Below are 72,089 nucleotides of genomic sequence, written 5' to 3' on the forward strand. Positions count from 1 at the left end.
GTTCATTTTCAATTGTCTTGCTGATTTAAGATTGAATTTAATCCAATTAAACTTCTGAAAATTCCTAAAATTAATTCTGAATTAATTAATCAATTAATTTAATTAATCAATAAATTAATCTTTGCAGATATAATTTATTTTCTTAATTAAATTATATGACTTAATTAATTAATAGAGAATTAATACTAACCCTGAGCAGCATCCATTCTTCTGAATATCTTCTGAAAATCACTGATAATTATGAATCAATTCCACCACTTCAACGTTGACACTCGATGTACTGTCTGGTTCATGAGTGACTAACTTCTGTGACGTTTCTTCATGTCTTGACTTTGACACTTTGATTTTCTTCAGATTAAATCCTTGTAATTAATTGATACCCTGGCGAGATCTCTGTCACTTGATTAAATCCACGATCTTGATTTATATCACTGAGGCATGATCAACTTCTTGAACTTCTTCCAGTGAATTAACTCCTCAAGTCTGTAGATAAACCTTGTTTCTGAATCCTTTGACAGATATCACTTTGCGAGATCTCTCTGACGGTCGATCCACTATTTACTTATTACATTCTTATTTGAGTTGAGTTAAATCCTCGAATATACAAATAGGCCTATGACATATGACTTACAGTGAAGAACTGCAAACCTAACTATGCCATGCTGGAATCACCCACCATTTACTGTGAGGTTGTTGAAGAGATATGGACAACTGCAGTGTACAACTCGACATACAAGACCATCACATTCTCTCTGAAAGGTAACCAGTTTTACATAAATAGTGATATTGTTAAAGCATACTTCAAGATTCCTGATAATACTGTAACTGCTCCACACACAGACACTGACATTGTTAATATTCTTAATTCCATGGGCTATGCACTCACTACTTCTAAATTAAGTGAAATTAGAAGGTTGGGTCTTAGGAAAGAATGAAGGTATCTGTGTGATGTAGTAACTAAGGTATTCTCTGGTAAAATTAGCAACTTTGACTATGTAAACATTTATATGCTTAATATGCTTTACATGCCAGTAACTGATATGTATTTCAATTTTAGTGACTTGGTTTTGTTTGAGTTAGGCTTTAAGTTAAGAGAGATCAATAAGAGAGGTAAAAGTGTCTATTATGCTAGATTCTTTATGATGCTTGCTAACCACCTTATTGAAGATATTGTGATTGAGAACCAACCAACAAGTTAAATTGTTGGGTTCAAGAAAGAAGGATCATTGCAGATTTAAACAAAGCAAACCATCATAAGGAGGTCCCTTGTACTACTTTCCAGTAATTGAGGGACCTCAGGTAAGTGAGGTAATTTCTACTATCTCTACTCTTCCAACCTCACAAATTTCTTTGCTCTCTAGTGTAGTTATGGCAACTGTGTCAATGACCCAACAGTTGCCTACCCAAGCTACCAAACCAACAAAAATTCCTAAATCCAAAGCTAAGAAAGCCCCCTCTGATTTCTCTCAAAAGAAATCAGTTATAAAATCTTCTAAACCTAAAGCGGGGAGTGTGAAGGAGGGTAAGAAAGGTGAGGGACAGGGTGAACATCAAAGAAGCCCTGAGGATAAGGCTGGTGAGAAGAGTGTACCCAGACCTAGCCACACCACAGTTTCCCAACAAATTGTGGTTGTTAAAAGGAAATTAGCTCACTACTGGTTTTATCCTCCCAAAAGGATGTTACCATTGAAACAAGCTCCCAAACAGGAGCACGGGCCAAGAGGGGTAGGGACACTAGCTCTCCATAAGCTTATGCTAGAAAGAAAAGATCAAAAACCCTTGGGGATGCGCAGGGCTCACACACTGTGCAAACTAGTGCTAAAGACACAGTCACTGCACCTTCTCAAAGTCGGGTTGATGTGGCTCCAATAAATATGGAGTCACAGCCAAAATCTCTTATAATTGAAGCACCTGATACACCAAATTCCCCCATACACTCACTGGATGTTGACATGATAAACACATCACTTCCAAATTCTCCATTTTTAACTCTCTTGGAGAAGCCAAAAATCCATGTAAGTGAGCATCATCTTTTAGATGATTTGTTGGCTCATTTACTATTTCTTTCTGAGACTGTTAAGACATATGTGCCAAAATTTTCATCAATCTGCACAGAGTCTACAATAGTCTCCACTCCTAACTCTTTCATTTCTACTATCCCGATGGATATTCATCATCCATCGAGTAGTGATTGTATCCCGACGGATAAGCCTAACAGCAGTCATCCATTGGATAGCCATACTACTAACCCGATGGATATTCCTCATCTGTCGGGTGTCTCTGCACAACTTCAAATTTCTTCAATTCTTACAAGTGAAAAAGACTTACTAGTAGTGCAATCACTATTAGGATTGAGGGAAGGGAGTGATTTGAGTGAGAGTATGGGTTGCTCCCAGGAAAAAAGAGAGAAAAAGAGTGAACAACTGCAGTCCATTTCTTCAGAACTGGCAAAAGTGAGTGAGAGGAGTCCCACCTTAGATGGTGAAGGTGAGGGTGTGAGGGTGGGGAGCCAAGGGGAGCCCTTGATGCAAAAAGAGAGAGAAAATGAGAGAAATATAGGTACAGGGGAAATAAGGTTGGAATCCATTGCAAGTGAATTAATGAATGCCAATGATGCAGACTTAGAGAAACTACCTCAGCACACTCAAGCTGTTATAAGTTCATTCTCTTTGGATGCTGAGGCATTTACTCATCCTGTTCCAGCATATCAAATTTTGGCTGGCCATGGCAAAGAGAATGCAGAAAGGATGCTGAACTTGGTGCACACCACTCAGTCAATGCAAAGAGCTAAGAATGCTATTACAGCCATGCCACCTTAAGGTGATGATGGTGTTGACTATAGCACAGGTGAATCTGCTGATTTCTTTGGAAATGATGGTGCAGGTGAGGAAATCATGAACATAGGGGATGAAGTAGGCACCAGCTCTAGATTTGGCCTTCCCTCATGGGCATTCTCCAAGGATTGTGATCTTCAACATTTTAAGGTCACTCTCACTCATCAAATCCAGGAAATACATAATGCCATACAATCTACAATAGATGCAGGCACCAAGCAGCTTCTACAAGCACATCTTAACTCTCTACATTTGCATCAAATCCAAGGCTTCCAATACAATCAAGATATCACTTCTATCAAAATAGAGATCACTGAAGTGAAGAAGGATATAGCTGATAGATTAGATGCAAAACTTCCAGAAGCTACAATGCTTGATGTTAAAAGACAATTAAGGAAGAACTCTGATCTTGCAACCAAGGTGGATTCCTTGGAGAAAAGAATGACAATAAGGGAAGCCTCTCTCACAGTTATACATCTACATCAGGCACATCAAAAAGACTTACTTCAAAGGCTAGTGGCAGCACAAACCTCTTCTTCTACTCAACTTGATGATAACAAAAAGGGGGAGAAAGAAACATTTTTTAAGGGGGAAAAAGCAAGCTCAATTGTCTCATTCAGTCAAGGGGGTCAAAAAGTGAGGGGGAGCAAAAGGTGCTAAACATACAAATCAGCAAAGTGATTGTGCCAACAATTACTTTCACAAAGCCACCAGAGTTGGATAACATTGATCTAATCTAACTAGCAGCTGAAAAGCTTGAGTCAAAATCAAATCCTAAGATGCCTAATGTTACAGCTCTAGAGAAAGAAATAAGAGAAAAATGGAGAAAAATAGAAGCAGATATTCAATAAAAGTTTGGGCCAATTCAGAAGCCAGAGAAAGTCTTCAATCATCACTCTAAAGTCATGAAAATTTCTGTGAATGACATAAGTATGAACTATCTGGAAAGAGGTCAAACTTCCTACATCAAATCTCCAAAGAAAGATCTCATTTTGAAGGCCAAAAGGAACTACTCTAAGCTTTCAGACAAGAATCCTATGGATACAATGTTTGAAACACCTAAGCCAGATGAGAAGAAGCTGTTGGCTAGGTCTATTGCACTCTACAAGGATCCAATTGATTCAGCACTTAAAAGGAGAATTGCTAAAATATACAGAAATGGTAAGGATATTTGTGTGGTGGTTGGACACCCACTGTTTGTGGAAGCCAAGAAGGAAGAGAGAGAAAGAATCAAGTTAGAAAAGAAGCAAGCTGCCTTGAATGCTAAGAAACACAAATAAAAGAAGGAGCAAGCTGCTATCTTGGCCAAGCTTCAAGCTGTAAAAACCACAACAGAAACCTCTGCACAACCATCTGTAATTGCTAAATCTCAAGATCTAAAGGTGCAAGCTGAACCACAACAGAAAAAAACTTTCAGATACAAGGAAAGGACCAAAAGAAAATTGGACTTCAGTGATGAAGAAAAGGAAGACTCTATTCCCAAGAAGCCTACAACTACAACTCAAACATCAAAACCGTCTGTGGTATTTGAAGAATTCAAGGTGGTAGATCCAACTAGGAATATACATGGTGAGCCCATAATTCCAAAGGATGAACCAGTGGACTGGGATAGTCTACCAATTTATGAGCTGAACTTTCCCATCTTCAAGATAAGGGAGACAAAGAAAAGAGCTAGCAAGAAAGTGAATCCAGTGACTCTCAGATCCAACACTCCAATCAAAGTCAAATCTATAGTAAACAAGGGAGACATGTTGTACATCTGTGACATCAAGGAGTTTTCTGACATCAACCTTTACTTAAATAAATTGGAAGAAGTTAGAGGAATTGATGATTACAGACATCTTCCTGAAAGACTGGTATTCAAAGACAAGGGAGGAAGAGAGTTCACATGGCCACTTCACAGGATTCTCTTAGAAATCCAATCTATGCTGATAAAGGTCTACTCATCATTCAAGAAGAACTTTGATTACAATGTGACTGCAAGAAGACAATTTCTAAAGAAGATTGAGGAGCTAAGGAGTTTTAGAGCCAAAGATGCATTTTCTATATATTCCCTTTACAGGAAAGAGAGTGCATTTGAGGCCCTATTGGCTGATGGAATTCAAGGATGATAAAGGAGTTAGAAGATTCTTCAGATTGGAGGACCAATTGAGTATCTCTATCAATAAAACTCTTTTGGAAATACAGAAAATGCTAGATCTCTCAGAAGCTGGTGAACTTGAATTCCACAGGCAAATCCAGAATCAAATTGAAGAAAACAATACAAGGCTTGGAAAGAAATCCAGACAATCAAGGAAATAGATCTATCTGCTCAGACTAGAGGAGCACCTTGACAATTATTGTGAGCAATTTCTTTGTGTACTTTGCATTGTTCAATTTTCAGTAAATTGTAGCACTTATCAGTTTTATCTACTATTTTTCAATCTGTATCTTTAGGATGTTTTGTTATCATCAAGTTTCTCTTAATTTATGGCTACAATTCTAAAAGACATAAATTGGGGGAGATTGTTAGGAATATGTTGTGTACTTGATGATAAGCTAAACAAAACACCTTAGTAGATTTAACTTAGTGAATTTTGTAGCACCCGACGGATGATCAATTATAGTCCCGACAGATGATTCAATATAGTCCCAACGGATGACTAATTGTATCTACTGGGTGAGTAGCTTATGTAACAATAAATACTGTAGCCCATTTCTGCAAACAACTTTGTATAGATTCTGTAGTAGATTATGAATCATATAGACTGCTAGTAGATGTGCAGAATAGGTTGATTAATTGTAAATATAAGATATCTTATAATTCTGCACAAATGAAATGAAGTCAAGTGATAAATAGCTACCCGACGGATGATCAACAAAGCTACCCGACGGATGATCAACAAGGCTACCCGACGGATAACAAGCATGTACCCGACGGATGATCAATTCAAATATCTGTTGACAGTGACAACGCAGTCACATGCGTCGAGTGTTTGCAAAAGGAATGTGGCATCCTGTTTAGCAGGGTTTTAAGAACAAAGAAGCATTACCATTTCCATGCTATTATGAAGATATTCAAAGATGCTGGAATAGAGTAGTGACGCAACATGGAGTTAGACTTGATAGGTTTTGTTTTATTATCTTGTCTTACTATCATGTACACTTGGTGATATATAAACCAAGTGTAGCAAGTAGAACAAACAACAACAAATAACTAAGCAAACATATTTTTTAGCAGAGAAACATTTGTAAGCTGTATTCTGTAGAATTTCTCTGTAGTTTGTTTGTTCACTTGTAACTGCAGCTCTGAGCTATTCAAGCTTCACAGGGTTCTCTCGATATATATATATATATATATATATATATATATATATATATATATATATATATGGTGGATACATTCAAATCCACCAGAAAGTTTTAAAGACTTGTGTTTTTATTACTTATGTTTTGATTTATAGAATTCTTTCATTCCGCACTTTACAAATCAAACACTTATATATAATTGAGTTATAACAGTTTTAAAAATCTCAAAAAGGAGCCAGAATTACATTCAACCCCCCTCTATAATTCTTGTTGTATTGTTAGGGAATAATAGGTACCATCAATTTATTGACTTATAAGTTACTCCCACTATTTTTACTAGTTTTGTACCTATGCGATGCACAAGATGATTATCATTTTTTTATATAATTTTTTGAATATTTATTCTTTATTTAACTAAATTTTAATATTGTAATTTTATTTCCTAAATAAATTTTATGTTCTTCGTAAATAATGTATTTTCCAAAAAATTATACTTTTTATACTTGAATATTTAGTTATTATTGTATTTTTATATTTGGTCTTGATAACCTAAATATAACATATGTGTAATAATTTATTTTATTTCTTTGATCAATTAAAATATGATTTATTAATTCTAACTTATACTTATTATTATTAATATAATTTTTTTCTATATTATATATATATAACACTTTTAATATTATTTTATATCATTTAAGAATATATATTTACGATACACTTTCTTAATTAATTACATATTGTGTTTGTCATTCAGATTATTAAACTTTATAATAGAATAAATAAATTAAATATAATCTATAATGTATTTTAATATGTTTGTATCTCAATTTTGAATTTTAATAATTTTTTATGATTTATTATATTTGTATTTCAGTTTTGAATTGTTATAGTTTTTTATGATTATATTTCTTCCTCGTTTTTATGTTTTATAGTTTTATAGGATTCATGTGCATTAGATTTTTTGAAAGACAAACTATAATTTTTCCTTTCTACAAAATGAAACTTACATGTAATACTTATACCAAATATAATTTAAATTGTGTTCCTTTTTTTATAAGATACAAATAGTTTTATTTATTCACAAATATTTTAAATTAAATTGTTGCTTGTATTATATATATAATATATACATTTAATATTATTTTATATCATTCAAAAATATATAATTATAGTTCACATAATATGTTTATATAGCTATATTTCTTTTATTTATATATTTTTATTTTCTTAATATTACTGGAGTTTGTTTGCGGTTTGCAACTTCACGTGTTTCTAACAATATTTGATAATATAATAGAATAAATAAATTAAATATAATCTAAAATATATTTTATTGGATTTTGTTATGGATAAAAAAAACTAGGGTATATTAATTGCTAGGGTTCGGGAGCTCAAGACTTTTATTGGTTGCTCTCGTGTTTCGTAGCTTAACTCTGCCTTCACGAGATGCCTACGTATCTCTGTGAATTAGAGAATCAAGCCAAAAACGTAGTTCTGATTGATGGGGTGAGTCCGTTAATATAGATTTTGAGAGTCCTTGAATTGGACAAGATTTAGAAGACTTGTTGAACAAGTTCTCAGTCCTTGGATATACTTTGAAGTCCTAGAATAAAGGAATCAGACTCCTAGTTGGTGTAAGTGCCCTTGATGCTATCTTTTATAGTCTTATATCATTGTTAAGACTCATTTAATGAGCTGGTAATCCTCCCTATTTAATAACTATGAAATTAATAAATAATCTGGGCTTTGGGCCTCATTAATTGGGATTCATTATCGGACCGTATCAGGTCTAATTTATTTGACATTTCATTATATTTTTAGGCTAATTTTAAGCCCATATCATTTGCCCCTCAACTTTTACGAAACCTTGCGAAGGTTTTGCAGAAGTTGAAGTTTTTACCTTTCTTGGTTATCGTTTTTACCGTAAAGTGTGGAGTGACCTACACATTTATAACGATTTTCCCGTTGGGATCCATCCCTATGGGCTTCCCTAACTTTCTGGGATTTTCTGTGTACCTTCTGGTATTTATAATGATTTTTCCTTAATTTTTAGGAATATTCTGATACTCACAGGTATTTTTCCTCAAATCTTTCAAAATTATTTTATCAAAAATTATTTTGAAAATTATTTTTTAATTTTCCTGATTTTTTTGGGATTTTTTTCCCTAATTTTCCCTATTTTTGGGAATTTTTAACAATTTTCTAGATTTTTGGCGCATTTTCTGATTAATTAAATAATTAAAAAATGGCACTCATGGTGCCATGCATCCTAGACATGTTTCCAACAACGCCTAGGAATGTTGCCTCCTGGGCGTTGTTGGTTCCCTCATACTTCCTAGGCGTGGGTTACCCCCGCCTAGGAGACACATTTCCAACAACGCCTAGGAATGTTGTCTCCTGGGCGTTGTTGGTTTTTTCATACTTCCTAGGCGTGGGTCACCCACGCCTAGGAGAGATATTTCTAACAACGCCTAGGAATTGTGTCCTCTAGGCGTGGTTAGGCTTCAATCCTTCCATACTTCCTAGGTGTGGGTCACCCCACCTAGGAGATAAGTTTGGTACCACGCCAAGGAATTGTGTCCTCTAGGCATGGTTAGGCTTCAATCCTTCCATACTTCCTAGGTGTGGGTCACCCCCGCCTAGGAGACAAGTTTGGTACCACGCCTAGGAATTGTGTCCTCAAGGCATGGTTTGGTTTCAATCCTTCCATACTTTCTAGGCATGGGTCACCCCCGCCTAGGAGACAAGTTTGGTACCACGCCTAGGAATTGTGTCATCTAGGCGTGGTTTGGTACCTCGATTTATACCCTGTGATCTTTTATAAATCTAGGGTAAGTTAGACTTAGTAAATAATGTTTCTAGAACTTGAATTTTCAAAATTCAAAATGTCTGGGCTTCCCGCCCTTGGTGACTTGACAGGCCCATCTCTTTTAGGCCCATTTATCGGTTGAGTTCCTTCTTCTCGGCTATAAAAGAAGTGGAGTGTGAGTTTATTTCTCACAGTCTATTTAATTCTCTCAAAAAATTCTCTCCCCCTACAATATTGTCTCTCCATCTTTTCCACCACAAGGCGATTTCTGGCATTCCCTTCCGCCGTAGTCCTCGCCATTTTCTGGGTTATTCTTGAAGATTCCGTTTGAATCTTCATCTTCTTCCTTCATCTTCAAAAGCTTTCTGGGTTTCGAGCTTTTAACCATCCATGGAGGATTCTGACTCTTCCCACTCCAGATTCCCCAAGCTGCTCCCCGTCCATATAGGGCCAGCCGAGGTAAAAAATTTCTCATCCATTCTTCAGTCATTTCTCTTAGAGATCTTTTAACCGAGTTTGGCGAAGCCTTTCCTAACATGTTCCACTTAGATTCTTACAACTACCCTTCTAAATATGATTTAGAACCAGTAGGTATTATAGCTCGTTTATTTGGTATTTCACACCATTATAGGGCCGTGGCTCCAGGCCCAAACGATAGTGCATGTTACCCAAAGCCTGGGGCCATTCGGGTCTATAAGGAAACCTTTTATGTTGGTTTTCGTTTTCCTCCACACCCCTTCATTTTTCGCCTTTTAGCTGAATCTCGAGTCTGTCCAACCCAACTCACGCCCAATTCTTGGCATTTCATTCAGTATTACATGGCCCAATCGTGTAAACACGGTTTTGAGCCCAATGTTTGTGTCTTTCATTATTTACTTAAATTAGTAAATACTCTTGAGGACCAAGGATGGGTCAAAATAGTTCATAGATCCTTGGTCCGTTGCTGTTTTATTTCCGGTACAAACCCCGACTCGTATCCAACTTGGAAGAGCGAGTGGTTTTATGCGTTTCTGGATTCCGAGGAGGGTTGGGACCATTTTTTCAGGCCCAATTTCTCAAAGAGTGTAGACGGTTCTTTAAGGGACCTAAAATTGGGAATAGATGAAGATGTGGCCATCAAGGCCATCACAGCTGATAACTTGCATCATTGCGCTCTCATCCTTTCAGAGGGCAATTTGTAAAATTTAAATCTAAGTGACCTGGGTCCCGAGGGTATTTCTTTTCCCTTTTTACTTCACCATTTAACTCTTTATTTCTGTCATTATTTCTTATATACCTATATCTTTTTTACAGCTAAGGTGGCTCTGGACGCAATTTTCAAGAAGAGGGAGGCCCGCACTGCTAAAGGCTCCGCTGTCGAGACTCACCGCGATAAGCGGGTAAGGATTGGAGATGGTCCTTCAGTCCCGGTTAAGGAGCCCGCCCTACTTTCATATCCGAGAGGCCCCTTAGTCTTGATGAGGATACTTCTCCTTTCATTGTGACTTGGGGCCTTCAGAGGAGGGACACGGTAGTGGGGAACTCTGAGGCTGCTGATGTTTGGTCCGAGAGCGTGGTTATGCCTCGTGACAGGGCTGAGATAGTAGAGTCTTTTGATGACCTACGGATCGAGCATCTGGGTGCTCAGGCCGTAGCTTCGGTAAGCCTCTTTCTTATCTTATTCTTCTTGTGCTTTTATGATCTTTTCACACTACTTATTGTGTTTGAACATGTTTGTGCAGATGAATACCTATCTCCAGGCCGCCCTTCACAGCCTGAAGGATGTGAGGACTAGCCTGACCATTGCTGAAAGGGATAGGGACAGGTACCTTAAGGCCTCAGAGGCTAACTTCACTCGCTTTCGTGAAGTGGAGAAGGAATTGGATGAGGAGAAGGAGAAGGTTCGTAAGCTGGAACTGGATGCTCAGAGGGCTCGAGCTGAGGTGATAGCTGAGTACAAGGCATCTCAGGACTTTCAGGATATCCTGAATGCCGAGTATGATGCTAACTTTCCTAAGACCTTTTCCAGCTGCTGGGAGTAGATAGTGGAGGAGATTGGGAAGAAGATCCCAGAGGTGACCCTTGCTGACTACCCAGTGTTGGCTGTCCCTGGGCCAGGACCTCTTCTTGAGGATATTCCTCTCTCCCCCACTCTGACTACTTCTGTTAAGGCCACAGCTTCTCCTTCTCGGGATGCTAACCCCACGGGAGACGAGCTTGTTCCCCCTTCTACTGCTACTGATGGGGGGAATGATGATGATGATTTGTTTAAGGATCTAGATTAGTTTCTTTTTCTTATTGGCCCATCGTGGCTTTCTATGTATTAACTTATTTGTACTTGGAACTTATTACCCTTCGGGGCTTATTTATGCTATTTCCCTTTTCATAACCTTCCCTTTAAGTTTTTTTAGCATTTTTTAAGTGTTATACTTTTTAAGGAGGATGATTAATAACTTGAACTACTCAGTTCTAAGAGTTGTGCAGCGAGCACTCTTTATAATGAAAGAATTCTCGAAGTCTTCTTTCTTTAGTGATCAAAGTATGATTTTTGCTAAAATCACACAAAGTACTATCACAACTTGGATATCCAAAGATTGAAATAATTCCAACTCAGTAATATATTGTCTGGTTTTCCAAAACCTTACATAGCATGGGTTCAACCCTTAACAATCACGAACTATAATGCAAATCCTACTGAAATCAAAATATAAAATCCTACGCAAACAAAGCTTACAGGTGCTTTTGAACCTTGTTACCACTATAGTAAGTATAATCTATAGGTAGTAAACTTTCAAGTTTTGAGCATGCCAAGTCTGGGGTATTCCTTCTCCATCTATGGTTTCCAGCTTGTAAGATCCCCTTCCCTGAACGCTATTAATCTTGTATGGCCCTTCCCAATTAGGGGATAGCTTTCCTTTCTGCCCTACACTAGAGGCTTCTACCTTCCTTAGGACCAAATCTCCTTGTTTGAAGAATCTCTTTTTTACCCTTAGGTTGTAATAAAAGGAGGCTTTCTTCTGACATTCCACTACCTTTACGTGTGCCGCATCTCATACTTCATCTATCAAATCCAGGGCTAATCTTTGCCCCTCCTCATTTTCCTCAGCATATAAAGCTTGGATTCGGGGAGATGAGTGCGACATATCTACAGGAACAACTGCTTCTGTCCCATATGCTAACATGAAGGGAGTTGCTCCAGTAGTAACTCTACAAGTAGTTCTATAAGCCCAAAGTATTGGGAGTATTTCATCCACCCAATTATTCCTGGATTTCTCAATCCTCTTCTTCAACCCATCTAAAATTACACGATTTGCCACTTTCGCTTGCCCATTGGCTTGTGGATGAGCTACAGAGGTGAACCGTAACTCGATCTCATTCTCCTCGCAGTACTTTCTGAACTCTTCGTTGTTGAATTGTGTTCCATTATCGGTGACCAGGATGTGCGGGATTCCATATCTGCATATAATGTTTTCCCACAGTAATTGTGCAACCTGCTTAGTTGTGATCTTGGATAAAGGTTTAGCTTCAATCCACTTAGTAAAATAATCAATAGCTACAATCAAGAACTTCCTTTGAGTCGTGGCCATGGGGAAAGGCCCAAGTATATCCATTCCCCACATGGAAAAGGGGATGGGAGAGTTGATGGAATCAGCATCTCGGGGGGTTTTTGAACAACCGGTGCATGTTTCTGACAATGATCACACTTTTTGACATATTCTTTGGCATCCGCCACCATCTATGGCCAATAAAAGCCTAAACGGGTTATCTTATGAGCCAGTGCTCTGCGCCCCAAGTGTTGCCCATAAATACCTTCATGCACTTCTTTGAGGGCCAAGTGTGCCTCATCAGGCCTGAGACATCTTAAGTAAGGAACTACGTAAGATCTTTTGTACAGAATCCCATCGATCAAGGAATATCTCAGTGCTCAAACAGCCAACTTTCATGCTTCAGTCACATTATTTGACAGTGAACCAGTTTGAATATGGGCATTAATGGGATGTATCCATGACGTCCCCAGTCCTATAGGAGCTACAAGCTTAACATCAATGCTCTGTGTTCTTAAAACGCGGAAATATATACTTCCTGAACTTTCCTCTATCTCTAATGAAGCAAACTTGGACAACGCATCCGCCTTAGCATTTTCCTCCCTTGGGATGTGCTCAACATGGCATTCATCGAACTGAGCCATCACAGCCCTTACTAGGCAGACATACTTAGCCATTGTATCATCCCTTGCCTCAAACTCTCCCTTGACCTGGGATATGACCAACTTTGAGTCTCCACAGACTTTTAAGTTCTTGACTCTCAATGTCCCTGCCAGGCCTAGGCCATCTATCAGAACTTCATATTCTGCTTCATTGTTTGTAGTTGAGAAGTCTAGCTTCATAGCATATTCAATCAAGAACCCATCGGGGCTTTGTAAAACTAGCCCTACTCCGCTTGAATTTGTTTTTGATGCCCCATCAAAATAGAGAACCCAATATTCCTTCTCCTTAACATCCTTTTCTTTGTCTCCTTTATCACCTTTTGTGTCTTGAGGTATAGTATCTTCCTGCCCCCCGTCTTCTTGGTTAGGTATGGTACATTTCACCACGAAGTCAGCCAATGCCTGGGCTTTTATTTTCGTTCGTGGCTTGTATTTGATATCGAATTCTCCCAATTCTATTTCCCACTTAATCAGCCTTCCGCTAGCTTTGGGACTATGAAAAATATTTCTCAAGGGCTGATTTGTTAGCACTTTAATTTTATGAGCTTGGAAGTAAGGGCGCAACATCCTTCAGGCCATCACCAAGGCTAAAGAAAACTTCTCAATAGTTGAATAATTCAACTCAGCTCCGTTCAAGATTTTACAGATGTAATATATGGGTTTCTGGACTTTAAGTTCCTCCTTAACCAATACAGCGCTCACGGCATTCTCTGAGACAACCATATATAGATACAAAACTTCATTCAGAGCTGGTTTGGTCAACAACGGGGCTTGAGCCATATACTTTTTTAACTCTTCGAATGCCTTCTGGCTTTCCTCAGTCCATACAGAATCCTTAAGCTTCTTCAAGGATTTGAAGAATGATAAGCACTTGTCCCCGAATTTGGAGATGAACCGCCCAACGCAGCAACCCTTCCAGTGAGCTTTTAAACATCTTTGATAGTCTTTGGGGGCTCCATGTCCAAAATTGCCTTTATTTTATCAAGATTGGCCTTGATTCCTCTCTTGGAGACCATCAGTCCCAAAAACTTCCTAGACCCCACTCCGAAAGCGCACTTTACAGGATTTAACATCATTTTGTGATATCTCAGGACCTCAAAGGCTTCCCTCAAATGGGTTATGTGGTCAGTCTTCACTAGACTCTTGCTAACATGTCATCAACATAAACTTCCATAGTTTTGCCTAGAGCCCTTGAAAATCTTATTCACCAACCTTTGATAGGTGGCTCCTGCATTCTTGAGACCAAACGCCATAACAAGATAACAAAAAACATTAAAATCAATAATAATGATACCTTTGGGAAGTCATCCTTGTGCATGTTGATCTGATTATATCCACTGAATCCATCCATGAAGCTCAGCATCTCATGACCAGCAGTAGCATCTATCAATATGTCTATCCTTGGCAATGGGAAACAGTCCTTAGGGCATGCATCATTTAGATCGGTGCAATCCACACACATCCTCCATTTTCCATTAGCCTTCTTTACCATCACAGGGTTTGTTAAACATTCCGGAAAATGTATCTCCTCAATGAAACCAGCCTCTAAGAGCTTCTCTACTTCTTGTTTAATAGCTTTTTGCCTCTCTGGAGCAAAGCTTCTTTTCTTTTGCTTCACAGTCTTTCGATTTGGATCCACATTCAGCTTGTGAGTGATCAGTTCTGGGTCTATGTCTAGCATATCAGCTACCAACCATGCAAACACATCACTATTTTTTTGTAAAAAATTCACCAACTTCCCTTTAAAGGGCTCCTCTAGTGTTGCTCCAATGAAAGTCACTTTCTCAGGATCCTCGGGAGCCAAAGGAATCGAAACCAAGTCTTCTGCTGGCTTCCCTCTTTACTCATCATTCTCACGGATATCCAGGTCTTTAATAGGAAGAACCTGCCCCCAACTCCATCTGCCCTAAGAGAGGCTACATAACAACTCCTTGCCATCATTTGATCTCATTTCTCTTCTCCAATCCCATTCCGGGTGCGAAACTTCATTACTGAATGGTAGGAAGAAGGGACTGCCTTGAAGGCGTGTATTCCTGTTCTTCCCATGATTGCGTTGTAAGTTGAACTAGCCTTCACCACCACAAAGTCCAACATCTGTGTTGCTTGTCTTGGTTCCCGACCTATGGTCGTGGGCAGCTTAATTATCCCTTCCACGAGGCATTCTACCCCTGCAAACCCATATATCGGTATATCGGTCGGGGTTAATTGAGAATCATTGTAACCCATCCTTAAAAAGGTGTCATGGAGCAAGATGTCCACCAAAGCACCGTTATCTATGAGGACCCTCTTCACCGGGTTGTTCCCTATTATCGGTGTTATGACCAAATCATCATGAGGAAATTTCACACCTTCCAAGTCAGAATCATCAAATGCCATTATCATTCCTGTCCTAGCCCTCTTCAGGGCTTCCCCAACAATATGCATAACTTCTCTAGTATATGTTTTCCTTGAGTTTTTGGATAAACCAATAGCAGTTGGTCCTCCAAAGATCATATTTATCACAGGTCTTCGGGGGCGTGGTCCTCCAAAGATTGTATTTATCACCGGTCCCATAGGCTGAGGATTTTGCCCCTGATCATCTTGGTCCCTCCTACGATCATCAAAGTTCTTTCTCCCATTGTTATTCCTATCTCCTCCATCTCTAGTGTACTTGGTCAACCTTCCTTTTCGAATGAGGAACTCTATTTCATCTTTCAATTGTCTAAACTCATCAGTGTCATGACCAGCATCCTTGTGGAATCTGAAATATTTGCTCTTATCTAGCTTGGTAGGATCAGCCTTCAGAGGTTTAAGCCAACGAATATCTCTATCTTTCTCAATTTCCATCAAGATCTGGCTTCTAGGAGCATTCAACTTAGCATATTCAGTGAACTTTTGCCCAGGTCATCCCTTCTTCGGGGTCGAATCAGTGTTTTGCTCAGTTCTAGGATACTTGCCTTAGCAATATATGCAGATCAGTCTTTTGCTTCTTGCCACCAGCGGGCTCGTTATTCACTATTGACTTCCTCATGCTCTCCTCCACTTTGATATATTTCCTGACCCTATCTTGGAGTTGTAACATACTTTCAGGGGGGTGCTTGGTCAGTGACATCTTGAAGAACTCGTCCCTAGTTCCCTATTGCAGTGCTATCATAGCTACCTTGTCATCAAGCTCTAGGACTTTTAAAGCTTCCTTGATGAAACGATTCAGATAGTCTCTCAAGGACTCCTTCGCTCCCTGCATAATGCTCATGAGGGATGCTGAACTTTTCTCATGCACTCTTTAACTGATGAATTGATTAATAAAAGCCTGACTTAGTTCTCTAAAGGACCCGATAGAATTTGGAGGCAAACGGCTATACCATCTTTGAGCCATTCCCGACATGGTTTGAGGAAAGGCCCGACACTTAATAGTGTCGTTCACGGGCTGCAGCAACAGTGCATTGGAGAATGTCCTGACATGATTAGCGGGATCTCCAGTACAATCATAAGCTTTGATGGTGGGCATCTTAAACTTCCTTGAGATATGGGCGTTCATTATTTCTTCAGTGAATGGTGGAGTAGGATCATCAGGATCTCTCAAGGAAAAAAGATTACTTAGATCAGCCCTTGGGACAACAACCCTTCTCTGTAGCGGACCATCTAGGTCTATGATTGGAGGATGATTCCTCCTCTTTGGAGGTAGTAGGGGTCTGGAGGTCTGGTGCACCTCCAAGTCACATTTTAGCCTTTGAATCTCAGCCTCGTGAGCCCTGATTCTCTCCTGCACTTCTTGGGGATTCGTCCCCCGGGTGCTCCTAGGGCGCTGGTTACCATCAGGCATTGACTTTTTACCAGCACGCCTCCTCCTTGGGGCCACATCATCATCCGAAGATTCAGAGTCTCTCTCAGTGTAAGGACCAGAGAATTCTTGATCCTCCGGGATAGGAGTCAAACCACGTATATATTGGGGTGCCTGCCCTTGTGCTTCACTCCGATTAGCATATCCACTTCCTCCAATCTCGGGGTAAAGGAGCATCTCATAAGGGGGGTTAGTGGTCATAACAGTTGAATACTCATACCCACGGGTCGAGAATTCACAGATATATGTAGTTGTTGAAGCTGGAAATTCATCCCTTGAGGAGCCGGGGAAATCGTCCCTTCTGGCTGAGGTTCAGTTGCCCCTACCTGGCCTCCTCCTTAGGTGGCGTCATAGGTCGAATGTGGAGGTATCTCCACCGTTGACTAAATCATTTGGGTCATCCCAGCTGGTGCTCCTTCAGGGGCGCTGTTCCACTCCGTGTTCTCACCATGGTTGTTGGTATGCATTCCCACAGACGCCGCCAAATGTTATGGATAAAAAACTATGGTATATTAATTGCTAGGGTTCAGGAGCTCAAGGCCTTTAATGGCTGCTCTTGTGTTTCGTAGCTTAACTCTGCCTTTACGAGATGGCTACGTATCTCTGTGAATTAGAGAATAAAGCCAAAAACGTAATTTTGATTGATGGAGTGAGTCCCTTTATATAGATGTTGAAAGTCCTTGAATTGGACTAGAGTTAGGAGACTTGTTGAACAAGTTCTCAGTCCTTGGATAGACTTTGAAGTCCTAGAATAAGGGAATCAGGCTCCTAGTTGGTGTAAGTGCCCTTGAGGCTATCTTTTATAGAATTATATCATTGTTAGGACTCATTTAATGAGCTGGTAATCCTCCCTATTTATTAATTATGAAATTAATAAATAATTAGGGTTTTGGGCCTCATTAATTGGGCATCGTTATTGGACCATATCAGGTCTAATTTATTTGACATTTAATTATATATCTAAGCTAATTTTAAGCCCATATCAGATTTGTATTTCAATTTTGAATTGTAATAATTTTTATCATTACATTTTATCCTCGTTTTCATGTTTCATAAAACTTATGTGCTCTAAATATTTTTAAAAACAAATTGTAATTTTTTCTTTTTACAAAATAAAACAAAAAAACATATGATACTTATACCTAAATATAAACTAAAGGTGTTCGCTATTTTATAAGATCAAAATTAAAAAGATCTATTCAAAAATATTTTAAATCAAATTATTGCTTGTATTGTATATAATAAAATACTTTTAATATTATTTATATCATTTAAGAATATACAATTATAGTTGTTAACGTACTTATTTTTCTTTTATTTATAAATTTTCTTTTCTTGTGAAGTTTGATCTTGGGGTTTGCATTTGTAACAATATTTTATAATTTTTGGGTTCTAGAAATGATTTTTTTAAAAAAAATACTTTACATTTTTTGTCATAGTACTTTTAAATTTATTTTATTAGTTTTTTTTGTCAATTTTAAATTGTAATGGGTTTTATTATTATTATTATATTTCTTCCTAATTTTTATGTTTTATAGGATTCATGTACACTAAATTTTTTAAATACAATTTTTAATTTTTCATTTTTACAAAATAAAACAAAATACCTTTAATATTTGAGAAGCTTACCATCCTTACCCGAAGGTAGAAAACCCATATCTTTCGCTATCTGCTTAGTCAACAACCTTGCGTACTCCGCTTCAGCCTCCGGAGTAACAAATCGAGGCCTCGTACCCCCAACACTCGAAGAATCGGTAGTGGCGGGGTTAGTGCTGCTACTTACTTGAGTGCGGGCTCTCTTTGGTGCCATTGAAAAAGATTAAGTGAGATAAGAGAGGTGTGTAGATAGATCCAGGGTTTGAGAAAATAAAAGTAAGGTGGAGATGGATGTATATAAGTGTATGTATATATAGAGAGAATTAGAATTAGGGTTATAATAGAAGTGGGATATGATTATGGGTTTAGTGGGGATAATGGGGTAGGCTTTAGAATTAATTAGGAGTAGAAATTTGGCTAGTGGAAGGAGTAAAATTCGGCTGGGGTCTTGTATTCGGCTGGCCGCCCCGCTTTCCAGCACGGACGCGCGCACCTCTTGCCGTTTCAGCGCGGCCACCCCGCTGAAATAAACATCGAAGACCTCAACCTCGAGAAGCACATTAAGAGGCATCTCATCCTTCTTTGACATATTACCAACACGCTGGCAGTGATCACACTTTAAAATAAACTGATGTGCATCCTTAAATAATGTAGGCCAGAAGAATCCTGCTTCAAGGATACGAGCTGCTGTCTTTTCTCCACCATAGTGGCCTCCATAAACAGTTGAATGGCAGTCTCGCAAGATACCCTCCGTCTCATTATGCGGAATACATCTCCTAATGATTTGGTCCGCTCCTTGTCGAAATAAAAATGGCTCATCCCACATGTACCACTTCACCTCGTGAAGAATCTTCTTTCTTTGAGCATTAGTCAAGTCCGAAGACATAATGTTGCTCACAAGGTAGTTCACAATTTATGCGAACCACGGTTCTTCTTCTTGCACCCCAAACAACTACTCGTCGGGAAAAGACTCATTTATCAATGTCTTGTCATGTGAAATTGTACCTGGATCTTCTAAACGAGAGAGATGATCTGCAACTTGATTCTCAGTACCTTTCCTATCCTTGATCTCCAACTCAAACTCCTGAAGTAAAAGAACCCATCTAATCAATCTAGGCTTCGAGTCCTTCTTCGAGACGAGATAGCGAATAATAGCGTGATTAGTGAAGACTGTCACCTTGGTCCCAAGCAAATAAGATCTAAACTTCTTAAAACCGTACACAATGGCTAAGAGTTCCTTCTCAGTAGTAGTATAGTTCAGTTGAGCACCATTGAGGATCTTACTAGCATAATAGACCACATGAAATACATTGTTCTTCCTTTGCCCAAGAACTGCTCCAACTGCATAGTCACTCTCATCGCACATCATTTCAAAAAGCTCATTCCAATCAGGCGCAGTTATGAAAGGTGTCGTGATCAAGCTCTTCTTTAAGCTCTCAAAAGCAGCTAGACACTCATCATCAAACTTGAAAGGGACATCTTTCTCTAATAGATTGCACAATGGTTTAGAGATTTTAGAGAAATCCTTGATGAACCGCCGATAGAAACCCGCATGACCAAATAAACTACGGATTCCCTTAAAAGAAATTGGTGGAGGAAGGTTTTCAATGACCCCCACCTTCGCTTTGTCCACCTCAAGACCATTACTAGAGACCTTGTGCCCAAGAATGATGCCCTGTTGCACCATAAAGTGACATTTCTCCCAGTTGAGAACCAGATTAGTCTCAACACACCTTTTAAGAACTGTGCCAAGTTTTTGAAAACACTCGTCAAAAGAAAATCCGAACACAGAAAAAGTGTCCATGAACACATCCACATTTTGGCCAATCATGTTAGAGAAGATGGTCACCATGCATCTCTGAAATGTGGCAGATGCACCACAAAACCCAAAAGAAACTCTTCTAAAGGCAAAAGTACCAAACGAACAAGTGAAGGTAGTCTTTTCCTGATCTTCTGGAGCGATGCAAATCTGATTATATCCCGAATAACCATCCAGAAGACAATAGTACTCATGCCCAGCCAACCTGTCAAGCATCTGATCAATAAAAGGAAGAGGGAAGTGATCTTTCCTCGTGGCCTTGTTCAACTTCCTGTAATCCATGCAAACTCTCCACCCCGTGACTGTTCGAGTAGGAATGAGCTCATTCTTTTTTATTAGCAACCACGGCGATGCCTCCTTTCTTCGGCACACACTGAACTGGGCTCACCCAAGTACTGTCAGAAATAAGATAAATAATGTGTGCGTCTAGCCACTTGATAATTTCCTTCTTCATAACCTCCATCATGATCGGATTTAGCCTTCTATGTTGCTCAACTGTCGGCTTGCTTCCTTTCTCTAGCAGAATTTTATGCATGCAATAAGAAGGGTTGATTCCCTTAATATCTGCTATAGTCCATCCAATTGCCGACTTGAACTATCTCAGAATTCTCAAGAGCTTTTACTCATAACTACCTGAAAGGTCAGATATGATAATAACAGGAAAAGTAGATGCATCACCTAAAAATGCATACCTCAAGTGTTCAAGCAAAGGTTTAATCTCGAGTGTAGGAGCTTTCTCAATAGATGGCCTCAGACGCCCCTCAACATTTTTGAGTTCTGACAATCCAAGAGATTCAAAAGGCATATCCAGCCTTCGCTTCCATGGAAAAGCATTCAAATACTATAACTGCTCATCACCTTCATCACCTTCACTATCTGAATTCCCCATCAAGGCTTTCTCTAAGGCATCAGACCTTAGCATATGATCAAGTTCTAAAGTAATCACAGAATCGACCAATTCCACTTTTAAGCACTCCTCTTTATCAGTAGGGAATTTTATGGCATTGAAAACATTAAAAGTCACATCCTGATCCAGTACTCGCATAGTAAGCTCACCCTTCTACACATCAATCAAGGTTTGGACAGTAGCCAAGAAAGGTATTCCCAAGATTATGGGAATCTTTTTATCCTCCTCGAAATCAAGAATTACAAAGTCAGCAAGAAAGATGAGTTTGTCCACTTTGACCAAGACATCCTCCAAAATACCTCGTGGATATGTAATAGAACGATCGGCCAACTATAAGGACATATAAGTGAGCTTTGGATCAGGTAAACCCAACTTCTTGAAGATAGACAAAGACATCAGATTGATGTTAGCTCCCAAATCACATAAAAACTTGTCGAATGACAAGTTTCTGATAGTACAAGGAGGAGTGTGTTACACAGTTTTCTTCCTTGATTCCACTTCTGCTTCCTTTTGCACATCTTCTTCAGCCAAAACTTCAGATTCTGGAACTTGAAATTTTTCGGGGTTCGCAACCTTCCCAAACCTCAATGTAATTGCCTTGACCTGCTCTTTTGCTTCCCTCTTTCCTGGAACTTCAACAAAGCATTGGAAATCTGCCCAATTTGATTCTCCAGAGTTTTGATAGAAACCGCTTGGCTCTTGCACATGAGCCTCAACTCCCCCGATTCAGATTTTTCATTAGATTGACTTGTACTTCCATGCGGTAGTTGTTGAAGTTGGAGTTGTTGTCTTGGTGCATATTTCGGTTGTTAAAAACCAGGAGGGTTGAATTGCTTTGCTGCATACTGCTGATAAGGCTATTGCATCACATTCTGATTGTTGCTCCAGCTGAAGTTAGGAAGATTGCGGTTGTTGGGATGATAAGTTGTTGGAACCGGTTGCTGCGACCTCTGAAAGTTGCTTACAAACTGAGCTAAATTAACTAGAAATAGCACACTGCTCAGTTTCATGCGCACCTGCAAAAAGCTCACAGATACTAATGATCTGATTAACTCCGTAAATAGGCAAAGAATCCACCTTCATCGTTAAAGCCTTAAGCTGAGCAGCTATAGCAGTAGCTGCATCCACTTTCAGAATTTCTGCTACCTTTCCTTGAGGTAGTCTCTGAGTTGGGTTCCGATATTCATTAGCAGCCCTCAGTTCAATCAACTCATAAGTTTCATCGTAGCTCTTAGCCCATAAGGCTCCACCTGATGCTACATCGAGCATGGGTCTAAACTGTGCTCCCAAACCATTATAAAAGCAGTTGATAATCATTCGGTCAGGCATCCCATGATGAGGACACTTCCTAAGCATTTCCTTGTAACACTCCCAAGCCTCACACAATGATTCTCCTGATTGCTGCGTAAATTGAGTAAGAGCGTTCCTGATTGCAGCTGTCTTCGCCATAGGGAAGAATTTAGTGAGAAACTTCTGAGCAAGATCCGCTCAAGTAGTAATCGAACCAGCTGGTAAAGAGTGTAACTAGCTCTTAGCCTTGTCCCTCATAGAGAATGGGAAAAGCCTCAGCTTAACAGCATCTGCAGAAACATTGTTGAATTTGAAAGTTTCGCAGATCTCGATGAAATCTCTAATGTGCATGTTAGGATCTTCCATTGGAGAACCCACAAACTGGACTGAATTTGCTCCATCTGAATCGTGCTATCTTTGATTTCAAAAATATTAGCCGCGATGGATGGTCTGACAATGCTAGATTGAATGTCATTGATCTTTGGTTGAGAGTAATCCACCAAAGCTTTCGTATTCGCTACTAGTTCTCCCATTGCAACAATAGCTTCTTCTTCAACTTTCACAACTTCTTCAAAAACTTCTTCCACGACTTCAACTTCTTCCGGTGTTTCTTTATGAGATTGAGAATGCTTTCGCATACACGCCCTCTAGAGTACCTGAAACACCAACAAGAAAAACAAGTAAGTAAAGGAGTCCGAGTTAGTGAACTTTAGCAACCACTGATGTCAAGCACATAAACTAAATATTAACACCTAGTCCCCGGCAGCGGCGCCAAAAACTTGTTAGGGCAAAAAATACGTGCTAAAATTATACGTAGTATACACGTTCGCAAGTAATATAGAATACTTTCTAGTTCGTTCCTACAGAGACTCTTTTTAGTTAACTTAAGATTATGCACTTATGCAACAATGGTATGGCTATCGCTCAATGCTGAGACAGTAACAAGTTAAGATATTTATAACTAAGATTAAACTAACATGCAATTAACTAAGAATAAAAGTGATTGAATTAACTATTTGAAACAAACATGGGATTCTAACTTCATTAAATAATTCATTCAAAGTCATTGTTATTAACCTTAGCATACAATGGTGATGACAACTAATCAGATAACATGAAACTAGTAAACGCCAACTGTTGTTGTACGAATACCCTACTACCAGACATCCACAAAAGAGATAGAAGCTGAATATATACCAATTATGTTGAGACCCTATATGTCTATAGAATTTGACAACATGAAGTTTTAATGCGCAGGTTATCAATCATGATTACATACGGTAATTAAGATGGTTAAAATTACCTATGAACCATACATAATAAATACATGAACCTATGTTAGCATGGCAAGTTCTAAATCTCTATATTCACTGTCGCTTCAATAGAGATTAACACGCTATCTTATATGTTCGTGACGCACATAAGATGAATAAGCACAACCAATACTAGGATATCATACAATCACCACACACTAAGGTATCAAAATAAATTTACTATAGAAATCCATAAGTAAATCCGTTAGAACCCCGCGATAATGATTAGTTCATAGCCGAACTCATCGTCACCATAGGTTCCAATGAAAGCATGGTAAATAAACTAAGATAAACTTGGTATGAAATATCTGAATAATAATAACAAAGTATGTTAACAAGAGTATTAGGTTCAAAAAATAAAGAAAACAAGCATCCGAGATTATAACTTAAGTAAAGAATCACAAGTAAAAACAAGATCTTCTTCTCCTTCGTTGTATTATGCTAATAGGTCTTCTTGATGCTCTCTCCATGCTCTCTTATATGAAAAACGTCATTTAAGAGTCTTTAAATACTAGCCCAATTAGAGCAGGAGTCCAGAAAATCAATCTTCCATTAGATACAGGATTCTGAAAAATCGACCTAGCACAGCCGCCCTGAGTGCCCACGCGGCCGCCCTAAGCTTCTGGAAAAACTGGTTTTTTCTATTTTCTTGACTTCACTTGCTGGTTTCTTTCGCACAATCGACCGAGGCTCCATCCTAACACTCTTTTAAGCATAAAACATGCAATATCCATTCCTTCTTTCGAACATGCCCTAAAATGCAAAATAATACAAAAACACATCAAAAACACAAACAACTTGAGTAAAAAACACCAATTTGAGCCTTTATGAAATGTTTCAAGTGGATATAAATGCCACTTATCATAATCCTGAGTAGACATGTCTGTTATGAGTAACTATCGAGTGATGTTGGCCAATCTTGCTAATTGGTCTACTAGAAGATCATCCATTGTTATTGGTTGAGTTTCTGCATCATATAGCCACTGAGAAATTAAGTGTGAGGTGGATGGTTCATTTGAAGTGTTTAGGTTTGGTGTTTGGTGAGATGTGTTTGAGGTAGAGGGTATGGAGGTAGGAACTTCACCTGCGACAGAATTCACGATTGTACTCACAACTGGAACTGTGGTTGTGACAGTGCGTTGTTCACCAATAATGGAAATCTCCATTTGAATTGGAGGGGATTTGACTAGGTTAATGTCATGTACCATGGTCTCAAACCCTTATTCTTCTTGCAAAGAACTGGCACTTAAATGTGCTATACTTGCCTCCCTAATAGCTGGATCATTGGAAATTATACTCCCAGCTTCAATTGTCAAGGCAATAATATCAGCTAGGGTATGAGAGGAGTTGTCCCTGCTATAGGAACCTCCAATTGAATTGGAGAGGATTTAGATAGCTCCCCCTCAGGAATACTACTGTCAAACCTGTCAATCTGTGAATATTGTTTGGCACATGAAGGTAAAAGAGTGTCTTGCACAGGATTTTCAGTTAAAACTGATAAAATCCTTGTGTTTATGTTGGTGTCATCAAGGTCTACCCCAGCATGTAGCCTCTCACCAACTGAATGTAGTGTCTGGGTAGTGATCACAGTTTCTTGAACTGTGTCACTTGATTTGGGCAAAAATTGAGATTATGATTCAAGTTTTTCATTGAAGGAAGAAGAAATTTATGAAATAAGATTTGTGAGATCAGAATTGAATATTGGCAACTCCCCCTACGTAAATGAAGGAGTTTCAAATGATGTGCCTTCTTTGTGTGTGCCAACCAAATTCCTTTTTTCACCAACTTGAGAGTGCTCAAGTTGGGGTGCAGACTATTTACAAATTGCATTTGGGAGAATACTTGATTCAATAGAGACACCTTATTAAGAAGATGTCTTTAGAGTCTGTTTATTTCTCTCTATTACAACTGCATCCTTTTTGGAAGATGCGGAGGTGGTTTATTGAGTGGTCAACTCAACTAACTTTTTCTTCTTTGGCTTTCTGGCCAGGTTAGACTCTAGTTGTGTTTGGTCCTCACCACTCTCAGAAATTACAGTCAATGGTGCATTCTTTCTCTTCTTTTTACTCACTTCATCTTGTTGGAATGATGAAATGGTTGGTTTCCTAGCTTCTAATGGTAATGAAGAAGTGGTCTCAGTTGTAGAAGGCCCCTATTGGTTATCCTGTATTTGTACTTTCACAGGTACAGGAGCCATAACTATACTAGGTATGGCACTAGACCTCATGTCAGGTATAGGGTAAGGATAGGTTTTAACTCTCTCCAACATAAAGTTAGTGAGATTTAGACCTACATGCACCTTATTCTTTGAAATTAGTGAACCAAATAAAATTTTGGACACTTGTTTACAGTTACCTATTTTAGTTCTATTAATATCATCATGTAAATATATGTCTGTAATTTTATAATTTAAAGTAGACATAATAAACCTAGAAAAGAAAATTTCATTACCTCTGTTGGCCAATGGCATTGTGAGCCTAGTGCTAAGTTCTTCCAGGATCAATAGCCCCACATTAAGGTGCTTGTTGTAAGCCATGAAGAACACCAGCTTTTGGACCATACTGGATATATTGTCAAACCCATTCTTCCTGCAAGTGAACACTCTAACAATTGAGCAAACAGAAAAGACCATTCCCTATTGAGATGCTTCTTGTTCAGGATGGCAAGGTTGATCTTCTCACTGTAGTTTATAAAATCCATAAACTCCGTTATTTCCTGTTGAGATGGTACCTCCACCATGTTGTCTATAGGGATGCACAATGCTTTGTTGACATCATTGGCATCAAATTCCACCTGCTTTCCTTGAATTGAGCAGTTCACTACCAAAGAAAATGTTTCATTGTCATGCACAATAGTGTTGACCACAGCTGAGTTCCAGAACTCATTGACCACGTCCAGGTACATGATAGGATTAGTAGTCAAGGCACCTGAGAGATAGGACTTAGACAAAAACTTTACAAAACTCCTGAAACTATCAGGGGCTTGGTTAGCATCAGTGATATCTAGTTAGTTGGTACCCTCCTTTGGAATAGAAGCTATAACATTGTTTGCAGCTATTGTACGTGTCTGGATTTAAATGGGTAAGAAATTTGAGAGAGAAAGAACTTGAAATGATAAAGAGCGGTTAAGATTTGCAAAAGCTAGGTCAATCGAGATCTGATAAAAGAAACACAGAGGGGAGGGTCTGTGTTTCTTGGATTTTTCTTTGATTTTAAGCTAACCGGATTATGATGAACAAAACAGATAATATTTGTAGAGGTAATATGTTTCAGAAAATCACAAAAAACGCACAATATCAAAAACTCACTTAATTGTATTAATTAAGTTTGTTTTGCAACAAATCTATGTTCTTGAATAATAAGAACTCAGCTTCTATCTTGAGAGAAAATACAAGAAAATCTAGATATGTTTCTTAATTGTAAACTAAGGACCCGTGCATACTTTATATACTAGCAACACGGGTTTACAAAACTTGCACTAAAATGTACTAAACCAGTTTCTAAAGTAACCTTATTTATTTCATTTTCTGGTGTTAGCAAATCTGTGCGGATTATTTCAGATCTATGACCACCCTTTGTCCTGTTAACCTTGGCCCTTGATCTTATATTCTTCAAACTGCTTTCTTAGACTTTCCAATTCAGTGAATGAATTGTTTGTTGACTAATAATCTTGAATCTTGAACTTTTTTGTATTCTGAATTTGAGATAGTATATCGAGATCGCCATTTGTTCTATAGATAACTGACATATCGATAAGTATAATGACTTATCGACATCTTTGAGTTCTCTATAAGTATATTTGACTTGTCGAGGTCTCCAGTTCTACACATGTGAATTGACTTATCGAGTTCTCTAATTCTCGATATAAGCTTTTGACTTGTCGACATCTCGAGTTCTTTACATGAAGAATTTAATTTGTCGATATATATCTGAGATCTCTACATGCAGAATTGACTTGTCGATATCTCCTGTTCTCTACATCTTCATCTGACTTGTCAATATCTTTGAGATCTCTACATGCAGAATTGACTTGTCTATATCTCAAGTTCTCTACATCTTCATTTAACTTGTCGATATGTTTGAGACTTCTTTATAAGTCATTTTGGACTTCTCTACAAGTCATTTTGGACTTATCGAATGACTTCTTGATAAACCTTGATCTGTGAATTGTCGATATCTTGACTTAGAACATTTTTCATAGAACAACATCATTCAACTCCAAGCTTTTACATCTTTTCTTTAAGGCATGATCATGGATCATGGCTTGATCTTCTTCCAGAGTTTATTTCTTAGCTTGAAACTGTTCATAGAAAAATCCCCCAATCTAATCTACTAAACACTTTTACAAACTCAAGGAATACAATTACGGAATACAAATATTGATTATCAAGCAACTTAATCTTAGGGCTATCAATTTGACTTATTCTTGTTATTATACAGGCATGTCTTGCAAAATAATGTATAACTTATACTAAAATTCATAAAAGAATTTTTAAAAAATAATTATTTTAGCTACATGGTCAAATCATTTTAAATTACGTGTAAAAAAGTCAAACGGAAAATAAAACAGAGGGAGTATACTCGTGGCACTTATATATATATATAATTTTTAACTTCACTACCCGTGATAAGTAAAATATAATAGAATTGATTTCGTACCGAATAATAAATGATACATTTGAAATTTTTGCGAAAAAATCCTGAAAATGTATGCTATGTGAAACAGAGTTAAATCGAGTGAGAATCTTTAAATTTCATTACCAAATTTTGACCATTAATATTTCACTTTTATCGACTCCATTTTACATGATTTAAAAATGGGAAGAATCTATTTTATGTATTTTTTTCACAAAAAAAATCAAATACAATTAATATTTTTTCAAAACCAGAACAATTCTATTATATTTTACATAACATGATTGGAAGTGAAAAATCCAATATACAAGATTAATACGAGTAGCAATTAATAAATCAATAATACCAATGTTAGTTGTGGGAAAAGTCAAATATTCGATAATACCATAAATAATATCCCTTAAATAATTTAATGTATAAACAATCTCTTGTAACTTATAAATATACTTATTTCAAAGTTTGGTCATACTTTCACTATATTTATTTCGAAATTTAATCATGTTCTCATTTTTCTAATATAATAATTATGGATCATTTTGCAGAAAATTGTATTATCCAAAAATTGACGGGTAGAAGGGACGGACATATTACGAGTATAAGAATGTGCAACGGCAGCTCGGTCCCTCCTATGAGTTGTCATTAAACAGTCTTTATAAACAAAACAAAAACATTGTTTTTTATTTGTGATTTGTCAAAGTAGCCGTTGTAACATTTCCCCACTCACGCTTCTTGCTAACTCACCATTACACTCCACAAGGCTCCCCCGCTCTCCTGATCTACCTGGCTGCTTACATTTTGTCATTGTACACATATTTTTAGATATATTAACGTGATCATAAAATAATATAATATGCACATTTGAAAAATCTTAAAATAAATAATTTATGATTTAAAATTAATAATTGACTTATAAGTGATAAATAGATAAATATTTATAAGTTGTATAAGTGTTTGGATAATTTTACTTATAAATCAAATTTTTTTTACTTAAATAAACAAAAATAAATAATTTTTAAATTTTATTATCTTAATTCGTGAATTTTAAATTAGATTAACATTTCAAATATATATTTTAAAACTAAAATTTATAAAAAATCAAAAATTCAAAATAAGTTGAGAAAAAGTACATCGTTACTAACATTTAACTTATCAGCTTATAAAACTTATAAACTTATAAGTTAAATTTATAACTTATAACTGGGTCGACAAACACTCATCGATAAGTACTTACGGCTTATAAGATAATAAGCAACTTATTCTTGGGTAGCCAAAGAGGCCCAAAATCTCATTTCTAATATACGAAATTAAAATAATAAAATAATAATTCATGAAACTATTTTTCCTCAAAAAAACTTTATTCATTTAATTTTTTTTGGTATCAAATAAATTTTAGTTATAAAAAATCATTCATTTATCAAATATTTATTTATGGAAGCTCGACTACAAAAAAGTCGCAAAGAATATTTATTTTTGTGGGTAACCGGTTGTTACTTTTGAATATATTAATCCACCGCCACAACGTCTATGTGAGTATTTATCTAACTACATTCATTGATTCTATGTCCATCCACGCTCCGTTTCTCAAATTTTTCTTTCAAGAAAACACAATTTTTCGCAACATAATGAGTCATATAGCAACCCCATTGTTGTTATCATACAAGACAAACAATGAGAATGAAGAAAGTACAGAAATGTCAGTAATGTCATACACTTCTGATCTTCAAGATTTCAAGAATGTGGTTCCTAAGTACAAGCCCTTTTCGGATTTTCAGTCGTACAAATCACTTGCAGTTCTTTCGGGCCATATCGGATCGATTTCTTGCTTGGCCTTATGTGGAGAATTTATATTGAGTGCTTCTCAAGGCAAGGATATTATAGTTTGGCAACAACCTGATATGAGACAGTATACTAAGTTTGGACAAGGTGATGGTTCTGTCAAGGCACTTGTAACTGTTGGTAATAATGTTTTTACGGCCCATCAAGATAGTCGAATAAGGGTTTGGAAGGTCTCAAGAAGATCAGAAAATGTGTTTAGATTGGTGGATACATTGCCTACTACTAAGGATTATTTAGGGAAGTTTATGAATCAGAAGAATTATGTGCAGACAAGAAGGCATCATAAGCATTTGTGGATTGAGCACGCGGATAGTATATCGTGTTTAGCTGTTTCAGGAGGGTTTATCTATTCGGGTTCTTGGGATAAGACGTTGAAGGTTTGGAGGGTTTCGGATTTTAGGTGTGTGGAGTCGATAAAGGCTCATGATGACGCGATTAATGGATTGGCTGCGAGTAAGGGGATTGTTTATTCGGGTTCTGCTGATGGAAGGATCAAGGCATGGGAAAGGGATGTGAAGAAAAGCGCTCATTGTTTGAAGGGAATTTTGGAGGGGCATAAGGATGTTTCGTTTAATTCTGTTATTGTTTCGGAGGATGGAAAGATGGTTTACGGAGGGGGGTCGGATGGATATGTGATGGGGTGGTTAGGGAATGAGAGTTTGGATAGTTGGGTAGGTGTTTGTGAGGTAAAGGCACATGAAATCGCGGTATTGTGTTTGTGTCTGAGAGGGGAGATTTTGTGTAGTGGTTCAGCTGATAAGAGTATTGGGATATGGAAAAAAGAGATGAATTGTGGGCTGTTTAGAGTTGGAGTCATAAGAGGTCATGAAGGGCCAGTCAGGTGTTTGCAAGCATCACCAAGTGCTGTTGGAGGTGGTTTTATGCTTTATAGTGGAGGGCTTGACAAAAGCTTAAGAGTCTGGTGGGTGCCAAAGTACTCTGTTGATGAATCAGATGGAAGTTCTGCAAAAAAGAGTAGCCAAAAAAGTCTGATTTCATTGTACTAGCTTGTGAGTGTTCAGTCATAGCACTGGTCCGTTTTATAGCATCTTCAGTGCTTGTTTATGTAGTTAGCTTGTCCGTTGAGAAAAAAGGCGAGGATAGGGGCTTGTCTTGGTCATTTTGTTTGTTCTTTGTGAAGTTCTACAGGTGATGTTTAGGTTTGATTACAGGGACAAGGTGAAAAAAGTTATAGGATACAATACAGTAGGATAAGATTGATTGTTTTTTTTAATGATACAATTTGTACATTTGTTTGGAAGTTTTCCATCAAAATTTATCACTGTTTGACGAAACAATGACATTCAATATCTCTTCTGTAAACTCCATGTATCAATTTGTTCGAAGATTCCTAAAATCTCACGATGTTAGAAGGACAATGTATCCCTTCATTTGTGATATTTTTCAAAGGAACCAAGTAAAGTCTGCAACTTTTACACCAATTGATTCTTTCTTCCATGTTAATATATGTTTTCAAGCTTTCAATATTTTATACATTTTAGCTCCATTTGCTAGGAAAACAAAAGAGATTCCACAAATTATTACATCCACCGTCTTCTTGTGCAACCTGGAATCAATCAACCATCCCTATACTTTATTTAGTTTAAGCCAAGGAAAGAGAGAGACCCTGGAGTTTCTTTTGTTATAAAAATAAGAAAAGTCGTATACAATACACAAGACTCTGACATCAACATGGTTGTCGATTCATCCTTATTTTCCCATTAAGCGTTTGAAAACAACCTCATAAAGAATTCGAGAACCTGTTTGGTCGGACCCCTGACAAAAAGAAACAACATAGGAGCAATGATACCGGCAACATGGTCATGCACTTTTATGCAACCATTTCTCCTCTGTTAAAACGACACTTACCTTTAAGCTAAAGAAGATTTGGACATGAAAAACGGGTAGTTACTTTAATTTGAAAATTATATACAAAATTATACAGAAAAGGGCAAGGCCAAAGAATGTTTGGTAAGCATATGGACCATTACAAGTCTTCAAGCAAGGACGCGAGACCTACAACTAACCGTCCATTTGTAACAGCACAGGGCAACCAGGCAAAGCAACTGTGCAGAATCAAATATTTCATTTTCAGTAATCAGACTTTCTTTTAAGCTAATGGATGATTAAGTCACAGAAAGTTGGTACTGTAGTGACTATATATTAATATAAACACAAAAGAAAATAAAAATCTAAGTTATAAAGACATTGCAAGACTGGAGAATGTATAATACTAATATGCAATCAATTCTAAACTACCATTACATTATTACATATACTATACTGAAAGAAGAGGAGTCAGTGGCCTAACTCATAACTTTCTTGAGCCCATCATATATTATACTAAAGAACAGAACAGAACACAAGGCAAGATATGAACCAATGATGATACTAAAATACAGAAAACATGGCAAATATAAGGTGATTCTTATTATATCCGCGAACGGAACCAAGAGGTCTAACGTATGATGCAATCTTGGCCGCACTTCGAAAATTAGTATAGATTCTCTGCAATTTCAAAACTAATGAAGTTTTTCACTTCTATGTAGAATACTAAAACTAATTTAAGTATTCACTTACTTACGAAATATCAAGAGTTCTAAAGTATCATGACCGAGTTTCGAAAATTAGTAGAGATTCTCAGCAATTTCAAAACTCGTTCAACACCAAAACTAATGAAGAATTCGATTAAATACAAAATTTCAAGTTAAATCTTTATGCACGTATGTATCTCTAATATTGGAAAATGAATTTTTGGGATTAAATATCAAAGTGGTCACTAAACTGAAAACTATCCTCTTGGTCACAGGTTCGAATCTCACGGGAGGAGAATTTATGATTATGCCTCCTGAGTCAGAACCTGTCGCTTAAAAATGCGGTTTACTGGCTGCGGGTTATCTACGAAATAAAAAAAATCACTAAAGTCATAATAAATATCAAATAGATATCTCAAAATATGTGTTCGAGAATTAAAAATTATTTTATGGAGTTCTATATATTTTTCTTAAATCATATTACAATCAAATGAAAATGTATGAATTCTAATATTTTATATAATATAATAAGATTTTTTAAATTTTATCTACTATTTATTTTTAATTTTGTAGTCATTTTCTTTATTTAAATAAAAATAATTAGTAGATATATTTTAAAAATCTCACAAAATCATCTAAAATATTATGAATTCATATTTTTTCATTTGGTTGTAATAGAAATTAAGAAAAATGTTTAAATATTCATAAAATAAATTTTAATTATCGAGCACATATTTTAAGATATATGTTTGATATTTCTTCTGACTTTAATGATTCAAATGATACCCCGTTAAGTTTGATGATTAAATTGATATATGACCTTCAGTTGAGTGACCACTTTGATATTTAACCCCGAATTTTTGTTATAATTTAGAAAATGAAAAATTGTTGATATTTGGCTACCTACACACATATATGATACATATATGATATATGCCTTAGCAACTTGTAATTATGGCGATAGGATAATTCTGTCAATTATACAAACTACTAGAAGAAAATGACGTTATTATGTTATTTTTATGGAAGACTAGCATGATCAACAATAAGAAATATTTTTCTCTGCATTAATTTATATTATTGTTTATGTATGATCAGTGAATCATCTGTTTTGCTGGTAGCTAAGTGAGAGCGACTCCTATCAACAGAAGACCAGTGTTCTAAAATCGGTCTCGGCCACCGTTTAAGGCGGTGATGAGTTATGCTTTTTTGATAAAATCAGTTAAAATTGACGAAAAAACAGGTTAGGCTATCAAAATCAGGATTAATTGGTTAGTGATTAGGCAGACTAATTAAAAATTAATTGGTCAAAAAATTTATAAAAATGGTCCAATTAAGAGTAAATTTGTAAAATATATTTTTTAATAAAAATGAAGCTAATATATGAAATGAGAATATTTATCTACTATATTGAATATTAAAATGCGGGTATATATATATATATTAATATTTAAAAAATACTTTAAAATATAAAACAATATTTAAATACAGCCAACTAATTATTTCGGTTAATCTCAACTTGACCGATAGTCAAATGGAGAAGCGGGTAGTTGAATCTCGAATCGGATATAAACAAAACATCTACTCTACCCATTGAGCTACTTCCCCATTTGATTTAAAATATGAAAAAATAATCCATTATATCATAATAAGATAATATGTAAATCTAAATTTTTTAGAACTATAATTTCAAATAATATAGGTGAGGAAATAACTCAAATTTGGTACTACATGCCAACATCTCTATCATTTGAGTTGCTTTCCAATATTATTTGAACGAGAAAGAGCATGAATACAGTATTATAATATTTTCAAATAATAAAATAATTTATTAATCCAAACTAAAAATTAAATTCAACTAGACTATATAACATATGGAAAAAGGGTGCGGAAGGAACAAAACAAAACCCAACATCCTGGTCCAAATACGGCCCACTGGATCATGACTTTGCCAGCAAATCTGCTTCTTTTATGGTGTACTCCAGAAAAAAAATTCATTTTTCTATTTTTTGTTTTTTTAAAATTTTATGAAATTTTTATTTCTAAGAAACTAGTTAAAAACTGAGTGAATAGATTTCAAACGTTAAAATAATATATGGCCAATTTTCTATTTTCTTAAAAACATTAAAAATAAATGACACGAGATAATTTGAATAAATGTACAGAAGAGCAACTAGTAAAATAATTTTAATATTTCACAATTTAATTATATATACATATTTTTTTAACATATTTAAAATATCTTTTTTAGATAAAATATAATTAAAGATGATAAATAAAGTATAAAAACGGTCTTCTGAAAATAGCTTGAATAATGAAACCTTCTTATTATATGACTCTAAATAATGAAACGGTTTTCTGAAAACAGTCTTTTGAAAAAAAAATTACAAAATAACTTATAACTAAGTTCTTGTTCTCTATTCTTTATTTATCTAACATATAAATTATTATTTATTATAATATTAAGCTCACTCTTATAATATAAATATTAATATTAATCAAAACAAAAATAATTGTTAAATTAAACTGTTTTGAAAACTCAACTAATACTGGCTCCACTTCCTGATGAACCTGTCTGATTGTAAACAATTTATAACTTGCAATTGAATCACTTAACTGAAAATCACTGTACTTCGTCATGGCTCTATGATAGCAGTCGTGAGAACAGTTACAGTACTTCAACTTCGAGCATTTCTTCTTCTTTTTTTGTTATTAAAGGAACATTTGACTACTACTTATTGTATGGATGTGTTCAATTCTCTTATGAAAATGAAAACTTGCATCAACGATCGGTAATGTAACCATTTAATCTGATGTATGCTTTGTGTGTAAGATGATTCCGGTTTCTACTAAAGGTCTAAAGCCATGTCCCCGGTGAGATTAAAGATTCGTGGCGAGATTCGTGGCGCTTAACTATAGACAAGACCTCATCCTTCGCCCCTCGGCCTCGGCCAGGACCTCAATGTTGGTGTGTGTATTAGGGCTGTACAAATAAACCGCTCAACCGCATCCAACCGCTCAATCGCTCGTAACCGAACCGCATTTACGGATAATCGCGAAACGCGGGTTGGTTGTGGATTTAAATTTTAAAAGCCGTTCATTTACGGTTTGGATGCGGTTTTAAATTCTTAAAAATCGCAAAATCGCAACCGCAACTCGCAACATATATTTATAATACAATATATTTCCAAAAATGTAGTTGATATCATATAAATTAATAAGTATACACATTTATCAACTAATCTTAGGTTAATGTTAAGACTTCATTCATCAAATTCACAATCATTATAAGATATATAACCAAACAAATGAAAAATATAATCAACATGTAATTTTTTTTATCATTTTCTTTTTTTTTCTCACATCCACATTTTTGTATGTTTTTAATATCCTTACTCCACACGGAGCATTAATTTATATTTTATTTTTGAATGTAATTTATCACGTAACTTAAACTTCAATTTATTAATATTCCAAATTTATTTTTTTGCAAATTATTAATTATTTTAAAATAAGTGGTTGAACCGCAAACCGATCCGCAATAACCGCAAATTCGCAACCGCAAATGACGCGATTAACCGCAACCGCGCGGTTGCGGATGACAATTTTTTAAAACCGCTCTTCGCGGTTTGGTTTGACTTTTACCCCAAAACCGATCTGATCTGAACCGCGTACACCCCTAGTGTGTATATTAGGGCTGTACAAACAGACCGCTCAACCGCATCCAACCGCTGAATCGCTCGCAACCGAACCGCATTGGCGGATAATCGCGAAACACGGATTGGTTGTGGATTTAAATTTTAAAAACCACTCATTCGCGGTTTGGATGCGGTTTTAAATTCTTGAAAATCGCAAAATCGCAACGTAACCGCAACTCGCAACATACATTTATAATAAAATATATTTCCAAAAATGTAGTTGATAACATAAAAATTAATAAGTATACATATTTATCAACTAATCTTAGGTTAATGTTAAGAATTCGTTCATAAAATTCACAATTATTATAAAATATATAACCAAACAAATGAAAAATATAATCGACATGTAATTTTTTTTATCCTTTTCTTTTTTCTTTTCTCTCGCCTCCACATTTTTGTATGTTTTTAATATCTTTACTCCACACGAACCATTAGTTTATATTTTATTTTTGAATGTAATTTATCACGTAACTTAAACTTCAATTTATTAATATTTCGAATTTACTTTTTTGCAAATTATTTTTTATTTTAAAATAAGTGGTTGAACCCCAAACCGATCCGCAATAACCGCAAATTCGCAACCGCAAATGACGCGGTTAACCGCAACCGCAAATGCGGTACGGTTGCGAATGACAATTTTTTAAAACCGCGGTTTGGTTCGACTTTTACCCCAAAATCGATCTGATCCGAACCGCGTACACCCCTAGTGTATATAGAAAAATAATGTATTAAAAAGTCCTATTTTTTTATCGTAAATAACCCGTAACCGCTAACTTCGAGTATACACCGGCTAAATCTTACGGACTCACACAATATCCTACAAATTATGTCAACCAAGATAAACCGCATTTAAGCAACAGACTCTGACTCAGAAGTTATAATCATAAATTCTTCTTATGTGGAATTCGAACTTGTGATCAAGAGGATATTTATCCGTTCTTTAATCAACTGAACCAACCATTACGGGCTAAAAAGTCATATTTTTGGTGAGCTAAACAAGAATCCTGCTTTTTGAGCTAATTTCTCATTTTATTACTGCTAACTTACGGCACGTGCGATGCTCGGGTCTTGATTAAAATTTATATATTTTTTATTTTTATTTTATACCAATCTCTGATAATTTTGTCATCCTCCAATGTAAAAACTAATTGTTCGCTCATTAGACATCTTTCATAATTTTATTAAAATTTTCTATAAATATTTATATAGTAAATAAAGATTATATAATTATAATTTTATTGTTTATAATTTCAAGTTAAGTTTAAATATTATAAATGATATATGATTGATGAGATTTTATTCATAAATAATAATGTAAATGTTTGTTGTTCGTGAGATTCGAACCTGAAAACTTATACGTATCTTTATAAATAATAATATAAATATTTTTTGTTAACGAGATTCGAACCTGAGAATTTTTATGTATTTTATAAATAATAATATTAATGTTTGTTGTTGACGGGATTCGAACCTGAGATGTTGTGTAATGTATTTTAGTATTTGGATCTAACGGTTCTAATTATTTGATGAAAAAGATTCAACGGTCGTGATGAAAAATGGTAACTAAAATAAAGATTAACCAAATTACAAATTATATTCTATTATGGTTATTATATTATAGTATAGATTGTATAAGTTTTCAGACGTGTAGGTTTCATTTTTCATTCGAAATTTCGAATCTTAGCTATAGTGAGATGCTGATCAGGGTCGATTTTTTGTCTATTATTAGAAGTTTGTGATCAAAGAAAAAAAGAAAACTATATCAATAAAAACAGAGAGAAAATTTGTTTCCATAATCAAAAAAGTTGAACTCCATATATTTACATTAAAGGAGTTTTTCCAACTAGATAGAATTAAATTTCTTTGAAAATTTTCATCAAAACTCATAAAAAAAAGAATTGGCAACATAATTTTATGCATTGTACATCAATTTAGATCGGTTAAAATTGATTTGAATAATTTTATAAAAGAAAATTAAATAGTTCACATTTTAAACTTACAATTTTGATGCTAACATATAATTTAAATAAGAAAAAATGTCACTAAGTACATAATTAGAAAATTATATGAGTACGCAATATATTTGTAATGATAAATTCTTAATTTTTTAATTAAATTTTTTAATTATAAAAAATTCTCATACATCTACATTAAAAAAATTTTAATACTCACTTAAGTTAATTGGGTACGTATATTAAGTGCTTTAAATATCATAATTTTAGTAATGTTGATTATATTATAAGTCGCGCATGTACAAACATATTCATTTTTCGATCAATGAAAGTACAAGCGTAATGTATCCAATAATACACATATATATATAAATAAATATATATATATAAAATTATTAGAGAAGTCTTTTAACTTGAATTTAATTAAACAACAAGAATATTATTATACATCAGTTACTAATGACACTGACACTGATGTTTAAAAGTTAATGGACATTATACTGTATTAATTTGATATGTTTTTTTTAAAACATGATTTATTTTAAAATCAATGTCTTAAGTTCACTTTTTAAAAACTGAATGTGTGGCGTCTCCCATTCTTCCCCCCTCAGTCAAATATTTCCCCTTTAACCAAATTTTTACTACACTTTAATCATTTTCTGTGCCCCTTTTTATATTCTGACAAATTAAATAAAGTATACACTAAAACTAAACTCTCAACTCTCTCTCGAGACTACAGTTTCGTTTGGGAGTGCTGTTGAAAACTGTTGTGCTGTGAGAAAAAGTGCGGGTGAAAAAAGTGTTGTCAGAAAAATTAGATGATTGTTTGGTAATTTTTTTAATTTATGCATATTTTGAGATATAATATATAAAAATAATATTTTTGAGAAGATTTGATGGTGAAACTGATAGTTACTTTCTGCAAAAGCTAAAAACAGCTTTTTCCAAAAGTATGGGGGCCATGTTTTTATAACAGCAGCTTTTAGATCAAAAACGTTTTTGCAGACAGGAGTTTTTAGAATTTACCAAACACTTGTTTGACAGCTTTTCAGCAAAAAGCTGTTGTAGCCGTCTGCAACTGCAATACCAAACGGGGCCTACCTCTCTCTCTCGAGTATCTCTCTCTCACTGCCCTCTCTCTCTGTATCAAGAACCCTCCCGGTCTCCGCAAATCTTGAGGGTGACCGCTCTCACGGAATGAGCACTTAAGTGTATAAAAGTCCTAGTTTTTGTTATATTAATTCATACTTTAGCGAAATCCGCAGATGGCTCTATTATTCACTAACAATCAATACTAGGGTAATTTGTAGAAAGGGGGTTAAATATAAATTATAAAATTTCAACTTTTTCAAAATTGAACAATTGCTAAACTGAAATAGAAACACAAACATTAAAATTTTAGGTGGTTTATTTTTTACTTGCCACCTGAGTTATATATTGAAGAAATAATATGTGCAAATTACAAGAATTTTAAAACTTCTTTTTACAGTGTTTTTCTCCGAGATAATGCTCTCAACTAAACTATATGAAAAACTCTATTTTTATTTCCTTAGAGAAGACACTATTAGAGTTTGGTTTATATAACATAAAGTTATAATCTTTACTAGTCAATTTGACGCAAGGTCTCCTAAGTCCAGCAAGAATGCTTCTGCATTCTTTCCCGTGAAATTGATAAATGGGGCTATAGTTAATCTGAATGTATTACTTTGAATAACCCTCTCATTTGTCATGAATGGATATATAATGTTTCTTCCTCTTCTTCATAATTCAAGATCATATGCACATTTTGTCTTGGCTTCCATTTTCAAACGGAGATCTTCTATAAACCCATGTGCTTTGTCATATTTGATATATGTGCTCTGCCAAATCACTGTCAATTGCTCTTTGCTACTTTAGTCCGTGATAACGTAATCTTCTGGTTTGATGCCTTTAGCCGTTTATAGTCAATTTCCCTTAACCATTGAAGACTAACTTCACTTAAACAGAATTAAATAACATTTCATTTTTATAATTAACCATCATATTATATTTATTCATTGAGTCACATATGACCCCAAAATGAATCATTACATCAACGACTATTTATCGAGATCTACATGAAAATGTTACAAAATCTTATTGAATGATAACCTATTATGTCAACGGCTATCAGACAATGAAGCTTAGCCGTTGACAACTACATTTACTTAATGAATGATTATACTATATGGTTTGTTTATCATAAAAAACATGTGATTCCTAACAATATGCTCCAATTTATGACTGATAAAATACATTCATAAATTAAATTCTTGATGATAACAAAATATATTGTGAATAGAATACTTTGAAGATAGCACAACATATGATCATTAAGCTACTGAGTTTTAAAAATGAACAGAAAGTACAAACAGAATGAAAATAAATTATTTTTAGTTATTGCTCATCTAGCCTGAGCTGATCATTCCGCTTCATTCTGCATTTTCTGGTTGTAACCATATTGCCTTTGAAAGAGGCCAAAGAATACTCATTCATCCTCAACCTTAATATCCATCATTCTTATGAGGTATTCCAGGTAATCATTACTGACTATTTTCAGCTGATCCTTGAGTCTGAAAAATCTTCAGCACCCATCCTGATATTAGAATTCCATCATATGTTCTGGTTGATTATGAATTCTCTTGCCTGTGAATGGAATATCGAGTTTTCTGTGTTAGATATTGAATGCAAAGAAATATAACACAGAGGGGTGAATGTGTTTCTTGGATTTTACTTGACTTTTGAAACTTTTTGGATTGTGGATGAACAAAGCAGTTAAGAATTGTAGAGATATAATATAAACAGTAAACACAAAAAACACAATATATCAAAAAATCACTTAATTCTATTAATTAAGTTTCTTTTACTACAAATCTGTGTTCTTAAAAAAATAAGAACTCAGTTACTATCTTGAGAGTGAATACAAGATTTTTCAAGATCTGTTTGTTACTTCTAAACTAAGGACTCGTGCATGCTTTATAGACTGGCAGCAGGGTTTACAAAACTTGCACTAAAATGTACTAAACCATTTTCTAAAGCAACCTTGTCTATTTCCTTTTCTGGTGTTAGTAAATCTGTGCAGAATCTTATAGGTATGTGACCATCCTTTTTCTTGTAAATCTTGTCCCTTGATCTTGTATTCTTCAAGCTGCTTTTGTAGTCTTTCCAATTCAGTGAATGAATTATTTGTTGACTGATAATCTTGAATCTTGAACTTGTCTGTATTCTGAATTTGAGATAATTTGTCGATGTCTCCTTTTGTTCTCTCCAGAAGTGACATATAGATAAGTAAAGTGACTTATCAATATCTTGAGTTCTCGACATATATAAATGACTTGTCGAGGTCTTTAGTTCTCGACATGTAGAATAGCTTGTCGACATCTCTAGTTCTTGATAAGACTTTTGACTTATCGACGTCTTGAGTTCTCTACATGAGGATTTGACTTGTCGATATCTCTAGATCTCTACATGAAGAAATGGCTTGTCGATATCTCCAGTTCTCTATATAGGAAATTTGATTTTTCAATATCTGAGATCTCTGCAGACTTCTCCGTAAGTCATTTTGGACTTCTCGACAGACTTCTTGATATCCCTTGCTCTGTGACTTGTCGATATCTTGACTTCAAATATTTTTCCTAGAACAGTTTTATTCAATCCAAGATGCTACACTTCTCTTTGAGGCATGATCAGGATTTGATTTTCTTCCAGAGTTTATTCCTTAGCTTGAAGTCTGTTCACAGAAAAATCCCCTAGTCTAATCTACCTAACATTTTTACAGACTCAAGAAATACAATTACTAAATATAAATTTAGATTATCATATAACTTAATCTTAGGACTATCAATATGACTTAGTCTTGTTATATACACGCATGTCTTGCACAACAATCTCCCCCAATTTGTGAGAAGATTGCTTATCACAAATTCATGCATGATAACAAGACTAACCCCAAGCTAAAATTAAATACAATAAAATCTATAGATTGACAAAATGCAGTTTTTATACAACTTGCATTTACATCATTATAAAGTTACAAAGCTTAGGTAAATTTCTCATAACCAGGTTCTTTTCTAATGAGGTCTTTGAGTTTGACTAAAACTTCAAGTTCTTCAATGATCTATGTGTTAGTGTTTGTGCCCTAGAGACAACACTATTATATTTATATTAAGAAATATTTGGATTATTAATTATGATTCTATGGATTATTCTTTAGTAATTTATTACATCTTTATTTTCTGCGATAAAATGTTATATTATTAAATGTCCTTAGAATATGATATGTAAATCTATATCTCTAAGTACGTAAATTAGAAATGAGATTATGAGTATAATATTGATATTCCTAAAGGTCCCTAGTCAAGTATTATTGTTAAGGGACGATAATAAATACATTGAGACTAGGGTGTTTGTTGACTGATGATCACATCTCATTGATCATAGGTATGGTGATACTAAAGTCAAAACACAAGCACATATATTAAATACATGGTGCTGGATTGAACAGTTGTGAGATACTACATATTTAAAGTGTCATAAGTTAATCTCACAGTGATAATGATGTATTGGTTCTTTGACCTGAAATCATTATATTTATATTCGAGAATTAATATACTTAGATACTATTGAAAGTTATCTTTGACCGGGTAATAATAAAAGTAGACATTGGGTACATTATGAATCGTATGAGAAATATGAATGATCTAGATAGGATTTAGCCCTCTTTTATTAAATTATTGGCCTCTTGATTATGTAAGACTATAAAATGCATGGATGTGCTCAAATACTAATTTGTTTAATAGTTTACTCATTGATCAAGGAAAGAAGAATTAAACATTAACAGAGGATGACACAATGCATGCCTCGAGTTTGATCTATAATATAAGGGTAAAGGGATTATAGTACATTTTACATTATCCACGAAAGTTTTAATCGATCACCGATTTAATTATTATTACTTTGGTAAGAATGATGTATTACTAGATGTCACTCATTGTTTATAATTTAAATATGAGATATTTAAATTATTGTCGACGTAATAATAACCTATAGGGTCGCACAAAGAAAGCATGGAGGAATATTTAATTCAAATTCGGATTTGAATTAAAAAAGGAAATTTGAATTATTTATTATTAATTAAGTTAGACTTAATTAATGGGATAAATGAATTTCAAATTTGTATATTATTAAATCTGAAATTCAGTTGTTATTTAGTAACTGAGTTAAACTTAATTATTAAATAAATAGAATTTCAGATTTTAATAAACTCTAACTTGGATTAGGGTTAGGACTGTTTTTGGCCTCTCTATATAAACATCCTTAAGGTTAAAATTAGGGTTACGTTTTTATTAGATTAAAACATAAAACCCTAGCGGCTAAAGGTGAGAGAGGGGGAAAATAGGTTCGTTCTTGGTGCTAGTACACGCCTCCTCCATATCAGCTTTCGTGTGGAGACCTCTACGGCGTAGATCGTCAAGGCGGGATACGTGGTGTTAGGTTAAAGCTAGTATCTCCTTTTGACATCCATAATTGTAAATCTCTTTAAGGTAAACATCTATTCTCCGTAATTATCCGTTTCATTATACATAGATCCTGCGGTAGGGATTCAAATTTTTTTTATTTTTTCATTACGTTTTTATGCTCGAATCCCTAACACTATGTCCCTCTTAGAGCTTCCACTAGTTTGAGCCATTCATCTAATGAGTAATTGTTGAAAGATAAATCCTGAATCTTGAAACTTTTACAGCCTTAATATTTAGAAAATGTCCATCTTTAGAAACCCTACTTAACCCCTTACCTTTAGTTCATTATATCTTCTTTCAAATATCTCAATTTCTTCAGCATATTTCCTTTTTCTTTCTTCCCTTTCAGCCTTTTTCTTAGCATCCCTAATATCATTTTCTCTCAACCTCTCAGCCAAAACAACCTTCCACATTCTTGTACTTGAATCCCTTGCATTCATCAAACTAATCACTCTCTCTAATTATGCAGTAGAAGATGTTTCAATGACTTCTCTATTCAGCAAAATGAAAGTGCCATCCTTGTAGTAGATTCTGACTTCTCTCAAAGAAACAACAAAAACTTTGACTATCTTTTCAGTTAGTTTTTTGGTAATAATCATCATCTGTTATGTTCTAGAAACTGGTAGAAAGTCATCTTGATTAAAGTAGTTTCAGATAGCACCGACATTAGCTTGAATTTTTCTTGGTTTTCTTCCTGCAGTATTGAAGTGAGTTTTGGTTGGAGGTTTGAATGAAGGTGGTTTTGATATTTTCTTTAAGGAGACTTGGCTAGCTGTGATAGGTATCTTCAGTATAGAATTAGAAGTTGGATTGTATAGGTACTTGGACTTTTGGGTTTGGATTGATTGAGTGTCTATTTGGCTAGGTTTAGGGGTTGGTAGAGTTTTTAGCATTTGGATTTCTTGGACTTTCTGAATCTTCTTATCTCCTCCTTGTCCATCCTTCTTTTTCTTCTTTCCATCATCTTTCCATTTCTTATTTTCTTTTCCCTTTTTCTTCTCATCCACCATGCTGCTAGTTGCTTTTCTAGACTGACTTGGATTTGAGCCAGAAGATTTATGTTCATCTTTCTTCTGCTCATCATCATTCAAGTCATCTTTTTTGTTGATTTGAGCCCTTGGAAAAATAACTTTAGCATTCTTCAATTATCTACCAATAATCTTTAAGGCTTATATATCCTTAACAGTCTTATTTTTCTTTGACTTTAGCTCTCTCTATTATCATCAACAAGTTATTGTTCCCCATGACACAGTGCTTTGGAATCTGAAAATATTTGCATTGTTTGGTGTTAGGATAGATGTAGGCCACTCCCTTGCTTGGTTGAAGGCAAGCTTCTAAAAATGCAACCATTTGACCCTTTTTGAGTTCATTGAAGAAGATAGTGTCCTCTGAAATCACCATGTTCACCTTGTAAATAAAGATGTCTAGCTCAGATTCTCTTCTTGATTAGAGATAAGAAAGAGACACCTGCATGCACCTGTCCACACCTGAGTCATTTATGTTGGCAACAATCTTCTTTTCTTTGAAATTTCCATTAATCACCATCACCGCCCTCAGAAAATTAATGTTTATGTCCAAAGCCTTCTTGTATATGAAATGATTATTGTTTAAAGAGATTCTGAGAACTTTGAGGAGTTCATTAAATTCCTTATCAAGACAAGGTCCCTCAGTTGCCTTCATTAGTCTATTCTTTCCAACATCATCTTTCTTCTAAATTATAGCTTGGCTAGATGATTTTAGCTTAGACTCCATCTACCCCTTTGTCTTGGTAGCAGGAACAGTGGTTGTAGGTGAAGGGATTTGGGTCCTTATTGATTGTGGTGTTTCATGGAGGGGTATATTCAAAGCTCCCATAATAGCTCCCAAAGTTACTGAATTCAACATCTGTAAATGTTTGTGGGAGTCTACTAAGGACTTAATATCCTGTTGTTGGCTTTATACTAGTGAGGTTAGCTGAGATACTTGAGTAAAGAGAGGGTCGTTAAAGGTATGGAGAGTTGAGACTAGTGTTTGTAGATTTTGGATTTGAAAGTTTGTTGAGGTGGAGACAGCAAGTTAAGAGCTGGTTGAGAGAGGAGCACCAAAAGTAGCTTGAACTGAGTTTCTGATTTCCTCCCTCATCAATACTGAAGGTTCATATATGGTTTGTGAAGTTGTTCCAACTTGACCTTAGTGTCATTGTTTCTTGATATTTGTTGTTAAACAACTTTATGCAGAGCTAGAAATGATTGTTTAAGATTTTTGATACTTGACTCCACACCAGTTAAGCTAAAGGTGGCCATCTTCTCAGAAAACTTGTTGAATTTGTTTTTATCTCAATTTGAGATGGCATCAGCTGATCAATCCTTTCACTCACAAGCTTCTTTAATTTTTCCTAATGACCATCCAGAGTTTTCTCCAATATTTTTCCAATGAGATGGAAAGCCTTCAACTGTGCTTTGTAAACTTTTGTTATGGCATCATATACCTCTTGTGGTGTAAGGACCATGTCATTGCTTCCCAAAATGGTGACATACTTTTTTTCTAAATCTTTCCAAGGCCTCATCCATATTTACACTGAAATCTTTTGATAGCCATACATCTACATTCTCATCTGGCTCAGCTTCATCTGCAATTTTAGCTTGTTGGTCTTCAAAATCCTCCTTATATGAAAGTAAGATTGTCTGATAGTCTTGATTAGACATATCATTTATGAGGAGCTGTTGAGTAATATTTTCCAGGCCTGCAAGTTGATCAACTAGAAGATCATCCACTGTAGTCGGTTGAGCTTGAACATCTTGCAGCCACTGAGAGATGAGGTTGGGCTGTTGTGTTGAGATTTATATTTATGGATGGTTGGAAGTATTTGAAGTGGATGGGATAGATATGGTAACTTTTCTTGTGACAGGGGTCACAGTTTGACTCATAGTAGGAACTGTGGTTATAATAGTGTGTTATTCACTAGAAGAGTGAACCTTCATTTGAATTAGAGGGGATTTGACCAGGTTACTATCACGTATCATGGCCTCAAACCCCTCTTACAAGGAACTGGAACCTGAATGTGCTAGACGTGTCTCCTCAATGACTGGATCATTAACAATTATACTCCCAGCTTCAATTGACAAAGCAATTTCAGCCAGGATTGTGAGGGGGGTTATTCCTGCTTGATAAACCTTTAATGAAATTGGAGAGGATTTGAATAGCTCATCCTCAAGAGTACTACCCTCAAACCTAGAAGTATGTGAAGATTGTGGTGTATATGAAGCTGCAATAGGAACCTACACAGGGTCTTTAGTAAAAACTGATAAAACCCCTGTGTTTTTATGGTGTCATCAAGGTCTACCTCAGCATGTAGCCTCTCACCATCTAGATATTGCGTCTGAGCGGTGATCGCAGTTTCTTTAACTGTGTCATTTGATGTTGGCAAGGCTTGATAAGTGGTTTCGAGCCTTTCTTTATATGAAGAAGAAATTTGTGATATAAGATAAGAGATTTCAGAATTAATTTTTGGCAACTCCCCCTAAATGAATGAGGGAGTTTCAATTGATGTGCTCTCATTATGTGTGCCATCCAAATGTCTTCTTTCAATCTCTTGAGAGTGCTCAAGAGGTGGTACAGACTCTATACAAGATGGATTAGGGAGATGCTTTGTTCAATAGTGACACCTTGTTAGAAGGTACCCTAGAGTTTGTTGATCCCCCTTTATTACAATTGCATCTTTTTTAGAAGATGCAGAGATGGATATTTGAGTGGTCAACTCAACCTTCCTTTGCTTCTTTGGTTTTCTGACCAAGGGAGACTCAATATTTATTTGTTCCTTACTACTCTCAGCAACAACTACCATGGGTGTTAATTTCTCTTCTTTTTACTTACTCCACCCTGTTGAGAGGATGAAGTAGTTGGTTTTGTTAGGAATATGTTATGAACTTGATGATAAGTTCAACAAAACACCTTAGTAAATTTAACTTAGTATTTTTGTAGCTCTCGACGGATGTTCTACATTAGTCCCAACGGAAGAACTTTATAGTCCCGACGGATGACCACTGAACATCCATCGAGAGTGTAACTTATATAATAATAAGTCTTGTAGCACATGTATGTAAACAACAATGTATTAGTTGAGTAGATGTTGTAGGATTCTTTAAGTCATGTTGACTACTAGATTGAGATGCAGAATAAGGTGGCTAATTATAAATATAAAATGTCTTGTAATTCTGTATAAGTGAAATAGAGTAAAGTGGTAGAAAGGCTCCCGACGGATGATCTATAAAGGCTCCCGACAGATAATCAACAAGGAATCTAACGGATGACCAACATAGTCCCGACGGATGATAATATTCAAAAAGAGCAGTTGACAGTGACAACACAGTCACATGAGTCGGGTGTTTGCAAATGGAATGTGGCAGCCTAATTATAGGATTTAGAGAACAAAGAAGCATCACTGTTTCCATGCAATTATGAAGATATTCAAAGATGCTGGATAGTGTAATGAAGCAGCATGAAAGTAGACTAGAAACAATTTTTGTTTTACGTGTTTGTCTTTTTATCATGTAACTTGGTATTATATAAACCAAGTTTAGAAAGTAGAACAAACAACTAAGAAATCAAGCAATATTTTCAGAGAGACAGAAAAGGTTGTATCTGTTAAGCATCTCTTTGTAATTCTGTAAGTTCACTTGTAAGCAGCTGTGTGCTATTCAAGCATCACAGAGTTCTCATCTTAATATATATATCTCTGGTGGATAAGTTCAAATCCACCAGAAAGTTTTAAAGGCTTGTATTTTATTTCTTTGTGTTTGATTTTCATATCTTTATCATTCCGCAATATAGAAAAATCTGCACAGTTATATTATTAAGTAAGAACAGTTTTAAAATCGGAATCAGAAACCAGAATTACATTCAACCCCCCCCCCTTCTATAATTCTTGTTGCATTATTTAGGAATAATAATTGGTATCAGAGCAAGCTCTTGAAGTACAAAGAGTGTAAAGATCACCACAATCAACAAGATGAACAAAAAAGATGTTGGAGTAAAGATTCCATTTCTGGACAAAGACAAATATCACCATTGGAAGGTGAAGATGCACCTGCATCTTCTATCTCAAGATGAAGCATATGTCGACTGCATTGAGAAAGGTCCACATGTCCCTATGAGAGCTGCTACAGGTAATGAACCATTTGTCCCAAAACCACAAGCAGAATGGTCAGATCCAGATAAAGAACAAGTTCAAAAGGATAAAAAGGCCATGAACATTCTGTTTAATGGTGTTGTCAGTGACATGTTTGACAACATCATAAACTGCAAAACTGCTAAGGATGTCTGGGATACAATTCAAGTTATATGTGATGGAACCGAGCAAGTAAGGGAGAACAAGATGCAACTCTTGATTCAGCAATATGAGCATTTCCATAGTGAAGAAGGTGAGTCACTCACTGACATTTTTAGTAGATTCCAAAAACTATTGAATGTTCTAAAACTGCATGGAAGGGTCTATCAAACAAAAGACTCAAATCTCAAATTCCTTAGATCTCTGCCAAAGGAATGGAAGCCTATGACAGTCTCATTGAGAAATTCTCAAGATTACAAGGAGTTTACCTTGGATAGACTGTATGGTATCCTAAAAACCTATGAGCTTAAAATAGAGCAAGATGAGAACATGAAGAAAGGAAGAAATAAAGGAGGGTCCATTGCATTAGTTGCTGAGCAAGAAGAGGAGAAAGAGATAAAGGTTGAAGTTGTTGATTCTGCACCAAACCCTAGAGTTTGTGAAGGCAAGGGAAAAGGGCTAGTGGCTGAACATGAAGACCATCTTAGTCAAGATGACATGGATGACATGGATGAGCATCTGGCTTTTCTATCCAGGAGATTTTCCAAGCTCAAATTCAAGAAGAATTTTGGAGCAGCTAAGCCAAATAGAAACATGGTTGATAAGTCTTAATTCAAGTGTTTCAAATGTGGGTTGGCAGGTCATTTTGATAGTGAGTGTAGAAAGCCTAATTCTAGTAAAAAGAAGTTTGAGCCTATTGATTATAAGCCGAAATATTTTGAGTTGCTCAAACAAAAGGAAAGGGCTTTCATCACATAAGGGAATGACTGGGCTGCAGATGGATTAGAAGATGATGAAGATACAAGTTATGTTAATCTAGCTCTTATGGTCAAGTCAGATGAAAATGAGACCAATTCGTCAAGAAATCAAGTAATCACAACAAACCTAGCACATTTATCTAAAGTTAAGTGTAATGATGCCATAAATGACGTCTACTGAACTATATCACCTGCGTGTTACACTTAAATCTCTTACCAAAGAAAACAAAAAATATAAAGAGAACAATGTATTTTTAAGTGAGAGAAATAATATGCTAGAGACTCAATTTATTGAGTTTGAAAAATTGAAATTAGAATGCAAGATTTATAAGGATGAACTAACTGAATCCTTAAAGAAAGAGGAGATTTTAAGAAATTAACTTGAACGAGAACAGGAAGTGATTAAGCCATGGAAATAATCTAGAGATATCCATGCTCAAATTACTAAAGTTCAAGGTATAGAATCTTTCTGTGATGCAGCCTGGAAAAAGAACAAGGAGAAGCTTGATTCCAATCTGGTTGAAGGACTTTCAACGGATGTGGATTTGACGGATGATGAAAATTATCCATCGAATAATCAAAAAGATTATCCGTCGAAAGACAATGAGCCACATCCATTGAGTATAAGTAAACCAGTTAGCAAAGCTAAGCTAGCTAAGTTGAATGAAAAGTATGGATCAGTTTCTAAGAACTTTGTTCCAGGAGAAATAAGTCAAGTGAATAAGAACAAAAGAGTCAATGTAGGTCATTTGTCTATCAAGCAATTGAATGACAGATTGGAGAAAATTGAAGTGAAAGCAGAGTCAAAAAGGAAAAACAATAGAAATGGGAAAGTGGGAATTAACAAACATAACAACTACACACCTGATAAATATGCACCAAGAAAATCTGTGTTAAGTGTGGTAGTGTTAATCATTTGTCTATTAATTGCAAACTTGCTATGCCTGCTCCTATATCTGCACCACCTTCATTTCCCAGCATGCCTACCATGCCTGTTAATGTTATGCCTGCACACAATTTGAATGCACAGTATGCTAACATGCCATTTGCAAAAAATCCATATTATGCTACATTTAGTATGCCACAAATGCCATTTAGCATGCCTTACTGGAATAATATGTTTACAAAAAGTATGCCTTTTCATGTTAACCAACCTGTGCATGATAATTCTGCGATGATAAATGGTTTCAAAGGTCCAACTCAAATGACAAAGGATGAATCTGAAATACCCAAGTCAAATGAGGTCAAACCTAAGAAACCAAAGAAAAAGGCTGTTAGATATATTTGTGATGTCATGTCTAATCTGTTGTGTTTAGTTTTAGAACTAAATATCAGGACTTACTGGAAATCAGAACTTACTGAATTCAGAACTTATATCAGAACTTAAAGCCGTCAGGATTTATATTAGGACTTAAGTGCGGATACTTCAGATAAGGAAAGCAGCTGATTTACAGGAAAGGATCATGACTGAAACAATAGAAGATATGCATGAAGAGTTGGACAGCTAGAAGACTTGTAGAAGATAATATCTGATTGATATATTTTAGGAGACATAATTATATTCCATATCAATTAGAAGATATCTTGTAATTGTGTACTATATAAACACATCTTAGGGTTTACACTGTAAGTGTTATCATTCACGAGAAAGATTATACATTATAACCTAGCAGCTCTTAATGATATTGTTCATCACTGGGAGAGAACAACTGTTCTATTGTAACAGAGTTTATTATATTGAATATACTTGATTACTGTTACATACTTGTGTTCGAAATCGATTTGATTGTATAAACACAATATTCAACCCCCTTCTATAGTGTTGTGTGACCTAACAAGTGGTATCAGAGCCTCTCTGTTGATTTACAAACAGTGAGATCCAGTTTACAATCATGTCTGAAGAAACACAAACTCCACCAAAGCCCACCAAAACTCAAGATACTCAAAACAATCAAACTCACAATCGATATGAGAGTATTAGGGTTCCTATACTGAGAGCATTTGAGTATCCTATATGGAAGGTAAAGATGGCTATGTTTCTGGAAGCTACAGATCCAGAATACCTTGATAGAATCAATGATGGACCATATAAGCCTACCAAGCTTTCTGTTGTAGTTGCTGATCAACCAGCAAAGATGATACCAAAGGAGAAAAGTGAGTACACAACTGAAGATATCTCATCTATTGCCAATGATGCAAGGGTAAGGCATCTGCTTTATAGTGCAATTGACAATGTCATGTCAAACAGGGTAATTGGATGCAAGACTGCAAAGGAGATATGGGATGCTTTGGAGACAAGATGCCAGGGAACTGATGCAATCAAAAAGAACAGGAAGACTATACTCACTCAAAAGTATGAGCACTTTGACTCAAAAGCTGATGAGTCATTAACTGATTTATATGACAGGTTTTCCAAACTCTTAAATGATCTGTCACTGGTGGACAAGGAATATGATCTTGAAGATTCAAATCTAAAATTCCTTTTAGCTCTTCCCGAAAATTGGGATTTGAAGTCTACTACCATAAGAGACAACTATGACCTTGCTGAAACTACTCTTGATGAAATTTATGGTATGCTCAAGACTCATGAACTTGAGATGGATCAAAGGATCAAAAGGCATGGAAGAAAGTCAAAGACAGTTGCTCTTAAAGCTGAGGAGGAATCTCCTAAAGTTGTTGTCTCAAAGAGGGGCAAAGGAAAGGCTCTCATTATACAGTCTGATTCAGAGCCATCATGTTTTGATGATGATGATTCAGAATCTGAAAATTTATCTGAAGTGGATGTTGATGTAGAGATGATGCAACTGTGTGCTCTTATGGTGAAGGGTATCACAAAGATAGCCTACAAGAAATTCAGAAAGGGCAAGATGTTTTCAAGGAAAGGTGGAAGTTCTGAAAAGAGAGGATTCAGAAAGTCTAAAGGCAAAGGAGGAACGTCTGATAGAGGAGACAACTCAAATGTCAAATGCTACAATTGTGGTGAAAGAGGCCATATCTCTCCTGACTGCAAGAAAGGAAAAAGTGATAAAGGCCAGGCACTTATCATAAAGAAGAAAAATTGGGCAGACACTTCAGATTCTGAAGAAGAGGTGAACTATGCCTTGATGGCAAATGCTGATAGCAGTTCTGATGCTGTTGAATTAAAGGTACCTCAATCAACTCTTGCTTTTCATACTGATGATATTTATGAGCTAAGATTATATCTGAAAACCATGTTCATTAGTTTTAGAGATCAGACTTTAACAAATGAAAGATTAATTTCTGAAAGTCTTGCTCTTAGAAACAGAAATGACTACTTAGAAAAGGAGTTAGTTATGTTCCATTAAACTCAGAAAGAAAGAGATAAGGCTTTGTATGTTAGAGATGAAGTGCTAAAATTGAATAAATCTCTTAAATCTAAACTGGAAAAGGAAAAGGAGATAATCAAAACTTGGACTAACTCTGGAAGAACAACTCAGAAAATCTTAGAAAATGGAAATTGAAAAGAAGGTATAGGTTACCTAGATGATAAAGAAGAAAAGAAAATTGTGTCATCTAAACCAAACTTTACCAAGAAAGATGAAAGACTCTAAGACAGAAGTCAAGGAAAAGTCAACTTCTGACAAATTAAAACAGGACAAACCAGCTTCAGTAAACATAGGTTTAATGACTAAGAAGCAGCTTAAGCATAAGCTGAAAGAGATTGGAAATGTGAACAAGGTAAAGGAAGCTAGGAAAAATAGGAATGGAAAGGAATGTGTGAATAAAAGCAATAATTATATGCATGTTCCCAATGCTCCTAGAAAGAAATGTTATAGTGGAAACTCTAACCATCTTGCTTCTTTTTGCAGGAAAAATAAAGATATAAACTCTTTACCTCCTAGATCAGGAGTTAAGAGTTAGTCTGTTAGGTTTAAACAATAAAATCTTTGTTTTTATTGTGGTAGTTTATGGCCTTCTTTGAAGAAAGTTAGTGTAATTCCTTCTAGTGTATATTTTGATGCAAAGTCTGATATAAAGTATGATAAGAAGCATGTTAGCACAAACTCTGAAATTAAATCCGCTGCAAATGCTAACAAACTTAAAAAGGCCAAAGGATCCAAGCAAGTCTGGGTCCTTAAAACTAACCAATAGTGGTCTTTGTGATTGCAGGGCAATAGGAAAAACATCCTAGTTCTGGACAGTGGATGTTCAGGACATATGACTGGAAATAAAGACCTGCTCTCAGACTTTGTGGAGAAAGCTGGCCCAGAAGTTTCTTATGGAGATGACAACATGGGAAAGACACTGGGATATGGCAATATCAATCTTGGGAATGTCATAATTGAATCAGTAGCTCTTGTCTCAGGACTTAAACACAATCTTCTAAGTGTGAGTCAAATCTGTGACAGAGGTTATCATGTGGATTTCTTTGAAGAACACGGTGAAGTTGTAAGTAATTCTAAAAGCAAAGTGGTTCTGAAAGGTTACAGAGATGGTAACATATATGAAGCCAGACTTTCAACAAACTCTAATGGTTCTGCAATCTGTCTGTTAAGCAGAGCATCAATTGAAGAAAGCTGGAATTAGCACAAGAGACTCTCTCATTTAAATTTCAACAACATAAATGAGCTAGTAAAGAAAGATCTTGTGAGAGGATTGCCAAAATTAGTATTTTCTCCTAATGACCTTTGTGATTCATGTCAAAAGGCAAAACAAAGAAAATCTTCATTCAAGAGCAAAACTAAATCCTCAATTCTTGAGCCTTATCACTTACTGCATGTTGATCTATTTGGTTCTTAGGGCAAAAACACGCGCTAATATTCATGCAAGTATACGCGTTCACAAGTAATATAGAATACTTTCTAGTTCGTTCCCACAGAGACTCAGACTAATTATTGTTTAATTAAACTCACGCACCAATGTATGATTACTTCCCAATGTTAAGACACTAACACTTAGAATTGTTGACTAAATATTAACTATAATTAATTACTTAATTAATCACTTAATTAACAATTCAAATTAACAATATTAAAACACTCATGAGATCACAACTTCATTACTACTTCCTTCAATAGTTATTGTTATTACCTTTAGCATGTGACAGTGATGATATTAATCGAATAATATGAAACTGATAAAAGCCAACTTTCATTGTACTAATACCATTCTACCAAACATCCATAATTAAGATAGAAGTTGAATAGTCATCAATTATGCTGAGTTCCTATATGTCTACAGAAATTGACAACACAATGATTTAAGCACAAGTTATTACTTTGATTACACAGGGCGAATAAAACTGTTAGAGTTACCCACTAATCATGCACATCATACATGAACCTATGCTAGCATGGTAAGTTCTAAATCTCAAGATCCACCGTCGCTTCACAAGAGATTAACACCCTATCTTATATGTTCACGACGCACATAAGATGAATACGCACAACCAATACTAGATATCATACAATCATCACACACTAAAGTATTAAACAATTAACTAAAGAATTCCATAGTAAATCCGTTGCGACCCCATGATCACGATTAGCCCATAACAGCACTCATCGTCATCATGGGTTCATATGAAATCATGATAAACAAACACAAGAAAATAATAACTAAACTAATTATATTAAATCAGAGTACGTCACAAGAGTAAATAGGTTTAAAGTAAGAAAACTAGCATCCAACGTTACAACGAAACAAGAATCACAAGAAAATATGCTTCCTCTTCGTTGATGTGTGCTAAAACGGTCTTCTTCCTTATCTCCTTCGCTCCTTGCTTAATACCACCATCCTCTCTCGTGAAAACGTCTCCAAATCTACTTATATAATAGTCCCATAAAACTCAGATTACATAGAAGTGGAAGCCAAACAGAAGTAGAAGTCCTAAAATAAATTATCTTTTTTCCCGACCCTGCGCGGTCACTCAGCATAGCTGAGCGGGCGCTCAGCTTCCTGCGCGGCCGCTCAGCATTGCTGAGCGGGCGCTCATGACCCTACTGGAAAAATCCTGAGTTTGCTCTGTTTCTTCGCCGTAATTTGCCCCTTCCTTTCCTCTCTCAATGGTGAACACATGCCAAGTGTAACACCCCCAGATCCGGGGTCGGGGATCCGGGTCGTCACGGTCTTTCTTTCCACAATATCACTTCACTTAATTAATAATAATAACCTTATGCTGTGACCCCACACTAACACACACCACAACCCGTTATAGTCTCAGAGATGAAATTTAAATAAGTACAAGTCTTTGAATCCACAATTTAAAAGTTATTACAACCCAAAATGATTACTTGATAAATTTACAGTTAATTGCCATTATCTGCCACAAGTTATAATTATACATAATTTGATTCTCAAAAATAGAATGCCTGATCTATCAATAGATCTACCTCTGCAGCTATAGCAGCCACAACATCATCGGGAAGACGCGGGACGCTTCCCACGCGCTTGCGCTGGGTCTGCTGGAGTCTGGCCATCTTTCCTAACTGTTGTTGTGTGATGAAGAAATAAAGCAAGAGTGAGCCTTACAGCTCGTAAGATAATATATAGTGATAACAATAATATAAGTATCTAAATGGATACTTACTAGAATCTTTTATCATGAGTAAGATAATTACTTACTAGATATAAGTAAAAACAAGGGATGAAGTTACCAAATACTTCACTATACTTATATCATTTATAAAGCTACTTGAACTACCACTGTTCAAAGTATAATGAGCTTTCAACAGTTCATCACATAGATGAGACTACCAGACAAGATTTGAATAGATTAAATCTTTGAAATATTATTAAAGGAAATGAAGTTATGATATACTTCATTTAGTTCTGATATATATATATATATATATATATATATATCCACATATACATCTTCTTTATACATTTCCCGAAAACCTCTGTCATGTAAAGTATGAACAGAATTGCAATATCCAATAAATTTGGAAAGGAAAAGAATTTGGCATAAACCAGATATCTTGCTGATCAGGCAAAGATACCCATAAGTAACCTTTTCTACTAGTAGATGGACGAATTCCCCACTGGTCATCACCCTGGTCACAATAGGACCTTATGCTGGACTGCCACTCAGCCACTTATGCATTTGATGGACTCCCACTGAGCCACTTACACTATCATGGACGCCCACTGAGCCCATGTTGCTTATACCGACTCAATAGATGGACTTACTTCCCGAACATTGGGTAAGTAATCAATTCATTTACCAAAACTGCAACCTTGTTGCGAATATAAAATACACCATAGAGCCGGATCCCTCAGGTTTTGAGCGAGTATTTAAATCCCCTTAAAAAGGAAGATCTTAAATATAAAAATGAGTTTTGGGATCCGCTCTAACTTTTAAAAATCATTTTGAAGACTCGAAAACACTTTATAGAGTGTTTGGAGTAAAGCTGATTTAATGAAGTAAATCAGTCCCCGGAATATTTAGAAAATGACTGAATATTATTATTTAAATAATATTCCCATAAAGAATAATCTTTATAAAAATAATTGAAGTAGAAGTATTAAAACTTATACTTGAAACGAGTATTAAATAACCAAAGATATACTTATATGAAAGTACTATCTTTATTTGAATAATCGAAAATAAGTTTGATTATTGACATCTTATTCTTTAATAAAATAAAGAATATAACTCAGCAAATAATCGGAGTCATAGATCCTCAAATGAATATTCAAATAATATTCATTAAATAATATAAACTGAGTCATAAGTCCTTGAATGAATATTCAAATAATATTCAATAAATAATATAAAAGAGTCATAAGCCCTCGAATGAATATTCAAATAATATTCAGATAAATAAATAAAAGGGTCATAAGCCCTCGAATGAATATTCAAATAATATTCAGATAAATAAATAAAAGGAGCCATAAGTCCCCGAATGAATATTCAAAATAATATTCAATAATAAAATAAAGTTAAAGTTATCGAATAAACCTTATTCGATTAATAGTTTTGAAAACTATGACCATATATATATATATATAAGTATATATATATATATATTTATATCCATATATACAAAATCTACTCGGGATCCTCGACTCTCGATTTTAGAAAATATTTTCACCTTTGGGTCCCTGTACTAAGGGTATATGCAAATTACCGCTATCCTCTAGCATAGGTATTATCAACTGAATCAACAGATATATATGGAAAGAATGCGAAACAGGCATACATATATATATACCATAGCAGCATGCTTCAATATATTGCATCATTTGCTAATTAACCAACATGCATCTATCGCAAGATAATGCAAATACATATATTCATCACAACAACAGTTATAACGGGTAGAAAACTTGCCTGAGCGACTTGGGGTGATAAAAGGCTCGGGACGAGTCTGGTAACCTATAAACAATAAGTAAGTCGGAATTAAACCAAAGTCACTTGTAAATCTATACTTTAACTAACTTAGACTCTAACGCTTGTTTTGCGCTTATTGATTCTCTTAAGTCACTCGAGTACCCTCGGCTCCACCATTTTTAATAAATTAACCATTACGAGTTTTAAAGCGATTCCTTCGCGAGTGTCTTACCAACTGCCTAACACTCTTACCATAATTGTTTCATACATTAATTAACCCTTTTTGGTCTTTAACCTATGTTTCAAAGTAAGGCGAGGGGAAATGATTAGTTCGCGAAACGCCGTTACTTGAAACGGTCGTTTCTCCTAAACCGTACATCGGAATCAAACGAACTACATATCAAAACGAAGCTCGTAACATGAACTATCTAAACATGGCAATGGTCATAATCTAGCAGGGAGTTCTCGGGTCCAAATGTTATGAACAAAAGCAGTCTAAAGTAAATTGGACATTACGACGGCTATGTTTACGCGATTACCAATGTTTAAACTACTCCAATTAACCATCAACCAACTCATAACCATCAATACAACAAAACTTCACCGAAACCATACCACATCAGTCCATAATCTCCAAGGTTTTCAACTCAAACAACCACAATCAAGACCTATGAACTATAATCAAGCTTCAATTACCAAAACACTTCCAAATCAAACCAAACTACTAATAATCACAATCCATGCTTCTCATTTCACAAAACCAACCATTAAACTTACTAACAAATAAAGTAAAGGCTAGGGTTTGAAGTTTATACCTTCCTTGGGAGGTGTTAAGTTGCTAGGAAGCCTTAGGGAGCCTCCTACAAGCTTGATCTTTCCAAAGAAATCAAGAACACAAAGTTAGGCTTTGAAGTTTCTAAAAGTCCGATTTAAAGAACTGTAAAAATGAGGGTCTTACCATAATTATTTGGACGGGACTTGTGAACAAGAGTTGTAGGTCATCTCAATACCTTTCCAATGAGCTACAGAACACAATATTTGAGTGAGAAATGAAGGAGATACAACAGTTTTAGTGTGCTTGTTCTGTTTTGGCCGAGAGCATGAAGAACAATGCCTTGGTTTCTTTTTGATTTTGATGAAAAATGATTTGCTTGGCTTGGTTGGTTTGATTTTTGTGTTTGTTTTAGTAAATTACCTAGTTGCCCTTGATTTTGTGTGGTTAAAAAGCCACCACATCTCCTTCCTTCCCATGTCATGCTTGTGTCATCCTCATGATGTCATCCTCCCCTCCTTGTCCTCTTCTCATTGGTTGGGTGACATCATCCTCTCTAATCCCTTTGATTAACTTCCTAATTATTTGCCTAATGACCGCTGATCTGTTATAGTGTTCGATTAACTTTCGTTTTCGTTTATCGTTTGAGGGATCATACCCGGGATCTTATTACTTAGGTTCCCTTAACCTTTCTCAATACATTATATTCCTTTTTATGATCCTCTATTATAATCCTTTAATTTAAATCCTTTTATCCTGTTACCTTATACTCAATTCTTTCCGTATCTATTGGATTTCCGGGAAAAATCAAAGTGTTCGGATTTGGATTCTGACGATCTTTACATACACTTATATCCCATATAAAGTACTAATAAAATCTCAGAATATCCATATCAGAACCCCTATATAGTGTGGCATGAAAAGTTTTCTCATTCAGCAAAAACACTATTCATAAGGGTTTCAAAATTTCCCAAAAATTGGGGTTATTACAGTCTCCCCTCCTTAAAAGGATTCCGTCCCGGAATCAGATAGAAAATGAATTGGGATACTTTCTTAGCATTACACTTTCTAACTCTCAAATAAATTTTCCCACATTGTGGTTCTTCCATCAAACTCTGAATAGTTTGATAACCCTTCTCCTAAGCACTTGTTCCCTTTTCACTCTACAACCCTTCCCGGTTGCTCCATATAGGTTACGTCGGGTTGCATATCTATGCGCTCATATGCCCCTATTTATCTGGCATCTGAATTACACTTCCTTAACACTGATACGTGAGACACGTTACGACCTGCTACATGTTCGGGGTTAGGGCTAGCTCCTATGCTATCCTCCCAATACGTCTTAATATATCCAAGGGTCCAACAATTCGTGGACTTAGCTTTCATTTCTTTCCGAACCTCATCCTTCCTTTCCAAGGAAATACCTATAACAACACTAGGTCCCCTATTTCATACTCTTTTTCCTTTCGTGTCAAATCAACATACTTATCATGTCCATCTTGGGCTACTACCAGCCGTCCTCTGATTAGATCTATCATATCCTTGGTCCTTTGGACTACTGCGGGTCCGAGCATCTTGCGCTCTACAACTTCATCCTAACATAAGGGAGATCGACATTGTCTTCCCTCAAGGATCTCATAAGGCGATACCTCAATACTGACATATGATCTATTGTCGTAAGAAAACTCAACCCGTGTTAAGTGATCATTCCAATTTCTTTCAAGTCTATTGCACATACTCTCATTATAGCTTTTAGCATTAGAGCTTTTGCTTCTCACTACCCATCCTTTTTCCCAGTTCGTAGTTGCTACTATCTTCCGTTCCTAATATTATACTAGTTATACTTTTGCTCGTTAGCGTTCTATAACCTTTTAATAACCACGTCAACCTTAGTATCACGAATGTGTTTCCATTCCGAATACTACCACAACTTTATTACTCCTTTTTCAGCTGTTTCTATTTCCCAAAGTTTGATCAATCATATAGAAGTAAAGGAATTTGTTGAGAGATCACTATGATCATGAACACTTGTTATCTCGCATAGTTAGTACAGAAGGTGGCCAGCCTTTAGTACTTGACAAGCAATTAAACAATAGTTGGTATCCTACTAGGCTTCTATCACACAGATAGACAGTCATTCGGCAATACCTCCCCTTCTGGAAGGGTTGTTCTTCTCAACTTACATGAAATGAAAAGAAGAGAAAAGAACGAACTGAAGAGAATTGTATATATAAAAAAAATATACTGCCACAAAATATCTGGCTTGGAACCTACCTCTGAACTATAGAGGTTTGTCATAGGAGAACAAAACATATATGTATTTATATCAACATCAAGTATTATAGCATCCTATTTCACATGCCTAAATATTTTTGCTATTCCGTCCATCATTCTATGGACCCATGCTCTTCCTCGAGCTTATACACAATCACCTTTGAAACTCCCTCGACATCGAAAATCGAATCTGGGATCTCATTCTATACATCATCGTTACTAGAATTCTATGCTTGCACCGCAACCTTCCTCGTATAATAATACGACTCTCTATTGATAAGAAAGAATAATAATTCACTAGGTAGATACTCTACTTAATTAGTCTATCAATGATAACTTATACACTACCACGACCCGATTAGTGGTACTCAATCTCAACACCCATTCCAATACAACTCTCACGGTTGTAATCAGCTCATTACTCGCAGAATCATTGCTGCCTTACTATGGTCCACCACTGACCTACTGTAGTCATTCATTTTCCATGAAGTCTTAATAGCTAACCATACGGAGTCCATACATCTCGTATCTAATTCTCCTAAGGAGTTAACATAACCACCAATCACAATTCATGAAGAACACTCCAAACTCTAACGTACTTTCATGACATGAAGTAGATAAAATTGCAGAAGAGTTTCAATCAAAGCAACGATAGCAGGTTAATACCATTCTTAATCATATGCCTTAAATAGAAGACTTAACTCAAAGGTTCATCTAGTCCTTTTTGAAACATGGTCCTGGCTTATCTCAAGATAGGACCTCCTAAGATAGATAGCCCGCTCATGGCGATTACACGAATTAAACCTTTACCAACTACTATTATGGTTGGGTATTGCACAGTCATCAGAAGGAATGTCAATCTTCCAAACCATAATACAACCTTCACAGTTTTAACCATCCTCACTGTATTATTTTGGCACAAGCGCCTATAATTATCCTCTTACCTTTAAAGTGTCGGCCACCTCTTTGGCCTTTCCTGATAGTAAAATTTCCTTACAGTCAATTTCATTTTAACCACTTTCACAAATTTTCTACCCTATTTCCGATCACTGCTTGAGTGAAGATGTTTTCCTTAAAATCTGATAAGTAAAAAAAAAAATCACCATTTTTCCATAAGTTATTGCCTCAGTCTTTAGAGGTTAATCACTGTCATGACTGACTCTCAATCATAATTAGAACATCTTTTATCTTAAGTCCTAATTGCCCTGAATAATTTCGACCATTACTGGTTCGATCCATACTTTCTCGTGGTTTAACACGTGCCCCACTTGGCAACACTATAATTACGTCATATTTCCTTTATCCACATTTCTATTCTTGAGAATTTTGAATATTACCTTTCTCCTTGTAAAACCTCTAAGGTTATCCTTGAATCGTTCCTCCTGTATTCCCTAGATACAGGGCATATCAAAATACCATATACTAATACTAGAATCATTGTCTATATACTTTTGAAAAAAAAAATCTCCACTGATTCTTTAAAGGTTGTTATTACCTTAATCCTTTCCAATTCATACTGTCAAATTTCATACTATCCCTATTAAGGGTGAAATGCCAACCTTTATGCATTCCCCTAGGATTCATTTTAAGTTACCGATGTTCTATCCTTAATTCCACCTTTGAAAAGGTACATGCATCCATCCATGGATAAACCAAGTCATATATCCTTGATAGATTATCTTCTTCATCATTCCCACCTCGATAGTCTATACCTAACTTCATAATAGCATCCTTATTCAAATTGAGGTCAATCCATATGGCCTCCAAAAGATAACAATGGTCATCCGCTTTTCTTTCCTGATTTGGTAATGATAACATGGATGTTCTGGAAGATATTGGTCATGTTCAACGTGAACTTCTTCTTAATAATTCCTTATTTACTTTTGTTATTTATCTCAACAGTCACCTCAATATTGGGATACCTCTCATACCTGGCGTCTCCCTTTCTGAGTATCGAGCCACCGGTCTTACATTTCACATTATTGAAGGTCACTTCCTTCATCCAAATTTTCCTACTTTCTTACTTTCTTGTCTCCTTAGTCTATCCGTGTCTTATTATTTATCCTTCGAACTATCTAAAGGTTTCCTTGAATCCTCCCAACTTAAAGGGGATAAAATGTACATAACTCGTATGCCTTCAACCATCAACTTTAACTCATGGTGAATCACCCTCATCCTGACGATTACATACTTTTCTATGTCTATTGCTACGAGTCTTTAGGGTTTCCTCATACCCAACTCCCTTATCATACCTCAAACTCTATTGCCTTTATATTCCTTTCCACTTCAGTTTCTTTTTATTTTCCTTTCTCTTATCATTATTTCATGAACTAACACAACATAAGTATTGATTCCAAACATCCCGTCATTCTGGATTCGTGTCCTCAGAACGAATCTTGATAACTTTTACAACTTAGATTCATAATTCATCATACTCATCCACTTTTGTTCTAGCTCCAAAGCTTTTACACTATGTCCTTATCTTTGGGAATTACTTTCCCGAAAACAATTGACTGAACTTAAATCAGTTTATTCTAACCTCTGGCTCCGTGCCTTTCTTGGTCTTTCACCAGCGGGTGGTCTCTCTCTTAGGAGGGTAAGTGACAAAAATAGTCTTTTGTGGTTCGTCAATCATTCAGAATCTCATATGATTCCTCTATTTCCTTTAGCCAGGCTCTTGCCTCGACTAGGTCAACCTGTTCCTTGGAACTCTGAGAGCTTAGAGACTTAAAGGTCCTGAAAGAATTTCCTATCGCATTGTTTCCTCAAGGTGGTGGTTGGGGATAATAGTCTAAGTTCTGTCTAGACAGGTCCATGAATTGCCGTATAGGAGTACCGTCTCGGGTCTCCTTTCCTTACTCGACTTTCTGTTTCCTTAGTATGAAATGTTTCATCCTACTCCCCATAATTGGGGTCATCTTTTAATTTAAAATCCTCATTTTCCGCTCCATTATGTCATGGGTTCCTTCTATCTTGATGGCGACCTCCCTGACTATCACGTTCAGGGTTTGCTCTAAATCTTATTCCTCAAACTATGGCTCTCATCTAAGTTCTCATCCTTATGCTCTTGAACTTTCGGAACCCAAATTCTATAGGAATATCTCATTATTCCCTTATCATCTTTCTCTGGCACCGTATGCTCTTTTCCAATAATTCGGTCTCTATTGCAATCTCAAACAGCTTTTCGGTACCGGCTCCGGTTACCTTCACTACTATTTCCAAAATCTCTTATAAACTCTCCCAAAGACATTATCATCTTGAGTCTCTCCTTTTTACTAAGGGCATCAGCCACCACATTGGCTTTCCCCGAATGATAAAGAATCTCCCAATCATTATTCTTGATTAGCTCTAACTGCCTCCTCTGGCATATGTTGAGCTCTTTCTACGTGAAAATATACTAGAGCACTTACGGCTTAGGTAATTCTCGCACTTCTCTCCATACAAGTAGTGCCTCCAATCTTTAGGGTAAAACTATTGCCACGAGCCTAAGCTCATGGGCGGGGATATCGAATTTCATATTACCTTAATTGTCTTGACATGTACGCGATTACCTTACCGTGTTGCATAAGCACGCACCCTAAGCCCTTGTGCGAAGCGTCACTACACTTCACAAAATCTCCTTTTCCATCCGGTAATGCCAGCATAGGGGCCATCACCAACCTCTGCTTCAGTTCTTGAAAGCTGTTCTTGCATTTCTCTGTCCATTCGAACTTCTCAGTCTTACGAGTAAGCCGCGTTAAAGGGGTTACTATCTTTACAAACTTGAACGAACCTCCGGTAGTGACCGGCCAATCCTACCTCTGGTAGTCGACCTAACCATGGTCATCAGTTCATCAGTGGTCCTTTATCCAATCTTGTCAGGATCCTCCATGGGATCCTCCTCAACAACTATCCCTTCTAGGACAACATCCTCAACCGCTAAATCCTCAATATCAACATCATCCGGTCCTGCATTAGGACACTCTATCGGATCCACAATCCGATCTCCAATTAGTAATAAAACATCATCGCGCTGTTGCTCCTCAACTTCAGGGTTCGGAGTCCCGCTACCATATACGATAACGAACTACGCTCCTATCACGATATTTATAAGGGTTCCCATAAGGGTTTTAACTGTCAGTACTACGTTAGGTAGCCCGACTATGAACTTGGCAAGAGTTCTTATTATTTTTGTGAACTTATTATCTTAACATCACATCATCTCTGAGGTTTATAACGCTTAGCTCTGATACCACTTCTGTAACACCCCCAGATCCGGGGTCGGGGATCCGGGTCGTCACGGTCTTTCTTTCCACAATATCACTTCACTTAATTAATAATAATAACCTTATGCTATGACCCCACACTAACACACACCACAACCCGTTATAGTCTCAGAGATGAAATTTAAATAAGTACAAGTCTTTGAATCCACAATTTAAAAGTTATTACAACCCAAAATGATTACTTGATAAATTTACAGTTAATTGCCATTATCTGCCACAAGTTATAATTATACATAATTTGATTCTCAAAAATAGAATGCCTGATCTACCAATAGATCTACCTCTGCAGCTATAGCAGCCACAACATCATCGGGAAGATGCGGGACGCTTCCCACGCGCTTGCGCTGGGTCTGCTGGAGTCTGGCCATCTTTTCTAACTGTTGTTGTGTGATAAAGAAATAAAGCAAGAGTGAGCCTTACAGCTCGCAAGATAATATATAGTGATAACAATAATATAAGTATCTAAATGGATACTTACTAGAATCTTTTATCATGAGTAAGATAATTACTTACTAGATATAAGTAAAAACAAGGGATGAAGTTACCAAATACTTCACTATACTTATATCATTTATAAAGCTACTTGAACTACCACTGTTCAAAGTATAATGAGCTTTCAACAGTTCATCACATAGATGAGACTACCAGACAAGATTTGAATAGATTAAATCTTTGAAATATTATTAAAGGAAATGAAGTTATGATATACTTCATTTAGTTCTGATATATATATATATATATCCACATATACATCTTCTTTATACATTTCCTGAAAACCTCTGTCATGTAAAGTATGAACAGAATTGCAATATCCAATAAATTTGGAAAGGAAAAGAATTTGGTATAAACCAGATATCTTGCTGATCAGGCAAAGATACCCATAAGTAACCTTTTCTACTAGTAGATGGACGAATTCCCCACTGGTCATCACCCTGGTCGCAATAGGACCTTATGCTGGACTGCCACTCAGCCACTTATGCATTTGATGGACTCCCACTGAGCCACTTACACTATCATGGACGCCCACTGAGCCCATGTTGCTTATGCCGACTCAATAGATGGACTTACTTCCCGAACATTGGGTAAGTAATCAATTCATTTACCAAAACTGCAACCTTGTTGCGAATATAAAATACACCATAGAGCCGGATCCCTCAGGTTTTGAGCGAGTATTTAAATCCCCTTAAAAAGGAAGATCTTAAATATAAAAATGAGTTTTGGGATCCTGTAATAACCCCAAAATTTTCAACTTTTTGTAACCCTTGTGAATAGTGTTTTAGCTGAATGAAGAAACTTTTCATGCCACACTATGTAGGGGTTCTGTTATGGATATTCTGGGATATTATTAGTACTTTATGAAGTATATAAGTGTATGTAAAGATCGTCAGAATCCAATTCCGAACACTTTGGTTTTTCCCGGAAATCCACAAGATACGGAGAGAATTGAGTATAAGGTAACAGGATAAAAAGGATTTAAATTAAAGGATTATAATAGAGGATCATAAAAAGGAATATAATGTATTGAGAAAGGTTAAGGGAACCTAAGTAATAAGATCCCGGGTATGATCCTTCAAACGATAAACGAGAACGAAAGTTAAGCAAACCGTATAACAGATCAGCGGTCATTAGGCAAACGATTAGGAAGTTAATCAAAGGGATTAGGGGGAAAGATGTCATCCAACCAATATAAAGAGGACAAGGAAGGGAGGATGACATCATGAGGATGACATAAGCATGACATGGGAAGGAAGGAGGTGTGGTAGCTTTGTAACCACACAATTTCAAGGGCAAGAAAGTAATTGACTAAAGCAAGCACAAAAACCAATCAACCAAGCCAAGTAAAATCATTTTCAACAAAAATCAAAAGCAACCAAGGCTTGTTCTTCATTGCTCACGGCTTTTCACTATTCAAAAGGCAAGAGAAATTCAAAATCCAAGATCCAAGCTTCCTAAATTGGTAAGATAATTCCCTAATCATCTTCATGCTTAGTTAGGACTATATCATGAGTTTAAGCCATTAATTCCTTCTCAATCTTCTTCATTTAATCAAAGAAGAAGACAATGAATAGTGTTTTCAAGTTTTTAACTTGAACTTTTTCTTGTTTTTCTTGAAGATCCAAGCATTCTTAAGACTTCTCAAAGCTTCTTAAGGCTTCCTAGCTCCACCCACCACTTCAAGGAAGGTATACCATCTCCAAACCCTAGATTCCTATATATTATAAGATGATTTTGATTAGTGGGTTGATATTGTAGTTTGTTGTTATGATTTAGAGTTTGGGATTTGGAATGGTAGTGAAATGGAATGGTAATTGTTGTGGTTTTGATTTAAAGGAACTTAAGTATGATTAAAGTTAAGTTTAAGCATAAGTATGAATGATTAAATTGAATTGGTTGGGGTTGTTATGATGTGATAAGGATGGATGTTTGTTGTGTGTTGGATTTGAGGTTGGTTTGTGGTTGGTTTTGTATGGTTTAAAATTTGGAAATCGCGTAAACATAGCCGTCGTAACGTCCGATTTTCTTTGGACTGTTTTTGTGCATAGCATTAGGACCCGAGAACCCCCTGCTAGATTATGACCACTGCCATGTTTAGATAGCTCATGTTACGAGCTTCGTTTTGATATGTAGTTCGTTCGATTCCGATGCACGGTTTAGGAGAAACGACCGTTTCAAGTAACGGCGTTTCGCGAACGAAACTTTTTCCCTCGCCTTACTTTGAAATGTAGGTTAAAGACCAAAAAGGGTTAATTAATGTATGAAACATTTATGGTAAGTGTGTTAGGCAGTTGGTAAGACATTCGCGAAGGAATCGCTTTAAAACTCGTAAAGGTTAAATTATTAAAAATGGTGGAGCCGAGGGTACCCGAGTGACTTAAGCGAATCGGTGAGCGCAAAACAAGCGTTAGAGTCTAAGTTAGTTAAAGTATAGATTTACAAGTGATTTTGGTTTAATTCCAACTTACTTGTTGTTTATAGGTTACCAGACTCGTCCCGAGCCTTTCTCACCCCCAAGTCGCTCAGGCAAGTATTCTATCCGTTATACTGTTGTTGTGATGTATATATTTGAATATGCATGATCTTGCGATAAATGCATATTGGTTATTTAGCAAATTCTTGCGATATATTATAGCATATGATATGGTATATATGCATGCCTGTTTCATATTCTTGAAATATATATCTGTTGGTTCAGTTGATAATACCTATGCTAGAGGATAGCGGTAACTTGCATATACCCTTAGTATAGGGACCCAAAGGTGAAAATATTTTCTAAAACCGGGAGTCGAGGATCCCGAGTAGATTTTTGTATATATGGATATGGATATATATATATATATATATATTTATATATATATATGGTTATAGTTTTTCCAAACTATTAACCGAATAAGGTTTATTCGATAACTTTATTTTATTTAATGAATATTATTACGAATATTCATTCGAGGACTTATGACTCCTTTTATTTTATTATTTGAATATTATTCCGAATATTATTCGAAGGCGTATGACTCCTTTACATTATTTATTGAATATTATTTGAATATTCATTTGAGGATGTATGACTCCTTTATTTTATTTAATGAATATTATTTATAATATTCATTCGAGGTATTATGACTCAGCTTATTTTATTTATTGAATATTATTTGAATATTCATTTGAGGATCTATGACTCCGATTATTTGCTGAGATATATTCTTTATTTTATTAAAGAATAAGGTGTCGATAATCAAACTTATTTTTGATTATTCAAATAAAGATATCACTTTCGTATAAGTATATCTTTGATTATTTGCTATTCATTTCAAGTATAAGTTTTAATACTTCTACTTCAATTATTTTATAAAGATTATTTTTTTATGGGAATATTATTTAAATAATAATATTCAGACATTTTCTAAATATTCTGGGGACTGATTTACTTCATTAAATCAGTTTTACTCCAAACACTCTTTAAAGTGTTTTCGAGTCTTTAAAATGATTTTCAAAAGTTAGAGCGGATCCCAAAACTATTTTTATATTTAAGATCTTCCTTTTAAAAAGGGGATTTAAATACTCGCTCAAAACCTGGGGGATCCGGCTCGGTGGTGTGTTTTATATTCGCAACAAGGTTGCTGTCTTGGTAAAAGAGTTTTTGATTACTTACCCAATATTCGGGAAGTAAAATTCTTGGAACAAGTTAATCCATTAACAGGCATCGCCTGGGAAATATCGGTGAGTTTTCCTTTCCAACTAGGTACGACTTCTTGGTGGAGCCGTATCAACAAGTTTCTACTTGGGGAAAGGGGGAAACGAGCTTTACGTTTCAGAGTCATGGATTTCATCTGAACTAGGAGTGGCGTAAGTGGTCGAGTAGCGCCGGCCCAGCCTTATTATATTGGCCCAAATGGCCTGGAAGTTCCGCTAAGGCGGTCCATTCCTTAGGAGTTCAGTGTTCGGTTGACAAGTAAATCCGACAGGTTCTCCTCTACATGTAGAAAATGGTGGGGTTGTACTACTACGACTGATCATCGTAAGTGGTCTTCCTGGCGCGGTAAACTCCCGTAATGAGTTCATCATCCATTTGGATAATTCTGCAACACTACCCGTAGCATTTCGATCGAAAGGCTACTAATGGGTGGTTGCCGAAGCATTGACAGGGTCAAACATTTTTATTGGTGTATCCATTGAATGAAGTATCTCGTAACTTCATCTCTTTTCAAAATATTTCAAAGATCAAATATTTTCAAGTTTTATTTGTGGTCTCATCTATAAGATGACCTCGTGAATCTTATAATACTTTGAACGGTGATAGTTCAAGTAGCTTTATAAATGATATAAGTGTGGGGAAGTATTGGTAACTTCATTCCTTGTTTTTACTTATATCTAGTAAGTAATTATCTTACACACGATAAAGATTCTAGTAAGTATCCATTTAGATACTTGTATTATTGTTATCACTACATATTATCTTGCGAGCTGTAAGGCTCACTCTTGCTTTATTTCTTCATCACACAACAACAGTTAGGAGAGATGGCCAGACTCCAGCAGACCCAGCGCAAGCGCGTGGGAAGCGTCCCGCGTCTTCCCGATGATGTTGTAGCTGCTATAGCTGCAGAGGTAGATCCATTGTAGTTCAGACCATCTACTTTTGAGAATCAAATTATGTATAATTATAACTTGTGACAGATAATGGCAATTAACTGTAAATTTATCAAGTAATCGTTTTGGGTTGTAATAACTTTTAAATTGTGGATTCAAAGACTTGTACTTATTTGAATTTCATCTCTGAGACTATAACGGGTTGTGGTGTGTGTTAGTGTGGGGTCACAGCTTAAGGTTATTATTATTAATTAAGTGAAGTGATATTGTGGAAAGAAAGACCGTGACGACCCGGATCCCCGACCCCGGATCTGGGGGTGTTACAGAAATGGTATCAGAGCTAAGCGTTATAAACCTCAGAGATGATGCGTCGATATAATAACAAACTCACAAAGATAATAAGAACTCTTGCCAAGTTCATGGTCGGACTACTTAAAGTAGTGCTGACAGTTAAAACCCTTACGGGAACCCTTATAAGTATCATGATAGTAACTTAGCTCGTTTAATGTGTAGGCGCCTGAGATAGAGGACCCTGAGATGTTCGAGCGTGAGCATGATGAGGCATTGCTAGATGTTGAGGATCAGGAGGAGCCTGAGATGGAGGAGGATGAGGAGGACCCCTCAGAGGAGCCTGAGATGGAGGTCATTGCTGTTTCAGATGAGGAGGACCCCTCAGAGGAGTCAGAGACAGAGGTTATTGCTATTCCAGATGAGGAGGACCCGGATGAGGTCCCAGTAGCTGAGGAGCGTGTTGGATCTATGGTAGTGTATGCTGGTATCCCTTTACCCACACTTCCGGTGGTCAGAGCCCCTACCCCTCCACCACTATCTTGGATTCCTGATGATGACAGCTCAGAGACCCATACTTCCGAGCCTAGGCAGACCGAGGAGGCACCCTCAGCGGCTCCGGATTCACCACCTCTTGACCCTGCCCACAGGCAGTCTTCGTTAGCTCATGGATATGTTCAGGATGTATTGAGGACCCGAGTGGCTGTTGCCGAGGGCCGACTAGATGAGGCCAGGAGGGAGTTGGATGCAGAGAGGGCGGGTAGGCGTACCCGAGCTTATGAGACCAGGGCTTCTATACCCCGATCCTTGAGGAGGGAGCTTACGGGGATAGAGCTCACATCCCGAGCGAGGCTCAGAGCGCTCCAGGGGGACAGGCATGGTAGGATCTCCAGGCGGCAGGCCGACTATATCTTCCGTCGTGCGATGGAAAGGGTTTGGGAGCTGACCCGCTCCGGTGTGTGATTCAGGATTGATGATGGAATAGTC

At 36.0% G+C, this 72,089-nt stretch overlaps 1 protein-coding gene and 1 non-coding gene across 2 annotated transcripts; both read left to right on the forward strand.

Moving 5' to 3' along the window:
* The first annotated feature begins 22,589 nt into the window (after positions 1-22,589).
* Positions 22,590-22,696, forward strand: LOC141679889 (small nucleolar RNA R71). Its single transcript, XR_012558203.1, has one exon. It is a non-coding gene; the product is annotated as a small nucleolar RNA R71 (small nucleolar RNA).
* Positions 22,697-30,030: 7,334 nt separating this feature from the next.
* LOC141661184 (protein JINGUBANG) lies at positions 30,031-31,715 on the forward strand. Its single transcript, XM_074468170.1, has one exon. It carries the CDS (start codon positions 30,059-30,061, stop codon positions 31,340-31,342), a length of 1,284 nt encoding a protein of 427 aa, XP_074324271.1. The 5' UTR covers positions 30,031-30,058; the 3' UTR covers positions 31,343-31,715.
* Positions 31,716-72,089: the final 40,374 nt, after the last annotated feature.

Source organism: Apium graveolens, chromosome 1, assembly GCF_009905375.1.
Source record: "Apium graveolens cultivar Ventura chromosome 1, ASM990537v1, whole genome shotgun sequence".
In the NCBI taxonomy this organism is placed as follows: Eukaryota; Viridiplantae; Streptophyta; class Magnoliopsida; order Apiales; family Apiaceae; genus Apium; species Apium graveolens.

Excerpts from the sequence above, each read along its gene's own strand:
- LOC141661184 (XM_074468170.1), top strand. The coding sequence starts at position 30,059 with ATGTCCATCCACGCTCCGTTTCTCAAATTTTTCTTTCAAGAAAACACA.